Source organism: Oryctolagus cuniculus, chromosome 3, assembly GCF_051225735.1.
Source record: "Oryctolagus cuniculus isolate XC-2025 breed Fujian yellow rabbit chromosome 3, ASM5122573v1, whole genome shotgun sequence".
Classification (NCBI taxonomy): domain Eukaryota; kingdom Metazoa; phylum Chordata; class Mammalia; order Lagomorpha; family Leporidae; genus Oryctolagus; species Oryctolagus cuniculus.
The window spans coordinates 12,971,267-13,043,355 of record NC_142869.1 but is presented as its reverse complement, the minus strand read 5'-3'; the positions used below and the strand labels follow the sequence as shown (position 1 = coordinate 13,043,355).

Sequence of the window (72,089 nt, the reverse complement as noted above, 5' to 3'; positions counted from 1 at the left end):
TCCTGTTCTCTGTCTTCTAAGTCCAATATTCTCTCTTCTGCTTCACCCATTCTGTTTGTGGCTCTCTATTATGTTTTTCATTTGATCTATTGAATTCTTCACTTCATTATGATTTCTCATCACTATCACAGTTTCCTGTTGTACTAATTGTTTCATTTCATTTTGATTCCTCCTTAATATTTCATTTTCACGAGAGAGATTTTCTATCTTGTCCATTAAGGATTTCTATAGTTCAAGAATTTGTTTTTGAGAACTTCTTAATGTTCTTATCAATTTTTTGAGATCTGCTTCTTGCATTTCTTCTATTTCATCATCTTCATAATCTTGAATTGGGGTGTCTTTTTCATTTGGGGGCGTCATAGTGACTTCCTTGTTTTTATTACCTCGGTTTTTGAGTTTGTTATTTGGCATATTGGAGATATTTTGTTTCTTCACTGTTGTGGTTTTTCTTGTTATGCTATGACTCAGATTAAGTGGACTGTCTGTTTTTGATGGAGCCTTAGAGGCTTGAGATGGGTGTGGCCTGAGAGCTCTGGTGTGCCAAAGGTGACACTCCCAGGTTAGGTGTGGTAGATCTCTCTCTCTCTCTTTCTTTCTTTCTTTTTTGATTCAAATGGGAGGTAATTCCGCACAGCTGAACGAAGTTGGAGGTAGTTAGCAGGCAAATGATATACCCACAGGAGCCAGAGAGCGGAAGCTCTTTCCCAAGGACCACACAGGGAATCTGTTCTGCCCTCAGAGTGGGCTCAGATTCTCCTTCAGTCTCCCACTGGGTTGCCAAAGTTACGGAATTGTAGTGTCTCTGGAGAGTACTCACGTGAATTCCGTGAGTTCTCTCCCCCACCGTCTCTTTTTTCAGCCTACCTAAATTGAACCACGAAGACATCGATAACCTAAACAGACCCATAGCTGAGACAGAAATTGAAACAGTAATAAAGGCCCTCCCAACAAAGAAAAGCCCAGGACCAGATGGATTCACTGCTGAATTCTACCAGACATTTAAAGAAGAACTAATCCCATTTCTTTTCAAACTATTCAGAACAATCGAAAAAGAGGGAGTCCTCCCAAATTCTTTCTAAGAAGCCAGTATCACCTTAATTCCTAAGCCGGAAAAAGATGCAGCACTGAAAGAGAATTACAGACCAATATCCCTGATGAACATAGATGCAAAAATCCTCAATAAAATTCTCGCCAATAGAATGCAACAACACATCAGAAAGATCATCCACCCAGACCAAGTGGGATTTATCCCTGGTATGCAGGGATGGTTTAATGTGCGCAAAACAATCAATGTGATACACCACATTAACAGACTGCAGAAGAAAAACCATCTGATTATCTCAATAGACGCCGAGAAAGCATTTGATAAAATACAACACCCGTTCATGATGAAAACTCTAAGCAAACTGGGTTTGGAAGGAACATTCCTCAATACAATCAAAGCAATCTATGAAAAACCCACAGCCAACATCCTATTGAATGGGGAAAAGTTGGAAGCATTTCCACTGAGATCTGGGACCAGACAGGGATGTCCACTCTCACCACTGCTCTTCAATATAGTTCTGGAAGTTCTAGCCAGAGCTATTAGGCAAGAAAAAGAAATTAAAGGGATACAAATTGGGAAGGAAGAACTCAAACTATCCCTCTTTGCAGATGACATGATTCTTTATTTAGGGGACCCAAAGAACTCTACTAAGAGACTATTGGAACTCATAGAAGAGTTTGGCAAAGTAGCAGGGTATAAAATCAATGCACAAAAATCAACAGCCTTTGTATACACAGACAATGCCATGGTTGAGGAAGAACATCTAAGATCAATCCCATTCACAATAGCTACAAAAACAATCAAATACCTTGGAATAAACTTAACCAAGGATGTTAAAGATCTCTACGATGAAAATTACAAAACATTAAAGAAAGAAATAGAAGAGGATACCAAAAACTGGAAAACTTTTCCATGCTCATGGATTAGAAGAATCAATATCAAAATGTCCATTCTCCCAAAAGTAATTTACAGATTCAATGCAATACCAATCAAGATACCGAAGACCTTCTTCTCAGATCTGGAAAAAATGGTGCTGAAATTTATATGGAGACACAGAAGACCTCGAATAGCTAAAGCAATCTTGTACAACAAAACAAAGCCGGAGGCATGACAATACCAGATTTCAGGACATACTACAGGGCAGTTGTAATCAAAACAGCATGGTACTGGTACAGAAACAGATGGATAGACCAATGGAACAGAATTGAAACACCAGAGATCAATCGAAACATCTACAGCCAACTCATATTTGATCAAGGATCCAAAACCAATCCCTGGAGTAAGGATAGTCTATTCAATAAATGGTGCTGGGAAAATTGGATTTCCACATGCAGAATCATGAAGCAAGACCCCTACCTTTCACCTTATACAAAAATCCACTCAACATGGATTAAAGACTTAAATCTACGACCTGACACCATCAGATTATTAGAGAGCATTGGAAAAACCCTGCAAGATATAGGTACTGGCAATGACTTCTTGGAAAACACCCTAGAATCACAGGCAGTCAAAGCCAAAATTAACATTTGGGATTGCATCAAATTGAGAAGTTTCTGTACTGCAAAAGAAACAGTCAGGAAAGTGAAGAGACAACCGACAGAATGGGAAAATATATTTGCAAACTATGCAACTGATAAAGGGTTGATGACCAGAATCTACAAAGAAATCAAGAAACTCCACAAGATCAAAACAAAGAACCTACTTAAGAGATGGGCCAAGGACCTCGATAGACATTTTTCAAAAGAGGAAATCCAAATGGCCAACAGACACATGAAAAAATATTCAAGATCACTAGCAATCAGGGAAATGCAAATCAAAACCACAATGAGGTTCCACCTCACCCCAGTTAGAATGGCTCACATTCAGAAATCTACCAACAATAGATGCTAGAGAGGATGTGGGGAAAAAGGGACACTAATCCACTGTTGGTGGGAATGCAAACTGGTTAAGCCACTATAGAAGTCAGTCTGGAGATTCCTCAGAAACCTGAATATAACCCTACCGTTCGACCCAGCCATCCCACTCCTTGGAATTTACCCAAAGGAAATTAAATTGGGAAACATAAAAGCAGTCTGCACATCAATGTTTATTGCAGCTCAATTCACAATAGCTAAGACCTGGAACCAACCCAAATGCCCATCAACGGTAGACTGGATAAAGAAATTATGGGACATGTACTCTATAGAATACTATAAAGCAGTCAAAAACAATGAAACCCAGTCATTTGCAACAAGATGGAGGAATTTGGAAAACATCATGCTGAGTGAATTAAGCCAGTCCCAAAGGGACAAATATCATATGTTCTCCCTGATCAGCGACAACTAACTGAGCACCAAAGGGGAAACTTGTTGAAGTGAAATGGACACTATGAGAAACAGTGACTTGATCAGCTCTTGTCCTGATGGTTGATGTACTTTATCCATTTTAGTATTTTTTTTTTTGTTCTAGTACCATTGGTTGAACTCTGTAATTAACACACAATTATTCTTAGGTGTTTAAATTTTAACTGAAAAGTGATCCCTGTTAGGAATTTGGAAAACATTATGCTGAGTGAAATAAGCCAATCCCAAAGGGACAAATACCGCTTGTTCTCCTTGATAGGTGACAACTAACTGAGCACCAAAAAGGAAACCTGTTAAAGTGAAATGAACACTGTGAGAAATGGTGACTTGATCAGCCCTCACCCTGACTGTTGATGAGCAGCTTCATATGTTATCCCTCTTAGTATTTTTTTGTTTGTTCTACTTAATACTTTTGGTTGAATACTGTAATCAATACACGGATCCGGCTGAAATGCCCATGAGAGTATTTCAGGCATGGAAAGCCAAGACACTCTGGGGGATAAAAAAAAAAAAAAAAAAAAAAAAAAACTAAATGAAAGATCTCCACGAGTGAGATCCCAGTGGAAAGAATGGGTCATCAAAGAAGGAGATACCTTTCTCTGAAGGGAGGACGGGAGGAAAGAACTTCCACTTTGACCATGGCCTTGTCTAAATAGGATCAGAGTCAGTGAACTCAGGGGGCTTCCATAGCCTTGGCAGCTCATGACAAGAGCCTAGGGTGATTACTGATGCCATAAACAAGAGTGTCAAGTTGTTAAGTCAACAACAGGAGTCACTGTGCACTTACTCCTCATGTAGGATCTTTGTCCTTAGTGTGCTGTACATTGAGATTTAATGCTATAACTAGTACTCAAAGAGTATTTTTCACTTTATGTTTCTGTGTGGGAGCAAACTGTCGAAATCTTTACTTAATGTATGCTAAACTGATCTTCTGTATATAAAGAGAATAGAAAATGAATCTTGATGTGAATGGAAGGGGAGAGGGAGTGGATAAGGGGTGGGTTGCAGGTGGGAGGGACATTATGGGGGGGAAACCATTGTAATCCATATTCTGTACTTTGGAAATTTATATTCATTAAATAAAAGTTAAAAAAAAAAGAAAAAAGAAAAATGTCATAGGCTGAGGAGTCTATCTTAAACGTGGACCTAACGAAGAGTTCTTTTAAAGGAGCCTGCTAGCAAAACCCCAGGAAAAACTGTCACTTGTTCAGTAAAATATTCTCTTTTAAATATTTTGCATTGTATCTGGATATATAGACAGACATATTTCTATACATATATGTAAAATAAAGCACATAGTTGGGGATTGAGTTTCAAAAGATGATTAAAAACAGAAGGCTCTAAAATATAGTTAACTTTACTTGGAAGAATATACTTTCTCTTTTATTGTGCACTGATAAAGATGTTACTGAAGAATGCAAAATGGGGAATGTGGGCTTGGCATATTTCACTCCATGGAAAAATTTGGGTTTCCTCATTGAAACTACATATATAATTCTTTAACAAATTCATTAAAATGCAATATAATCAAGGCAAAAAACTTACCTTTATGAAGTGGTTCTTCCGGGAACCAATCTGTATATTATATAAATCGTATAAAAGTCCCACTTGAATTTTTAGGTGTATCTTAAAGGTGTAATATACATCAAGTTTTCCAGTCATCTTTAAAACCACATTATTATCTGTTTTGATGTTAGGGTTGTATTTTATAATACCCTTAATGATTTTGGTAAGTTAAAATGCTCACAATTTTATTTCATCAGACATTTGTATTTATCCAAATGTTTATGGGAATATGCAGTTTTGTGCTATGTTTACCTGTCTTTAAAATGAGGATACTCACAATGCATCTGAAGTTAAAAAGGATTTTGGCCTGAACTTTAAATATAATCTATGTTTACACATATTGTTCACTGAAAATTAAATGCAAGAAGCAAGTTAAATACAAGTTGGGAAGTTAACACTAACTAGGAAAATTATTTGTGTTTCTGTACTGTAAACTTTAGTGAGAGATAAGGGGGTGTTGTTATATGCTAAAATTAAGACAAATATCCCATGTTTTCTCTCATACAGAAGCTAAAATTCTTAATCTGAGCACAGAATCGTAATTACTATAGGCTGAAAGGAGTAGGAGACATAGAGGGGATGTAGACAATGGTACCAAATCAGTGTTAAAGCAAATAAATAAATTCCTAGTATTACATGGCATGGTGGGATTACTATAGTTCATATTAACCTAATTGTGTATGTGTGTGAGTAATAAAATAAGTAAGCGTCAAGGCTCAAATCACAAAGCAATGTCAAAGAGGGGGAATGTTGACTACCCTGATTTGATCACTATGTTGTTTTTTGTTTTTTTTTTGACAGGCAGAGTGGACAGTGAGAGAGAGAGACAGAGAGAGAAAGGTCTTCCTTTGCCGTTGGTTCACCCTCCAATGGCCGCCGCTGCAGCCGCTGCAGCCGGCGCACCGCGCTGATCCGATGGCAGGAGCCAGAATCCAGGTGCTTTTCCTGGTCTCCCATGGGGTGCAGGGCCCAAGCACCTGGGCCATCCTCCACTGCACTCCCTGGCCATAGCAGAGAGCTGGCCTGGAAGAGGGGCAACCGGGACAGAATCCGGCGCCCCGACCGGGACTAGAACCCGGTGTGCCGGCGCCGCAAGGTGGAGGATTAGCCTATTGAGCCACGGCGCCGGCCTTGATCACTATGTTTTATAATCATGTATTAGTGCTGCACTGCAGCCAATAGGCATGTCCAATTGTTGAGAAAGTTTGATAACACCTAAAAAAGAAAAGAGTAAATGAAAAATGTGATGAATGGATTTCATAAAGTCAAATATAGTGAACATTAAATAATAAGAAGCAAAATCATATACTCATGTATGACATAATTATTCATTAATTCATTACAGCTAAAGGAAATATTGGTGAAGTGAAAGCATTTTAGACAATTTTGAAACTGAAGTGTTGGAGCTTTTCCATGAACTCAGACAGAGTAGACGCTTCTCTTGTTTAGTGCTTTAAAACCAGCACCTTCCAAAAACACAGAAATATCATAGTGCTGTAGGAATACCAATGCTCTGAGATTACAAGACAACTTATGGAGAGCGGGGATGTAGAAAAATGAGGTTTGAATGCAAACCCTGGGTAGGAGGCAGTAGTAGCCAACACTGGTGCTCTTAGCCACTTTTTTTTTTTTCCTTAGTCACTTTTGAGTTTAGCTGCAGCTGGCCCAGACTGTGGCTGGCAGTTCTGATGTGTTTTGTGCTCGTGGTGTCTCGTGGCATCTTCTTCTTGCTTTCAGCCCAGGACATCCTTGGGAGCTGCTGAAGTGCCTTGGCTCACTGCAGCCTACAGCCTGAGAAGGCAGTGGAGAGGAAAGCCCTAGGGCATCCTGACCTCAGTGGAGGGAGAGTAACAGGCGCTCTATAAGGCTTTTGCTGCCCATCTTTAGGCTTAGGATTCTTGCAAGCTCCTCTGGAGGATTTAGTCATTCTCCTTCAGCAGTGACCTCAATACCACACTGTACCACACTGGCTTCTCTTATTCTCATTTTCCCTGCTCTGTCATGCCTGCTTCCTGGGATCAGCTCCCAAAGGGACTGTCTGCACGGGAGTCCTTATCCCAGGCTCTGCTTTCAAGGGAACCCCAATGGTAGGACAGGTCTTCTGTGTCATCTCATTTCAGTGATTCCAACGAAGTGATGGGTTAAGGATTAAGATGGGATCTGCCTTTGGCTTTTGGCTGGTGGTCAATTTGTCTTATTTCCATCTGCATGAAAAGTGTTTTAAGAAAAGGCAAAAAAATTTCCATTTATCTCTTTAACTCTTTTTCTTTTCTTTTGGTTCAGCCTCACTTGTATTCAATCCATAGTTCAGCATCTTATTTCACTGCTTATGCACAGGTTGTTCAAGCATTGCAGAGCAGCACGTGAATAGTGTTACACGCAGTCCACCACTGTACACAAATGTAGGCACTGAGTCCATTGTTAAATAACAAGGGAATTGAAGACTGAAGCAAAATATCTTCAGAGGGCTGTTTGCATACATGTTTAAAGTGTTAGGTTAGGAATACGATCAAGTTCTAGATGGGTTGGGGAAAATTATTATTCTTTCAATAAAAATAATGGAATATAAATTATAGCTATAAAGATTTTGTATTCAGTAGTTTTTTTAAAGATTTTTATTTATTTGAGAAGTAGAGTTATATACAGAGAGAAGGAGAGACAGAGAGAAAGGTCTTCCATCTGTTGGTTCACTTTCCAGATGGCCACAACGGAGCTAAGCTGATCCAAAGCCTGAAGCCCCGAGCTTCTCCTGGTTCTCCCATGTGGGGACAGGGGCCCAAGAGGTTGGGCCTTTACTTCTTATTCAGCTTTCTGGTAATGCACACCTTGGGAGGTAGCAGATGGTAACTCAAATACTTGGATTACTGCTACCAATATGGGAGACCTAATGAAATTTCAGGCTCCTGGCTTTGCATGGCTCAGCTCTGGTTGTTGCAATCATTTAGGGAGTAAACCAGCAAATGAAAGCTCTTTCTCTTTCTCACTCTGCCTTTAAAATAAATAAAAGTTAATTAGTTAAAAAATAATGAAAACCTTAAAAAGCATCTTATGTGCTATTCTATATATACATTTATATAATATGAAATGCATGATAAATGATATTAAGTAGGACAAATATGTAATTATAGAGTTAAAAATTATTACGTGCCTTCCTCAAAATAAAATTTTAAGGGGCTAGCATTGTGGCATAGTGGGTAAAGCCACTGCTGGCATCCCATATGGGCACTGGTTCAAGAACTGGCTGCTCCACTTCCCATCCAGCTCCCATCCATGCTGGGCCCCTGCACCTGCATGGGAGACCCAGAAGAAACTCCTGGCTTCTAGCTTCAGATCAGCACAGCTCCAGCTGTTGCGGCCAATTGGGGAGTGAACCAGCGAATGAAAGATCTCTCTCTCTCTCTCCCTCTCTCTCTCTCTCTCTCTCTCTCTCTGCCTGTTCTCTCTTTATGTAACTCAGACTTTCAAATAAATAAATAAATCTTTAAAATAAATAAAAATAACTAAATTTTTAAATTTGTATTTGCTTCACTTTTTTTTTTCCAAATACTCAACAGTGACAGAAGTAAGTGATATCATTTGCTTACTTGTGGTATCCAAATAAGTATATAAGTATTTACCTAAATATATTTGTATAACTTTAAAACTTTTCATTATAGTGCAAAATCAGAATCAAAATGGAGTGAGTGTAGCTACAAGCTAATTGCAGATCTCTTGCTTCTGTACATGTTAGCTTTGCTTGCTAACATCTAAGGGTGTATCTTGTGAAACTATGTGGGCCCAAATTCCCAAGAACTAGGTTGACCAAAATGATGTGCCCTTTACTGTTATCTTTTTTTTTTTTTTTTTGGACAGGCAGACTTAGACCGTGAGAGAGAGAGAGAGACAGAGAGAAAGGTCTTCCTTTTTCCGCTGGTTCACCCCCCAAGTGGCCACTACGGCCAGTGCTTCCTCCTGGTCTCCCAGGTGGTGCAGGGCCCAAGGACCTGGGCCATCCTCCACTGCACTCCTGGGCTACAGCAGAGAGCTGAACTGGAAGAGGAGTAACCAGGACAGAATCCGGGGCCCCAACCGGGACTAGAACCTGGGGTGCCAGTGCCGTAGGCAGAGATTTAGCCTAGTGAGCCACAGTGCCGGCCCCTTGATTGTTATCTTACAACCATATCTTGGATCTGTTATTGGGTTTGTTATAGTTAACTGTTATCTTACAACCATATTCTGGTTTTCCTCTTTATTGTTCACTGCATACCAGGGGTTTGAAATTGTGAGCCCAAGTGGACAGAATACAATAAAAAGCTGTGTAACCCGCTGTTGGGGGCCGCACTCTGGTAACGAGTGTCAGTCCTGATCGGTGGCTGGTCCCAGTCAGTTACCTTGCCTCTCATTTGTCTCTCATTTGCTTCTCATTTTCAATAAAATTCATGTGTGACTGACACTGGTTTTTGTAATACTCTATTTTAGCTGATGAGTGGATGCAACAGTATAAAAAACGAACATCTACAGTCTACTTTGAGGTTTGTGGAAAATGCAATTAAGAGATGATTTTGTTTCAATGCTCACAATATACATTTTCCATGAACTTTCTGAAGATGCCTCACATATGTGCATGCTTCTCAAGAGAGAGTAAACAGCCAGACAGAGAAGGTGAGTGTGATTTTCTCTTCCCTGTACAGTACAACTTCATGCCTTTGGAGTAAACATTTTAAAAGGATTTACTATCATGTAGAACCTAACTTTAAAGAATATTTTAAGTCACGTTCAAGCAAATTACTACTTTTGTAGTAATTTATTTATTTATGATTTTACTTTTATTTGAATATAAACATTTCAAAAACATAAATATTTTATGTTTATAGCTACTTAAATAAAGCAGATGAAAACACAGAACAATAAGTGCCTCCCAGCTTCCAGAACCCTTGATCAGAGTATGATCTAATCTTTCTTATACAGTCAGTCTTTTAATGATCTTTGCATCACAAAACCATTTATTATCTCTTTTGATGAAATACTAAGTTAGTCTGCTAATGCACATGTTGGAGAAGAATATATATTAGCATTTTCAAAAATGAAAAGAATCTTTTTTTCTCATTTCCTTTTGTCTTTAAATAAAATGAAACTATGGGGTTTTAAGTAGCTCTTAACTGCTTCCAGGAGGAAGATGCAAAATGGAATCCTGTGCACGAGCAAGCATGGTGGGCCTGCAAGCCAGCACTTCTGGAAGCCATGGGGCTCTGGCCATGTTGGAAACTCTACCACAGTGAAGCTATGGCAAGAATTAAAAGGACATCAAAACCTCAAACAGCTACACTCCTGTGGATTTGGGAAGAAACAAGACACTTCAACATTCCTGCTATGGTTGCCTTAGCAACATCCATAACAACTGTGAAATACTATGGGTTTCTGCTTTCTTAACCCTTCAGGGTGTCATCTAAATGACATTTCCTTAAGGAAATATTTCAGACTACTTGGTTGACTGGCATACATTAAATTCAGTGTTGCATGACCTCTGACCCCTTCCTACATCCCAACGTACTGGGAAGGAAGGGAAAGGGGAGAATGAGAAAGGTACAAAGTCCACCTTGGCTACCATGAGAGTTTACTTCATAAGAGAGTTACACCGGCACTCTTTAGAGGTGGCTTGTATGGAAAAAAACAAAACACTCCAATAAAGTATAAATTTAAATTACCCTTGGAAATCCCCATCAAATATATTTAGTAATGAGAAAAAATGAAACCCAAAGAGTTTCTTATAACAACATGACCTAAAATGACAGAAAGCAACTAACAAGCCTTAAGTCATGTATATTCAAAAGTAAGAGAAAGGATTAGGAATATTTTATTGGGCCAACTTTATCCAACTTATAATTTAAGAGTAATTATTCAGAGCAATTATCTTATTCAATTAGCTGGGAAAATCATGCTCTCAGGAAAGAATGGGATGGGAAAGAATGTGTAGTGATATTGCAATCATTAAAACTTTTAAACTAGAAACAATTATTAAGAGATTTCATTATGTGGAATTGTGTATAGTGAAATTTTGGTTTTTTTTTAAGACATAAAAAGATGCCAATGATTATTCTTTTGTCTTTTTTGGACATCAGCTGTCAGTGTTTTATCCAATGACGCCCCAAATAATTGTGTAATGTCCTATTCAGGTTGCTAAAAATATTAAGATCACCATATCAATGAAGGGCAGGCAGGAGGGAGATACATTGGGAAGGAGAAGTTGATTACATTTTATTGGAAAGCTATTGGGTGATAAAGTCCAAGTATGGAGCTGGCATTCTGGTGCAGCAGGCATCCATGTTAGAGCTCTCCTCTACTTCTGATCTAGCTCATTGTAACGCACCTGGGAAAGTAGCAGAAAATGGCCCAACTGCTTGAGCCCCTACTATCCATGTGAGAGAACCAGATGAAATTCTAGTCTCCTGCCTTTGGCTGGCCCTATCCTGGACTTCATGGCCATTTGGGGAGTGAACCAACAGATGAAAATTCCTCTCTGTCTCTTAAAGAAAAAAAAAAAAAAAGCATCAACACAATATTGAAGAGGCCCTGCAGCAAAGAGTTTTGAAATTTAGAAAGTAAATCTTATAAGAGAGAATATGAAATACAGGGAGAGAAAAAAGTGAATGTGCATAATGCTAATAGACAAAAGGATAGAACTCATTAAGCAATTTGAGCAATTTTAGGCTTTAACTAGTTTTAGTACTAGTTACATAGGTCTACTAACAAGCCTCTTTCCCTTGAAAGGATCGTTATTTATCTCATAATCTAAAAAACACAATCAAAAGAATGATCACATGCCTCTAGTCTCCACCCCTTGCCAGTTTTCCTGGTCTTAGCCAGTCAGAGTCATCTTCTAAAAACATAGCTCTAATTCACCCCTTCTCTAGGCTCAACTTTTGACAGGCAGAGTTAGACAGTGAGAGAGAGAGACAGAGAGAAAGATCTTCCTTCTGTTGGTTCAACCCCCAAATGGCCGCTACGGCCGGCGCTGCGCCTCGCCGATCTGAAGCCAGGAGCCAGGTGCCTCTTCCTGGTCTCCCATGCGGGTGCAGGGCCCAAGGACTTGGGCCATCCAAATTCACCCCTTCTCTGTTCATCACCCTCAATCAGTCACTGCTACTCTTCTTGAAAACCAAAGTTCTCTGATGTCTGGCCTGTAACTATTTTCCACACTTTTACCCTAGCTAGGGGAACTGCCTATCACTCACTGTATATCTCCTCTATTAGCTTCCAAGCCTTCCCAGGTTTTCCCATAATTTAGTCTCAGACATCATTCCTGGCACATTTGAAATGTCATGGCTTCCACGAAGAACAATCTCAGTAATTTCTGTCTTCCTGTAATTCTCACACAATTTTCCATACATATTACAGATAGCTTCTCTCCCCAACTTGTATTAACCATGGGTGTAAATAGACAGGCAGATGTTTGGGTAAATTCTTATATCCAAAGAGTCTCTACTACTATACCAAAGGAGAGAGACTCTCTAAGATGGATGAAGACACTGAAAGTGCCTGCTTTGATATTACAGACACCTGGGTTTGAAGCCCAGCAGTGTTGGCTGTTTAACCTTGATATTGAGTAAGTTATTTATCCTTTTTCCGTTTAGGTTATTGTATCTGCTTAAAAAAGAGACAATAATGATGAACTCCATGAAAAAGGAGGAGGAGGAAAAGAATAAAGAGGCAAAAGGATGAAGAATGGTAATAATATACTCAGTATTGTTCTTGTAAAATAAAATATATTCAATTAATCTTAATCATTAACAATATCAACATTATCAATTAGTATTAGTACAATTATGAGAGTTAAATATTTTTCAGATTCAGTCTTGCATACCCCATCATGCTCAAAATACACAAGACACTCAAACCATCTTCACCAAATGAGGGTCTACCTGTTTTATGCTTCACTTGTAAGAAGTCAATTGGGCAAGAATATGTTAAGAATTAAATGCCCTCTGTATAAGAACATCAGTAGTAGTAGCTGAAGCTGAAAGGGTCATTCTTTATAAAAGGACATACTAATGAAGACTGCAGAGTAGACAGCAAAGGTGAGAGTTACAAAGAGGTTTGGAGAAGCTATACACAGCGCAATATTTCTATTTTTAAAATAGAAATTGATAGATCAGCACAGGTGTTTAGTAATACTTGGGTCTAGAATGGACCCTAGGAGCAGGTGAACCTCCTAAACTTTTATGCAATGCTTGTAAGTCAGAAAGAAGTCATAGACTTCCTTAGTTTCTCAAAGGCGTTTATGATTTAAAAAAAAAAGACAAAGAATATTTTGTAGTGATTGACCCTATCAAAAATGCCAACTAGAGACCATAGAGAAAAAGCATCACTTTTGGGTAACATAGGGATGTTGTTCAAAATGTTAACATAAACTATAAATGATGGATAATGCGAGGTTCCTAAAGAGAAAGCCAAAGGATGAAAAACATCTGCCTTTTCTCTCCCTTCTGGGAGAACAGTTTATTAAGTCTCAGAGTATGGAAAGTTGTCAGGAGGTAAACTTGCCAAAAGAGTAAAGTTTACTGGAGGAGAGGAGAGAGGAAAAAGAGATCTGAAAAGAACAAAAGTGAAAACTCGTTGTGTGTGTGAAAAGCCAAAGTGCAATTGATAGATAATAGAATGAGCATAAAGGGAGATACAAAAAAAATACTTATATATGAAAAAATAAAACAAGTAGGAAATAAATGTCTTGTGAGGACAGAAGACATTTATTTCCTACTTGTTTTATTTTCTTGAAAGTATTATATAGCACACACTTGTAAGGATTGTTCCCAGTTTATTTCATTCACCTCTTTGGAATGGTTTTCACTGAATGAGATCTGTGAATATAAGCATACTTCAAAAAGTATGAAAAATGCAATTAAAAGATGAGTTTATTTTGATATAAAAGCATTTGAAGCAATGCATAAGCAAAGTCTTCAAAAAGTTCACGGAAAATGTGTCTATGAAAAAATATTTTTAGATTTCAGAATTTTTTCCCACCAAATTAAATGTATCTTTTAATTCCATTTTTCAAGAACTGTTTGAAGAATCCACATTCATGTAGCCATTTAAATAACTGACCTTGTTGCTAGTACCCTTTCACATTAATTATTTTTCACTGAAGCTTTTTTAAAAAGTCTGTAGAGAGTAAATCACATGAAACTCAGAATTCTTTAGGCTACTGCAACATTAAGCCATGGTGAACTTGTGCAATTTAGAATTATTGATGCATGCTACATATTTACCAAAGAACAAATCTATGTCCCTCAGGAACTAGTGGAGAGAAAAATAGAACCTTGCCATTTATCTCAAAATCTAAGAATCATATATTAGTTCCCTTTTCATAAAAATATATTATTTCTAACATTTCAACCATTCTTTCCTCCCGAAATTTATTTGTCACTTAAGATGATGCAAGAACATATACACAACATGTTGAGTCTGAACCAAGGAGATATAATTAAATTGCATGAAAACAATTTTCATTATTTTTATTTCCCTTAAATCATGACTTTTGCATAAGTTATATTGGATTGCAATTAATGATTACTCTTCAAAGTATTGAAGAAAGAAGAAAAATACAGTTTACATATATTATGAGAGTCTGTCTATAAAATAAAGTAACTGTTTCCAAATAGAAGTCAGTTTTAAATAATAAAAAGATGAACAAATTTCATTAAGACTGTAAAAGACAAAGTCAATTATAAAACACTTGTATAAATACAAAACCCTAGGGACTTGTTTGCTAATGTAATATTGGAATCTTGAAATCAAAAAGTCAGTCCATTGGGAAACACTGCTGCCAGAAGTCTTCAGCCCTGGAAAAACCACTTATCATATGAGGAGTTATGGTTCCAACTAAATAAAGACAGCCAAAACCTGAGCCCAAGACCAGCTACATAATTTGCAGGGCCCATAGCAAAATAAAAATTCTGAGCTGTATGTTCAAAACTAATTCATAATTTCAAAATGGTGAGAGCAAAGCAGTAAGATAAACCCAACACAGGACCCCAGGTGACTGTGGTTTTCACTGTCAAGATGTGGGTCCTGCCAGGGCCTCTAAATTCTACTCAAAATTCTCTAGAATCAGCTACTGTGATTCTTCATATGGTACCTTAGAAACCAACCGAAAATTCAATGTCCAGTATAAAAGAACTTAGGAATTATATTTAGAAAAGATTTAATAGCTGTATTATACCTTTATTTGTTCATGTTAAGGAACAGCAGATTATCTACACATGCATTTCAAAAAGTTCTTGGAAAACAGAATTAGAAAATAGATATATTTTTGTGTGAAAGCTTTTGAAATTCATGCCTAGTTCTATTTACAATTCTCATTTTCCTGTGTGTGAATTGCAAAAACAGTTTGCACCAAAAAATAAACTTATCTTCTAAGCCCATTTTCTGTGTATTTATTTAAGTGTTTTCCTACATATCTGGGCAGGCTTAAAGGTTAGCAAGAATACTTGATGGGAACTTCTGTGAATTCTTGGCTATGGTGTATAATATTTTCCACTACAACAATTTCAACAAGTCACAGCTACCTAGTGAGATGGAGAGTCAAAATTAACTGTAGCAGTTAGGCAGAAGAAACTCTATAGAAGTAAGTCCCCAAAACTTTCGACTGTAAGATTATAAAAAATATAAACTCCAGGACCTGAAGTCTCCGTTTTAGAGTTCTTGGAAGACCCTAAATATAGATAAAAGATTCAAATGACGTTAAAAAAATAAAGAAGGAATTACAAAACCTGAGGCGAAATTAACATTTTCTTAAGCTGTTGATTGGTGGCGATAAAGGGGTAATAAAAAGTCATTATCTTCCATTATTTTATTGGCTATAACTTTTTTTTTTTTTTTTTTTTTCAAGATCCTGGAACTCAATCCAGGACTCCACATGGGTGGCAGGGAGCCCGACCCCTTGAGTAATGACACACTGCCTCCCGGATGTGTGTTAGTAAGAAACTGGAATCAGGAGCAGAGTTAGGATTCAAACTCAGGGACTCTGGTACAGGATGAGGGTATCTCACACAGTGTCTTAACCGGTAGGCCAAGTTCTCACCCCGTTCATTACTTTTAAGGCTGTGTTTTGGAGGTGTCTCACATCAACTTTTAATAGACAAGATATCTCATTGCGAAATAAGAATTCATAGGCATATATTTAAGGACATAAATATGAACATGTGCATGTATTTTTTTAAAAAAAATTTATTTACTTATGGGAAAGGCAGAGTTACAGGGAGACAAAGGGAGAGAGAGAGATAGGTGTCTATCATCTGCTCGCTCACTCCCCGAATGGCTGCGATGACTGCAGCTGTGCCGACCCAAAGCCAGGACCCGGGGACCAGGAGCTTTTTCCAGGTCTCCCACACAGGTACAGGGGCCCAAGGACTTGAGCCTTCTTCTATTGCCTTCCCAAGCTGTCGCAGAAAACTACAACCGGGACTAAAACTGGCATTCATATGGGATGCTGGCACTGCAGGCAAAGGTTTTACCCACAACACCACGGTGCCGGCCCCATATATTTTTAATATATATGGTCACAAACAAGGTAGTTAGCATTTGTGATACTGTACATTTGCTGAAAGATGAGATTTTTAGTTACAACTAAAATTTTAGTGTATCGTATCTGCAATTACAAAAGCAAATATGAAAGTAACCAAAATCTTCTTGAGCTAGAATGAATGTAAATACCCCCTTTCAATTTTTAAAAATTGAAATCTGAATTCATTTCATTCAAATAACCTACTTTAGTTGTACAAAACTACCTAAAATGTATTTGGTTGACTTTTATTACTTGAATACATCTTCATTTTTTCCAAATTTTTCAATTCAGAGTTAATCAGAAAAACTTAAGATAGTCGTAGTGACTTCTTAAGATCCCTCACTTCCCTCAGTCACAGCCTAGATTTTTCTGATTTAGAGTCGAAATTGGATTTAAAGACTACCTCTATTTATATGGCAATAAAAATCATCTCATATATATTCACCACTTATTCATCACAGTATACCAGGAACTATACCAAATACTCACTATGCATGATATCATTTCAATCTTCAAAAAGTCTATCTGAGGTGGTACTGGTAAGATAAGGAAACTGGGGCCAAAACTGATTAGGACATTGGAATTGACATGGTTTGCCTTTTACAAAGACCATACGACATTTCATTTTCTTAGAGGGAGCATAAATTGCACACACCTGCTAGAATTTCCTTCAGGGGGTCTGAGGAAGAACTTGCTCCCACGGAGGAGGTTTGAAGGGAGCAGGCCATGAGATACAGATGTAAATCTGCATTGAGTTTTCTCCCAGAATCCTGCTTTTCTCCAGGCTGGTTAGTCATGGATGTTTCTTTGTGGCGTCCCGAGCTGACTGCACAAGCTAGAGGCTGGCCCTGTCTAGCTCCCAAGTACACTCTCTGCACTGGCTCCTCTGCCTGAGGCCAAGCAGATAGGCTGCATTGACTCTGCTGGGAAGCAAAGAAAAGGGAAGTTTGTTCTCAACTCAGGTGAAGGCAGGATAATTGTCCGTTTTTCCCCTGAGCTGCAAGTCAACGTGGTCCTTCACTGAACCTTTACCATAAATAGAACAGTCATTCTGATCCCTCCCTTTTCACATCATTGCACTTATGCTTCATAAATACAAACCCTGGAGGAAAAAGAGTGCATTTGGCCCCATAAATCTAAACACTGACTGTGCTAAAGCCAGGATTTAAACCTGACACTGCTGTTACTGAAGCCTGAATTCCTAACTTCTTTTCTATATTATTTTCCCCAGAGAAGGAGAGACTTGATTAGAACCCCTCTACCCTGTCCTATATTGAGATCCCTGAGAAAACTGCATACATAGAAAATACCCAGGAGAATGATCCCCTGACTACCACAGGTACAGTCCTTGGGTCCAATGGAGATCTCTGTTGAGCAAAGATGAACCATTCTATATGTGCAAGAGGCTGATTTAGACATTACCTCCAAATACACACACACACACACACACACTCACACATAAATTTGACTTTACTATTGGCATACCAGGAGTGCCTGGAGCAGAAGAATGAGTGTGAGCACAGACATAAGAACTATGACAGGAGTATGCTACATTTTACCACTTTTGGTTGCTCCCAAACTTGGAGCTAACAGCGAAGCTGAAATAGTTTTCAGGCGCATAAGAAGCACACTGTCAGTAATCAAGGTGACTGGAGCATGTGATTTTAGATGAGCCTGCTCTTCTGTTATCATACATCAATCACCAGTGGGTGCATTGTAGCTCAAGACCTCTCTCCAAGTAGAAACACTAACTGAAAGAAGAGACAGAAAAAAAATGTTCTTCCGAGAGACTATTTCGGAAAGGGAATGAGTTTGGGGAAGCTGAGCTCAGGGTACTGAGTGTCTACTGACTCTCCAGGAAACAAAGCCATCCTTTCTTGCTAAAAAAGGTGAATTAAGACATGAACCAACTGGGTGTGCTCCCCCTGAACTTTCCTATTTCCAACATTTTATGGAAGCACAGAACATGGAGAATAAATCTCTCCCCCAGTATCGATGTCAGAAATTTTCAGAAAGGCAATTGCAGCCTGAGTGGGTAGTGTCTGGTGAGGGCCTGGCCTCTGCTTCCAGGGTGGCTGCTGCTGCACCCTTAGAAGAGGAGGAACACTGTATCCCCACAGCGGGAAGGGATGGAGTGACTCCCTGATCCCTCTTTTATAAGGTCATTATTCCCACACAAAACTTCAGCACCTTATAAAGGATCCACGTCTTAATATAATCATTTTGGAGAATATATTGATTATATTTGGAGTTTCAACACTAAGATTGGAAAGAGCACAATGATTCAAAATCTATCTTGTTGAGACAGAACTTACCCTAAGTTTAGGTTTAATTCCTCAACTGAAAATTGAGATATCAAGTATCATACGTAAGCATGCAAATTCACCATTGTGAATCAACAACTTCCCTTGCTTTAAACAGGCAAGTAACATCAACACCACATCTGAGATTCTTCTTATTGTACCTGAGTCTGAGCTGAGACAATCACACATATTCATATGTATTTGCTGACAATTCTATCAATGAAGAACAAGCAAACTGGTATGTCTCAAGATGATGGTTTCTAATGGATTTCAGGTAGGAAGAGAACACTAAGAACCAAATTAAGTCTATTAGAAACACTAAATTTCAAGCATTAAGCAATTTTGGTCTAAACAATTATGGTCTGAAGACCATAAACAAACAGTATTAAGAGTCAACAGCAAGATTGAGGTTTTGTGGTACAGGAACATGGTAGAAAGCCTACTTTTGCCACTTGGCTGGTGTAATTTTGGGAAGCTTCCTCTATGGTACAGAATGCTCATATCTCCAAATTGGTGATATTAATAGTTTCTAAAGCTGTAGAATAAATGTAACAGCTTATCTGACCTTGAATGCTTGTTTATTTGTACAAAAATGATATAATTAGTATTTGCCTCATAGGTTTATCTATTAAGGATTCAAAGAGTTAATACATAGAAAACACTTGGGAGATGGTTTGGCATATAATAAGCATTAAGTAAGCATTTACTCAGTTTTTAAAAGATGTATTCACTTATTTTAAAGGCAGAGTTATAGAGAGGCAGAAGCATAGGGGGAGGCAGAGGTAGAGGCAGAGGCAACCATCCGATGGTTCAGTCCCCAGATGACTGCAATGGCCAGAGCTAAGTTGATCCAAAGCCAGGAGCCAGGAGTTTCTTCCAGGTCTCCTATGTGGGTGCAGGGGCCAGCTTCATGGACTGGTACATGCAAGGTATGATGTGGGTCAGGCTAATAGAAATGTCATCAGCAAAGCAAGATAATTTTGTGTCTTTTTTCTAAATAAATATTCAGAACATGGCTCCTGGGTAGAGCTGGCTTGTAATTGTATTCAGTGTTGGACCAGATGTCTGAAAGTTAGCAATGCCAGGTTCCTTTTGTTGAGTCTTCATATAAAGACCTATATGTTCACTCCAATAATAAAAGTTTACATCTAAATTGAGCCCTGTGAACTCTCATAGGCCAAAGTGATCTGTTTGCTATAGTTATATGTAGCCATCAATAATTTCATTATCTCACTGCCCTCTACAGCAAAATGTTATGAATCAACTATAAATCTTCAAAATTCCTAAGTTTTTTCATTGGTTTCCTGTCTCACGGGTGTTGATTTTGCACATATGTCAACATACACATGTGTGCACCCACACAGATAATCTCACTTTACCAATAATAATCATTTATGTTACATATATGTGAATTATTCTTTGTGAAACAGTAAAAATTGTATATCCTCATTAATTTTAAGATCCCAGATTTTTAGTCAAGTGTCTTCTCATCAATTCTCAATAAATTCTGCATAGAAAGGCAGTATTTTTTAAGTACATTTCAGTTGTTACGTATGTTTAACTCTGGGTTCATTTAATCCACATAACAATTAATGGGAGTTGGAAGATTGAAAATGGTGACATCTATGTTTTAAAATATATATTTTAAATATTTTCTCCCAATCTGGAAAACCATGTGAAATATCTATGTAATGTCCTAGACTTCCATAAAACTTTTACAACTGGTAGTGATTATGTGAACAAGCATGTAGCATTTTGCAAGCATTCTAAAATGACTTTAAGTTAGTCATTTGGCTATAGGTCATTTTTACCTCCTCAAATACAGAAAGCAAGATTATTAATGGCAAAAGTAGGGAATTAGGAACAGAGACAGAAGTGCTAATTCTTTTGCTCTGTTCATTAAATTGAAGAATAAGTAGAGATTATTTTTACTTGGTACTTTTTTTCTAAAGGAAAGATGAATCTGGAGAGGGAATAACTTCAAGTTCTATATCATGTTTATTATCCACACTGGTGACGTGGGTGAGTGAGTGTAGAGGTGTGAAATTCCAGCAGAGAAAAACATGCTGCTTGAAGAAGAAGTGCTGACATACAGAGTACAGTTGGACAAAAATGTCATTGCTGAAGTTTAAAAATCATTTATAACAAGAAAACTAGGGGGATAATTACATCACCATCCACAGATTTCAACTTTCCTGATCCAAAAAAGTGTATATACTTTTAACTATAATTCAGTGAGTAGCCACAGCAATCTTAGTGATCAGTTATAGAAATAAAGAAATAACAAGCAAACAGGAAATTAACACATTTTAGAAGCTGATTTTTCTCTATATCATGAAGATGATTTTACCATTAACTTACAGATTCACAAATCCAGGTTCTCATACTAGTAGCGTTAGACTTGGTTTTATGTGTGGTTTGAGGGCTTCAATATGCCTTACTGGATTTGTAGCATAGATGTATTTAATAAAAATCTGAAAGTACCAAAACACATTCGGAGAAATATGCATCATCTGGAGATACCCTGAGGCTTTGCTATTATTAAAAGATTTCAACAATATTGATTGATATGTCAACATGCCAACAACAATGGCATCTTCATGAAATTTACTTTAGAGTGATTTAAGAAAAAAATAATTATTGCTGACAAGAAAATAGCAAGATTCAAAAGGCTTTGTGAAGAGATGAAAACTGCAATTGTGAGTAGGAGACCATTAGCAAGGCCAGTGGAAGACCAGGCTGACTTTCTACTGTGAGCATTAAACAGAAATATTTCAGAGGCTGCTGGTTAACAGCTCAGCATGTGAGAGAGCCTGGAAGTTATCACTCTGGTTCTTGTAACAAGCAAAAAACTAAACCGACTGAAAATCTCTGTCACAGAATTGACATCAACTGGGAGCGATTGGCAGTTACAGTAAAATCACAACCTACTCGAGTATAAAGTCAGGAGCACAAACCTTTCTGGGAACCACTACTGGAACAGGAAAGCCTAAACTGTAATTAGTAAATTGCTAGAGGCTCGGTATGAATAAGTCTAGGTGTAAAAATCTAGAGAGACTGGTCTCATGGGGTACCCCCACTCCTGGGAATTTTACCTTCAGAAAGCCCATTAGCTTCTCACAGTGAAAATCATAAGAATCCTCTTCCAACCCTGAGAGGGGCAGAGAAATGTGTCCGCTCTGTAACAGAGCATCCTATTCTTCTTAAAACCCAACCTTAAGAGAAGTTTACCAGAGCTCCCTGAGGTTTTATCAGAGATGGTCTGACTTTGGAGAAGCAAAATACCCAACCTCAGCTCCCTCCAACCATCCTGGCCTACCTAGATAGGGGAGGCCTGAGAAGTACTGTGAACATCACAGATGGCAGGCACAGGCTCACCAGAAAACCGACACCTAGTCCTGATAGACAAGGAGGTGAGAGAGTGGTCGCTCCACCTGTTATCACAGTGCCTGCAGGATAGGGGTTTGGTTTCAGCTCTGGAGATAGGGGACCAAGGCTGACTCAGATCAACTTACTGCTCATTTTATACACCTATTGTACTACATTAGCATATTAAATGAAATACCTGTCAACCACTGTGATAGAAAATATGGGACCACAAAAAGGAGTGAAAGGAGGCAGTGGTGGCCCTGGAGCAGTGGGTTAAGCCTCTCCCTGTGGTGCTAACATACCATGTGAGCACCTATTCAAGTCCCAACTGCTCTGCTTTTGAACCAGCTCCCTGATAATACCCTTAGGAAGACAGCTCTCCACTGCCACCCACATGAGACAGATGGAGTTCCTGATTCCTGATTTCAGCCTGACCCAGCCACATCATGGCCATCTGGGGAGTGAACCAGTGGATGGAAAATCTCTCTCTCTCTCTCTCTCTCTCTCTCTCTCTCTCTCTCTCTTTCTCTCTCTCTGTGTGTGTGTGTGTGTGTGTATGTGTGCATGCATGCATCTTTCCACCTACTTCTCTATTGCTCTTTCAAGTGAGAGGAAAAGAGGGAAGGGGAGGGGGTTAGGGGAGGGGAGGGGAGGGAAGGGCAGGGAAGGGAGGAGCCCAGCAACAGCAAGATGAAAAGATAACTGATTCACTGCTCTCTTATTTCTAAAAAGTATGGACTGGGGTCAACATTTTGGATTTTTGTATGGTTTGTCTCTGCCATTACTACAATTTCTGAAGCCAGCATAGTGTGACTGGCTTATTCCTTTTTAATGTTTTAAATAATAAAATTATTCCCGGCTTAGGTTTTCCTATGTTACATCTAACAATGAGAAATTTGGTAAAAGGTGCCAATGAAGCAAAAAATGACAACAGCATGGCTCTGAAGCTTGTGAGTCATGTGTAATTCTAATGTTGGGTGTTTTTTGGTAAACCCTCAGTGTGGAGTCATCCTATAGGAAGTAGCATCTCATCTGTCTGGAATTACCCAGGTGTGGTTCTGCCCAGAGGCAGAAGGGTGGACTGATTGATCTCTTGCAGGTTCTTCCCAGCAGGGGTCTCAATGGTTAAAACTTGCCATTGAAATAAGCTTACTGCAAGCTGTCTGTCCTTGATCCCTCTTCTTCATCCATTATTAAGTGATACCTTGACTCTTTGCACTTCCCCAACCCCTTTCAAGTTGATGCCTGTCAGCCTCTGTGATCCTCATTTAGTCTCCCTTTAGCAATAATTCAAGTGTTGATTCAGCAGAAGGGAAGAGGTGAAAGAGGGTACATAATTTGAGCATGTTAAAGAATTTTAAATTCCAGGAAGTGAATTCATTTTGTTAACATAAGTCAGGGATTAAAACAGGGCAAGCTCTCAACTTCAAGCATATACTAAAGAAATATATATAAGAGATGTTCATGTAGATATACCCTAAACTGAAACTTTATTGTCATTTTGAAAATCTGGTGAATTAGAGCATTGACATAAGACTTAGGCTTGAAGAAGACTATACTGAAAGCAAAATAGCAATGACTCAGGAAAAGGCAATGAGAATGAGAAGAGTCAGTGTAAGGGCCGGTACTGTGGCTTAGCCAGGAAAGCCGCCGCCTGTAGTCCCGCCATCCCATATGGGTGCTGGTTCAAGTTTCCATTGCTCTGCTTCCAATCCAGCTCTCTGCTTTGGCCTGGGAAAGCAGTAGAAGATGGCTCAAATCCTTGGGCCCCTGCACCTGTGTGGGAGACCACAATAGAATTTATATACTACTCTATACTATTTTTATAGCATGTGTATATGTATGTGAGAGTGTGTGTGTACATGCAAGTTGGCTTCAAAAAGTTCATGGAAGATAGAATTTAAATAGCTTTATCTTGGCACAAAATCTGTGAAATCCATGCATATGTAGGACTGTAAAAATTCATGAAAAGGGGCTGGCGCTGTGGTATAGTGGGCTGGACCTCTGCCTGTGGCGCCCAAATCCCATATGGGCGCTGATTCAAGTCCCGGATGCTCCACTTCCAGTTCAGCTCTCTTCTATGGCCTGGGAAAGCAGTGGAAGATGGCCCAAGCACTTGGGCCCCTGCACTTGTGTTGGAGACCCAGAGGAAGCTTCTGGCTCCTGGCTTGGATCTGCTCAGCTCCGGCCATTGCGGCTATTTGAATAGTGAACCAGTGGATGGAAGACCTTTCTTGCTGTCTCTTCCTCTCTCTGTAACTCTGCCTTTTAAATAAATAAATGCATCTAAAAAATTCATGGGAGAGTCAGGTATTTGGTATAGCAGGTTAGGTTGCCATCTGCAATACTGGTATCCAACATGGGCACCAGTTCCAGTCCGAGATGCTATGAATTTTGGACTGGGTTCATGCTTGTTTTCTGAGATCTTTGAGATGCATTTTTAGATCAATTATTTGATGCCTTTCCAATTTCTTGATGTAAGTATTAATTGTTATAAACTTTCCTCTTAACCTTGCTTTTGCTGTATGCCACAAATTTTGATATATTGTGTTGTCATTTTTATTTCTAGGAATTTTTTATTTCCCTTTTGATTTCTTCTATGATCAACTGTCCATTCATGAATATATTGTTTAGTCTCCATGTACTTGCATATTTTCTAGAGTTTCTTAAATTGTTAATTTCCAGCTTCATTCCATGTGGTCAGAAAGGATGCATGATATGATTTCAATTTTCTTTTAATTTGTTGGGATTTGCTTTATTGACTAGCATGTAGTTTGTCCTAGAGAAATTTCCAAGCACTGCTGAAAAGTATGTGTTTTCTGAAGCTGTGGGATGAAATGTTTTGTACATATCAATTAGGTCAATTTGGTTCATAGTGTTGATTAGCTCTGTTGATTTTTTGTTGAGTTTTTTGTCTAGTTGATCTGTCCATTGCTGAAAGTGGAATGTTGAAGTCCCCCATTATTATTGTATTCGGGCCTATGTTTCCCTTTAGATCCATTAACATTTGCTGTAAATAGCCAGGTGCCCTGATATTGGGTGTATATGCATTGATGTCGTCACATCTTCCTGTTGAATTGCTCCTTTAATCATTATGTGATGCACTTCTTTGTCTTTTTAAACAGTTTTTGTATTAAAGTCTATTTTGTCTGATATTAGGGAAGCTACTCCTGTTCATTTTTGCTTTCTGTTAGCATGGAATATTTTTTCCATCCTTTCACATTCAGTTTGTGTGTATCTTTGTTGATGAGGTGTGTTTCTTACAAGCAGCAAATATAGGGGTCCTGATTTTTAATCCAACTCCCTGCTAGTGTGCCTCAGGAAAAGGCAGAAGATGACCCAAGAGCTTGGGCTCCTGCATCACCTGGGAGACCCAGATAGAACTCCTGGCTCCTGGCTTTGGCCTGGTCCAACCCCAGCCATTGTGGCCATTTAGGGAGAGAACCAGAGGACAGAAACTCTCTTTCTGTCTTTCCCTCTCTCTTTGTAACTCTGCCTTTCAAGTAAATAAAATAAATATTAAAAAAACACAAAAGTCCATGGAAAATGTGTATTATAAAAAAACCATGAAGAACTTCAAGTTTTTGACAATAAAATATAACTCCTTTTTCAAAGGACTTTTAAAAGTATCTTGATTTATAGTATATAAATATAAATATAGCTTATATATAAATATAAATATGTATATACACACATAATATACAAATATATATTCCCAATATATGTGTATACAAATATATATTTCCATATATGTGCATATATTGGGAATATGTATTTATTTATTTATTTTTGACAGGCAGAGTTAGACAGTGAGAGAGAGAGAGAGAAAGGTCTTCCTTTTCCTTTGGTTCACCCCACAATGGCTGCTACGGCCAGCGTGTTGCAGCCAGCACGCTGCACCAATCCGAAGCCAGGAGCCAGGTACTTCCTCCTGGTTTCCCATGTAGGTGCAGGGCCCAAGGGCCTGGACCACCCTCCACTGCCCTCCTGGGCCACAGCAGAGAGCTGGACTGGAAGAGGAGCAACCGGGACAGAATCTGGTGCCCCGACCAGGACTAGAACCCGGTGTGCCGGCGCCACAAGTGAAGGATTAGCTAAGTGAGCCGTAGCGCTAGCCCCAGTGTATTTATATACTGGTTTTATTCTTATATAATGCCTAACTACATAAAGTATGCATGTATCTCCATATACAGCAAGTACAAGAACAATAACAGTTCTTATATACTGTGAGATACTACTTTTACATGATACATGCTATGATCACTGCTCAATTCACAAGACATCCTGTAACATGAGATCAGCCTTTACATCTAAAACTCAAATTAATAAAGTTTATGCTTCTAGAGTCATTTGAGAGATGGAGCCAGAGGGAGGAAGTAGTTCTGTACCAGGAAACAAGCTCTTGGCTTTATACTTAGCAGCCGTGCCTTTATGAGAATTGCTGTCATTTTCATCTGAGCCATACTCAGCAGGCAGCACACATGGCAAATGCAGAACTGCCACTTGTGCCTTGGGATTTGCCAGCCTAACAGCTTCCCACTTCATCACGTGCTGGGAGGCAGATCTATTTAAGTGGGTGGCAAGAGAAGTGGCAAAAGACAATAAAGAGAACTTAGAAGGAATCATGGACATGAACATATATTTTTCCCCCGTCTTCTCTTTCCAGCTCTCATCTTCTTTATTTTGTTTTTCTTTTTAAAATCTATATAAAGGGAACAAATTTTCTGTATTTCATAGATGTTTCAGAGCATAGTGATACTGCATTCCCTCACTTCCACCTTCTTTCCTCATTCTCTTATATTTCTTTTACTTTTTTACAGTGACATATTTTCAATTTACTTTATAATCACAAGATTAACACTCTACTAAATATTCAATAAGTTGTAAGTAGAAATGCCACTGTTCCCCTTTTTTTCCTTTTAAATCACAGACTAATTACTTGCAAAACCCATTAACACACAACAGATATAAGCACATTTTAAAAAGTAGAGTTCCCTCATTCACCAGAAATATCCATCTTGTCTATGCTGTCATTGAGGAAGAAGGATGATGTTGACTTACCCATGGTTAAATGATGACATGTAAAAAACATCCTCTGTTTCAAGAAGCAACCTAAATATTAACAATGTTAGCGAACTGCCCATTCTGTCTGTGGCTTCCTGCTGCCATTTTTAACAGTCATATATACCTGCATAACTTGAGAAAGGAAAGCAACGTGAAATAATCAGAAGTTGAGCTGATCCAAAGCCAGGAGCTAGGAGTTTCTTCTAGGTCTCACACATAGGCACAGGAGTCCAAGCACTTGGGCCATCTTCTACTGCTTTCCTAGGCCATAGCAGAGAGCTGGATCAGAAGTGGTGCTGCCAAGACATGAAGCGGTGCCCCTATGGGATTCCAGTGTTGCAGGCAGATGCTTAGTCCATTACACCACAGCATCAGCCTCTTTGTTGTGGATTTTTCCATCAGTGTTCATAAGGTATATTGATCTATTGTTTTCTTTTTTATCTTTATGCATCATTTTCTGATTTTGTAATTAAAGTGATGCTGATTTCATAGGAGTTTTGGAGGATTCCCTCACTTTCAATGGTTTTGAATAGTTTGAGAAGAATTGTGATTAGTTCCTCTATTTTACAGGCAGAGTAGACAGTGAGAGAGACAGAGAGAAAGGTCTTCCTTTGCCGTTGGTTCACCCCCCAATGGCCGCTGCGGCCGGCACACCGCGCTGATCCGAAGCCAGGAGCCAGGTGCTTCTCCTGGTCTCCCATGCGGGTACAGGGCCCAAGCACTTGGGCCATCCTCCACTGCACTCCCGGGCCATACCAGAGAGCTGGCCTGGAAGAGGAGCAACCGGGACAGAATCCGGTGCCCCGACCGGGAGTAGAACCTGGTGTGCCAGCGCCGCAGGTGGAGGATTAGCCTATTGAGCCACAGCGCTGGCCTGATCAGTTCCTCTTTAAAAGTTTGGTAGAATTCAGCAGTGAAGTCATCCAGTCATGGGCTTTTCTTTGTTGGAGGGTCTTTATTAACTGATTCAATTTTCATCTTGGCTATTGGACTATTTAGGTTTTGTATGTCTTCATGACTCAATTTTGGTTGATTGTAGGTGTCCAAAAATCTATACAGTCCTTCTAAATTTTTCAATTTTTTGGCATATAGCTGTTTAAATAATTCCTGATAATTCATTTTATTTCTGTGGTACCCATTGTCACATTTCCTTTTCATCTCTAATTGCATTGATTTCGATCTTCTTTCTTTACTATTTTTTGGTTAATTGGACCAATGGTGTATCAATTTTATTTTTCAAAAAAAAAAAGCTTTTCATTTCACTGAGATTTTGTATCTTTTTTGTTTCAATTTTATTTCATCTCTGACTTTAATTATTTCAAACCATCTTTGGATTTGGTTTGTTTTTGTTTATCTAGGTCTTTGAGATGCATTGTTAGCTCATTCATTTGAAATCTTTCCAATTACTCTTCACTTCACTGATGTTTTGTATGATTTTCCTGGCGTTGGTTTTTTTATTTCATCTTTTATTTTTATTATTTGTTTCCTCCTACTAATTTGGGCTTTGGTTTGTGTTTTTTTTTTTAGGTTTTGAGATGTATTGTTAGATCATTTACTTGGTATCTTCCAATTACTTGATGTAGGCACTAATTGCTATAAACATTCCTCTTTTTTTAAGATTTATTTTATTTATTTGAAAGACAGAGTTACAGAGAGAGGTAGAACCAGAGAGAGAGGTCTTCCATCCACTGGTTCACTTCCCATATGGCCACAACAGCCAGAGCTGTGCCGATCCAAAGCCAGGAGCCAGGAGCTTCTTCTGGGTTTCCCACATGGGTGCAGGGTCCCAAGGACTGGGCCATCTTCCACTGTTTTCCCAGGCCATAGCAGAGAGCTGGATCGGAAGAGGAGCAGCCAGAACTAGAACCAGCACCCATATGGGATGCCGGGGCTTCAGGCCAGGGCATTAACCCACTGCAACACAGCGACATCCCCGAACATTCTTCTTACACTGCTTTTGTTGCATCCCATAAGTTTTGATATGATGTGCTGTCATCTTCATTTGTTTCAAGGAATTTTTTTATTTCCCTTTTGATTTCTTCTATGTTCATTCACGAGCATGTTGCTCAGTGTTCATGTATTTGTATATTTACTAGGCTTTCCTATGCTTTTAATGTCCACCTTCTTAACATACATGGTATTATTTCAATTTTCTTTTAATTTCTTGAGACTTGTTATATGGCCCAACATATCCCAGAGAATATTCCCTGTTCTGATGAAAAGAATGTGTCACCCCAGTTAGAATGGCTGTCATCTCCAAATCAAAAACTAATAAATGATGGCAAGTATGTGGAGAAAAGGGTACTCCAGTGCATTGTTGGGAATGCAATTAGTACAATCATTATAGAAAGTATTATTGGAGATTTCTCAGAAATCTGAAGATAGATATATCATATGACCAAGCAACCCCTTCCTGGGAATTTACCCACAGAAAATGAGTTAAGCATATGAAAGAGATGTGCCTCCATATATTACAGTTCAATTCACAATAGCTAGGATACAGAATCAAACCAAATGTCCATCAACTGATGACTGGATAAAGAAAAGATAATACATACATATATATATATATACACACACACACATATATACATATACATATATATTTAATGAAATTCTACTCAGCCATAAAAAAGAATGGAATCTTGTCGTTTGCAACAAAATGGATACAAATGGAGACCATTATGCTTAGTGAAATAAATCAATCCCCAAAACACAAATATCATGTGTTTCTTTGATATGCAGTTGATAATATTGATAATATAGAATATAAAAATGTATAATAATGAAACTGACCTTATGAATTGATTTTAGCCTTTGTATATACCCTTGTGAAATAGCAGTTTTTCTACTTTTTCCTTGTTCAACTTTATGGCTAGAGGTACATTAATCCCAAGATTATAAATAATATAAATTATGTTATTATAAAAATTAAAGGAATAATTAAAGGAAGAAAGCAGTGAAGATTGAGGTAAGGAGTGAGGGAAGTATGGTTAACTTCTAGGAATTGTATCTGTGAAATTCATGAAACCTGTTCTCTTTATATTAATAAAATTGGGGAAAACATTATCTTACCAAACTACTTTATCATTTAGGGGAATACCAAATAGTACAATATGTGAAGAAAAAATTCTTTGTAAATATTAAAGCACTGTATGAATAAAATTAATTTGAATGACTAAAATAAATTCATTAAATTTCTTTAAAATGTCTCCTATCTACTGTTTCTCTTTCAAAAAATAAACATATCATTTCTGATAATGTTCCTTTTACTTATTATTTATGCACACATTCAATTATTTAAGTACAAAACATATTTACTGAATCTTCATTTTATATAGCTCTCATTAGAATTCTGGTACGCGTAGGATACTCAGGGTATATAAAATACTCCACCATTGTCCTTTAAATAACTAGCATCATGGTGAAAGTGGTAAACAAACACCCAAAACTTAGAATAGGTGTGGTTCTGCAGGAATTACAACAAATTTCATGTCCTTCTACCTCCGCAAACTATGATATACTGGTTATAAGGAAATAAAGCTAGTTCTTCCCATGGAAGTTAGCAAACCTGTTGTAGAAGAGGATCTACATTGTAATATTCAGACATTCATCTATTTTGAGTGACTTTCAATTTGAGGAGAAGCTCTTAAGGCAAAAATAAGAAGACTTTATGACTTTGAGCCATGTTGCTGGCATGGTATGAAACCAAGCACAAGTTGATAAGTGACTGAGAAAACAGTTATCAAAAACTCCAGGAGGACATTTCAATGCAATAACAAATTAAAGAATGCATCCAATATAAACATGTAGTATGTTGAATATCTTTATAATAGTTACATATGAAAATTATGACAAAAGTAAGCAAGTGTTAAATCTATGTGTGCTCACTGAATTTTTACACTTTCCCATATTACTTGGAACATTTTAAAATAAAATTGAAAAGGAGAAAAACTTATACATATACAAATAAGCACATGATCATTTAGACCTGTATCAAGGCAATTGCTCAGGTGTCATCAGTGGCTAAATTTTCTGAGGCACTTCACCATTACCTATCCACTTTCTAAATTCTAATACCAGAATTGTTACTTTTTCTAGGGAATTAATGTAACTGCATAAAGAAGTGTCAGTTAAGCAGGGTTTTATTTCAAAAAAAAAATTAACATTTTAGATAGGATCAGGCTTTTGACAAAATCTTACACATTTTATGTCTGCTAGGTTGCGGGTTGGAGGGACGTTATGGGGGGGAAGCCATTGTAATCAATATTCTGTACTTTGGAAATTTATATTCATTAAATAAAAGTTTAAAAAATAGTTTAATTACTAAAATAAGAAATCACAAATAAACTTACTATTGGAGCAAGGCTACTACTTTGAGATATCTTTAGAAATAATGTTGCTCAGAATTTGGGAAAGAAATAATTGTTTCAAATATTTCAAAATATGCTCCTTGACAATTTTATAGTATTTCTTTTAGTATAAATTTCATTAGGATCCACGGTAATTATAAACAGTTACTACTAGTTGCAGATTGCAATGCCTCGTTAACATCTATATTCATACTGCTTCCTGTATGTAAGTCACTGGAAGAGACATTTTGTATCACGTTTCCTCCAAAACAGGTATCAGGAGCCTTGATAAAGTCATAGATCCAGTTCAGTGAAGCAGTCAGCAGAACTCTTAGCACATTTTTGGCCCCCGATAAGTGTGGCATAGTGAGTTAAGCCATCATCTGCAACTCAAGCATTCCATATGGGCAGGTTTGAGTCCCTCTTACTCCACTTTTGATCTACTTCCCTCCTAATGCAAGTAGGAAAGCAGGGGATGATACCCCAAGTACATGGGCCCCTACCATCCATGTGGGAATCCTGGATGGAGTTCCTGGCTCCTGCCTTTGGCCTGCTACAGTCCCAGCCATTGCAGTCATTTGGGGAATGAATCAGAAAATGGACGACTAGCTCTCCCTCTCTCTATAACTTTCAAATAAATGAAATTTTTTTAAAAAAATAGAAGAGGTAAGTAGGTACATGTGCTGTAATATGACATATACTTATAGCAGATAAATTAAAAATTTGAAAGAAATAAAGAAAACCATGAAAGCCAGTAGATCAAAATTTGACACTCTGTCTCCTTCTCTACAGATTTGAAGTCTTATAAATCCCTCATACAATTCACACAACTTTTTATGTCTTTAGCACAAATGCATTTCAATGTGTATTATAAGTATGAGGGTAGAATGTAGGGGAATTCAACTTTAACAAAAATAAAACAGGTGAGAGTGAGAGCATACGAGAGAGAGAGAGAGAGAGAGAGAGAGAGAGAGAGGAATTCCACCTAAAGTATTCCACATAAAAATCTTCCTGGCTCCTGAACTAATTCAAGTTCTGAACTATATTCAGCTTTCTCAAAATATGTTATGTTCCCCATGATTATGAATCATTTTTGTTTTTACATTTTTATTAATATAAGAGGACAGATTTTATGCATTCCATACATACAGTTCCAAGAAGAAAACCACATTTTCCTTATTCCCCTGCTTCTTAATCTTCCTGCATCTTTCCCCTCACTTCATAAGTTTTACAAAGACATAATTTAAATCTGCTCTATGTTCACAGACTTAATTTGCCACTAATCATAACATTCAACAAATAAAAAGTAGGAGGACCACAGTTCCACAGAAATATAAACCAAGGCTGAAAATGAAAATCATAGGCCAAAATAGCCATTTAATTCCTATACATTTTTTGGTATTCTATATTTACTGCCACATATCACAGAAAACATATGATATTTGTCTTTTTGAGACTGGCTTATTTCACTAAGCATACTGGTTTCCAGTTGCATCCATTTTGCTGCAAAAGACAGAATTTCATCCTTTTTTATAACTGAGTAATATTCCATAGTGTATATATTCTACATTTGCATTTCCCTGATGGCTAGGATCTTAAGAATTTTTCATGTATCTGTTTGCCATTTGAATTTCCTCTTTTGAGAAATGCTTGTTCAAATCCTTCGCCCATTTGTTAACTTGATTGCTTGTTTTGTTATTGTTGAATTCCTTGAGCTCTTTGTAGATCCTGGATATTTATCCTTTATCAGTTGCAGATTTGGAAATATTTTCTCCCATGCTGTCAGTTGCCTCTTCATTTTGTTGAGTGTTTCCTTTTCAGTGTAGAAGTGTCTTAGCTTGATGTAATTTCATTTGTCTATTTTGTCTTTGATTGCCTATACTTCTGGGGTCTTTTCCAAGAAGCCGTTGCTTATGCCAATGTCTACAGAATTTCCCTATTGTTTTCCACTAGTAATTGTATGGTATCAGGTCATAGATTTAGGCCTTTCATCCATTTTGAATTCATTTTTGTATAAGACGTAAGGTAAGGGTTTTGTTTCATACTTCAGCATGTGATGATCCAATTTCCCCAGCACCATTTGTTGAGACTGTCTTTTCTCTAGGGATTGATTTCAGCTCATTTGTCAAAGATTCATTGGTTGTCAATGTGTGCATTAATTTATTGTGTTTATTTCTGGCATGTTATTTTGTTATATTGGTCTATATGATTCTGATTCTACAGGATAATTCTACCATTCAGTGGCCCAATAGAAATATGTGGATTATATTTGAATGTTCTGCCTCTTATGCTCTCCATATCCAGCCAATCGCCCAATGAAGTCTAGACTACTATCAAAATATTTCTACAATTTGCCCCCTCTCCCTAGGGCTCATTTTAGGAAAGTTTGCTTCTTTTTCAGGAATAAGCAACACCATTCTAAAGTAATACCTTTCTTATGTCTTCACTGTAGACAGAATAACAGCCCTCCAAAATGCCCCTTTCTAATCTGCAGAACATAAGAGTGCATTACTTTGTATGGCAAAAGGAACTTTGAGGGTGTGATTAAGATAAGGTTTATCCAGGGGAGCCCAATCAAATCACATAAATCTGAAAGTTGAGAATCTTGTCCAGAACGGTTTCAACAGTAAGTGATAGGCATTATACATCACTCAGAGATAGGAAAGGGATCCAGAAACAATCCAGGATGCTCCCTCCTAACAGAATTTGACCCAATCAGTTTTTTAATTTATTTTATTTGAAAGGCAGAGTTACAGAGAGAGAAGAAGAGACAAAGTCTGAGAGATTTTCCATCTGCTGGTTTACTCCCCAAATGGCTGCAATGGCTGGAACTGGGCCAATCTGAAGCCAGGAGCCAGGAGCTTCTTTGGGGTATCCCACATGGATGCAGGGGCCCGAGCACTTGAGCCATCTTCCACTGCTTCCCCAGGCCATTAGCAGAAAGCTGGATCAGGAGTAGAGCAGCTGGGACTGGAACCAGCACCCATATGGGTTGCTAGCACTGTAGGCAGAGACTTAACCTACTATACCACAGCACTGGCCCTGACCCAATCATTTTTAATCACACCTTCCTTCTTATTTCTAGAGTCACTTGGTCCTTCAACACTCCTGAGAGCCTCTCCTTCAGGAAGATTTAGGATTCTTTTTCCCTGACCTTCCCTCTGCTTGTGAGTGTGCTGATAACTTGTCCAATGGCTTTTCTCCCTTCCCTTTGTGCTTGTAGGTTACTGCCTCTTCTAGTTTTTTTTTTTTTTTTTTAAGATTCATTTATTTTGTTTATTTTAGAAGTAGAGTTACAGAGAGAGGGAGAGGCAGTGAGAAAGGTCTTCTATCCTCTGGTTCACTGCCCAAATGGCCTCCATGGCAAAAGCTGGGTGGATCCTAACTAGGATCCTAAGCCTAAGGCAGTAACTTCTTCTGGGTCTCCCACATGGGTCCAGGGGCCCAAGAACTTGGACCATCTTCCACTGCTTTTCCAGTCCTTGACAGAGAACTGGATCAGAAGAGAAGCCGCTGGGATTTGAACCGGCACTTATATCAGATTCTGGCACTGCAGGTGACAGCTTTACCCACTACGCCACAGTGCTTGCCCAACCTTTTACTGTTAATGTATCTTTGATACCATTTTAGGAGGTTTGGGGAGGGAGTTCATCTTATTTTAAGATTTATTTATTTGAAATTTGGAGTTACAGAGAGAGGAGAGGTAGAGAGAGAGAAAGAGAAAGAGAGAGAGAGAGAGAGAAAGAGAAAGAGAGAGAGAGAGAGAGAGAGAAGTCTTCCATCCACTGGTTCACTCCCCAGTTGGCCACAACAGCTGAAGCCAGGAGCCAGGAACTTCCTCCAAGTCTCCTATGTAGGTGCAGGGGCCTAAGGACTTGGGCCTTCTTCCACTCTTTCCCAAGACATAGCAGAGAGCTGGATGGGAAGTGGAGCAGCCGAGTCTCGAACTGGCACCCATATGGGATGCCAGGGCTTCAGGCCAGGGCATTAACTCACTGCGCCACAGCGCCAGCCCCTAAATATATGTTTTCAATCTATCATCTTTCAACAAGTCCTCAATCTTTTTGATTTTCTTTCCCTTCCAAATCTTTTTTAAAGAAAACCAGTTTCTCCCCACTTCTGTCTTTTCATACTGGCAGATATGAAGGATATTATAACAGTTAGTGAAATTAGGGCAATTTCTATAGAACGAATGTAATTTTGAGTTCTAGTGACCTTACTGTATTTTAAAGAGTTATAGAAAATGCAATACCAATATAACACATTTTGAGAAGCAAATAAAAATAATCTCAAACAGTTACTTTCCCAGTAACTTGAAAATCCAAGAGATTTAGCAGAATACAGATTGCTAATTTAAATAAAAGAAACTACCCCACCTTTTGCTCTATAAGGAACACAGATTTTCAGTTTTAAGCAGGAATTTTAAGGTCAGATGTCAAAACTGAATATTTGAAAACAGTTGAAATTTTTCTCCCTTTAGCTCCCTTTCTCTCTCGTCCTCTCTCTGTTCTCTCCATTCTCTCTCTTTAATATTTTAATATTTTACTCCATGCCTTCATGGTCTGTTGGATTCTTGGAGAGAGGTAGAGAAAACCAAGTAGAAACACAGAGGGAGAAAAGGAGGGAGAGAAGTAGACATGGAAGATATCAATAAGGTCACTTTACTTAAATATAAACTGAGTATTCACAAATGTTTTCCAGATTGAGTCTTGGTACTCTGTATAATTTTTTGAGATCAACTCAGATTTTATCCAAGTAAGACATTTGTCTTTATTTTGGCCCCCATCATGGGTGTTATGAAGTCACTATTAATCTGTTTCAAGAATTCTTTTAAGAAAAGATACTTGATTTTAAAATAGAAGTATGTTTCATAGAAGTCTTCAATCATAAATTGTAAATTTTACTGAAAGCAGAATTTGCTGTTAGCTCAACCCTAAGTTACTGTAAAGGTCATTTGCGCCAATAGTCCTTGGAGCAAATGATGATGTAGGCATTGTTACAAGAAACATGACACTATCCAAGGAAAAATCCTCATGACAAGTCTAACTATTGGTGTGCAAGAGATATTCAGTAAGTTGACAAAAGCATATATAGATGGAATGAAGAGATATGAAGCTTTGGTTATAATTCACAGAATAAAATTAAAGCTGTGTATATTTCCTTCCTTCAACAGTAATTGATTTCTTAGTTTGGCATATTATCAGGCTTCCATGGAGTGTTCTCTGAGCTTCTCTGAGGACAGGAGAGGAGAGAAGGAGAGGAGAGGAGAGGAGAGGAGAGGAGAGGGAAATAAACATTACAATCAGTTGGAAAATTATTTGTGAGCATTCATAGATAACATTTATCAGAATATGAGAAGAGCTAATAGGCAAATAAAACTCTGCCTTGAATATGTTATTGCATAACACTTCAGTCTGCCATTTTGGTATAAAACTAAGGTAACAAGAGTCAGATAAGATTAATTTGACAAGGTGATAATTAGAAATCATTCTGACCAATTCACAGCTTGTTGAAAATACACTGCTCAGAGAAGGAACATAGCTAGATATGCTGTAATTTAAGATATTGCTATTGCATCACCATTCATGGGTTCAATTTAAGGCCACTACATAATGCACTTAACAGCCAACTTTTGTTTTTGATATCAAGGGGACATGTTAATTTAAGCATTAATGAGCATATCAAAAGCACCTTTTAAAGTTTCCTCCAGGGGTCTGTATTAGATAGGGGGTTTCCAGAGAAAAAGAACCAATAGACTATGTATAAATATGGAGAGATACGTGAGCGAGGATTCTATGTGAAAATTGGCTCGTGTGGTTATGGAGTCTGAGAAGTTCCATGGCTGGCTATCTACAAACTTGGAGATTCTGGGATGCCAATAGCTTCAGACACAGGGAAATCAGTTGTGCAACCCTCAATTCAAGGCTGAAGGCCTGAGTACCCATAGGGCCACTGGTGGAAGTCCTGGAATTTAAGACCAGAGAGCCCTCAGTTCAATATCTAAGTGCATGATAGGAAGAGTGTCCTAGTTCCAGATGAAAGAGAATTCCTCTTCCTTTTGCCTTTGTGTTCTCTCTAGACACATGGAAGTGAGAAATAGCCTTACCTATCTACTTATAGGATGAATTCAGACTCAAGAAGTGCAGTGAAAATGATACTTTATTAATGATCTTGCAAGACTGGGTCCCTGGGGAGTGAGCACACTCAGGATAGTTTACAGCAAGCTGTAAATTTCCTAGTACGCAGGTCCCTCCCAAGTCCCTCATTGCCTGGGTACTATAGAATTACAAACTTCATGGTGTTTACTTCAGCTGTTTTGACCACTAACATCTTGTTTGCCTAAAGTCTCCCAGGTGCATGTAACCTAGCTGTTATGATAACTAGTTGTCTACTCATAGCTGAACCTCGTACTTTGAAAACCAAATGCTTACTTCTCCCACCAAACAATTGAATTGGGCCTCTTCACCTTGAGGGTGTATCTTCCCAATTTTTTTTTTTTTTTTGACAGGCAGAGTGGATGGTGAGAGAGAGAGAGAGAGAGAGAGAGAAAGGTCTTCCTTTTCCGTTGGTTGGTTCACCCTCCAATGGCCGTTGCGGCGTGCACACTGCAGCCGGCGCACCGTGCTGATCCAAAGCCAGGAGCCAGGTGCTTCTCCTGGTCTCCCGTGCGGGTACAGGGCCCAAGCACCTGGGCCATCCTCCACTGCACTCCCGGGCCATACCAGAGAGCTGGCCTGGAAGAGGAGCAACCGGGACAGAATCCGGTGCCCCGACCGGGACTAGAACCTGATGTGCTGGCACCACAGGCGGAGGATTAGCCTATTGAGCTGCAGCGCCGCCCTCTTCCCAATTCAATGTACTAACTCACATGCCAATCTCCTCTGAAAATAATCTCACAGACACACACACACATACAATGAGTGTTTTACTCCTTCACTAGATATTTATCTACTTGACACTTAAAATTAACTATTACTGGGTTTTTCCCTTACATTGCCAACTGTGGAACATGAAATACAGAACTCTAAAAGGAAGTCATATGAAGCAGATAGGGCAAGCAAACTGTGGTGGTGAAAACTTGACATATTGCTGCTTCTTAGAAACCAGAAGAGATTGAATCAGACCTGGAATCCTGTTACAAAGAATTTGGATTATGAGATCAGAAGAAAAACTGGCTCAGTCTAAAATGATCTCTCCCTGATGTGAGAGAAATTCTTGGAAATCATATGAATTTGGGGAGCACCAAGAAGAGTTGGGCAGGCTACATTAGAGAATGGCCAGTGAGAAAGAGGTTATAAGCAATTAGAAAGCACGAAAATATACTGAAAGAACTGGTGATCTGAAAGAGGTTTAAAACAATGTTTACAAATGTTTGAAATGGGAAATGTAAGTAAAGAAACAAAAAAAGAAAAACAGGGAAAAAAGCCATAACTTATTATTATTATTATATTTTTTTGAGACTTGTTGTGGATGATCCCAAAGCAGAGCCAGGATCGAAGCAAGATAGCTGTAAGAAGATATAATAGGGTCAAAACAAGGAAGAACTTTCTAACAATTTGGTTCTCTAAAACCAAGTGGCCTACATCAAGAGAAACTACATCAGTAATTTACGGTCTCAAAGCATGGAAGCAGAATCTAGATAATGTAGTGGGAAATCAGGCACTACACCAATGCGAGTGTCATGACTTCTAAGCTCCCTTTAAAAAAAAAAGATTTTGTTTATTTATTTGACAAGTAAAGTTATAAACAGTGAGAGGGAGAGAAAGAGAGAAAGATCTTCCATCTGCTGGTTCACTCCCCAAACGGCTGCTATGGCTGGAGCTGCGCTGATCCGAAGTCAGGAGCCAGGAGCTTCTTCCGGGTTTCCCATGTGGGTGCAGGGCCCCAAGTGCTTGGAACATCTTCTATTACTTTCCCAGGCCATAGCAGAGAGCTAGATCAGAAGAGGAGCAGCTCAGATTAGAACCAGCACCCATATGGGATGCCAGCATCACAGGCAGAGGATTAACCTTCTACGCCACACTGTTGACCCTCTAAGCGCCTTTCAATACTTCAAGTTAGTAAATGACCTGACTTGCTATAAACATCTGACGACAGCCTGCACTCAGTCATGGGGCCATGCTTACTTGATGTGTCATTATTTTACAAACCATTGTTTTCTTCAAATACTTCGGCAAAGGGGGTCACAGATTTCATCTTATTAGTCTCTACTAAAAACAATTCTATTGGTGTTCACCCTCAGCATCTTTTCCGAGGTATACATCTTTGTAGAAATCTCAAGAGGTAATAGGTCTAAGTTATATCATCAGCTATTTTTCAGATGCACAGATATCAGGTTAATAACATGTAAAATTTGAATTTTGTGAATGGCATTGGGTTTCCATTTCCTAGTATGTTTCTATTTAATCAGTAAAACGTCCTTAAAATGTGTCATTAGTGGGTTTTGATTTGAGCTAAAGCCTGGGTGTACAATACCGCAACTTCCCTCCATGTACATTTGTCCTCTGCCATCATAGGTGATTCTTATGTCATGGGTAGAGAAGGGACTCTTTGGCTTGCATGAAAGGACACTCTAAGCACCCACACTGTGCAGATTTAAACCAGAGTAATCCAAACGCCATGTGGCCCCCATCAGTAAAGAATGGGTCCTCTTTTTCATCCCAGATCCTTCAATCCAAAGTCTTAAATTCTGTTTCCCCATTTCATCCTCTGATTTTTCTTTTTCATATTCCACTCTGCTCTTATGCAATTGCTTACTTTTTGCATCATATTCTTCACTCCATGTTTGGTTTTAAACCTTGTTATTTTTCAGAACCACTGTCTGCACTTGACCTCTGGTACTGTGGTACTCTCTACTCCTGGATGTTCTGGGTTAACTCAACTACATAATCATCACTTGGTTTGGATCACCGCCCCATTGACCGATCCCTAGTACTCCCATATTCATATTGACCTCCTTTTATATTTACCTTATATTCTTGTGATAGACAGAAAGTATTGCTCAAAATTACTACTGATGAAATTCAGTGTTTCTGATGGTGTGACTACATGCCAAAAAATTGAATTTGAATGACATGTTCACAATTTGGAATTTCTATGGTTGGCTGATATTCTTGGCACTTTTTATTTGAGTTCAACTTCCTAGACCCCATGAGTCACCTAATATTCTTGATATCATGCTTTGACTGAATTTTGAGAGAATCTGAAGAAAAACAGTGATACAATTAACTCTGGCATTAATGTGGTCATATTCCTAACCCAAATATACAAAGCAAAATTTTTTTTTTTTCAGATCTGATTCAGAAATTTATGCAAAGATCTAAATGGGTACCATTTTATTGGCAACTCTATCAGGCAAATGCTTTTGCACAATATTCTTCTAACAGAAATTATTTTTAAGTATACTATTGAGATAAAGAATGCAATGAAAATTAAGGTAAATTTTTAAAATCTTAATATAAAATTTAGATTAAAGGGGAAATTTACAAAATTATACTGAAAAAATGAAGATAAAGAAATTAGGAACACACTTCATTGCCATGCTGTATAGAGAATGAATCTGCTTTTGGACAGGTTTAGAGAGCTCTCTAACCTTCTGTCTTCTAAATTTCCAATTAAAATATGAGCACAGGGAGTAGGGGAATGTGTTTGTTTACACTTGGCAAAAACCGATTTCCTGTTTCTAAGAAAAAAAGCTTTCAAAGCTTTTTTGGACTTCAAATAGCTCTTGCAAAACAATATTTTGATGAGCTAAGGGTAAATGAATCAGAAACATATGGATTGGATTTCCATTGAGATACACATGGGCTTAAACATAAGCTGATGAGAATGCCTGGTAAGTTTTACTTGAATTGATAAAATCTAAAATGTAGCAAATTTTTCAAAAACTTGTTTAGAGACACCTTATGTCCCTAGCCCAAACACTGGAGGTTTGTTCTCTCTTTTGAGGAAATATTTTATGGATGGTGGATAATACTTGTTTCAAAATGGAAATGAGTTAAGTTCTACCAAGCAGAGTACAAAGTGATGTTATCACCCATATCCAACCTAAGAGGACTGTCTTCATCCTCAGGGACAACAACACAAATAAATTCTCAATTAAATTACTTTACTTGCCCTTGCTCCCTTGCTTCCAGAGAGAACTATATAAGGATAAGAAAGCAGAGAGTGAAATTCTGTGTTGGCTAAAACTTGCATGCTCTGCTCTATTTATCTATGCATCCCGTAACAGTGGCTTTTCAATAGTGAGTAACTTCAGAAGTAGTTGGTCTTCATTCTTGGGTGAACCATCTTGATAGAAGATGTGTGATATAAATAAGTATTGTTGATAAATAATTTGGGACTACAAATCCTTAGCCATAGAAGAGATGGTTATATGGTTAATGTTATTCATATAACCCAAACTATGACAATCTCTGGGGTTTATGAAATAACAATACAAAAGCTACCTCTCTTATCTACTTACTGACAAGCTTGCATCTCACGTTGTTATGGAGTGAATTGTGTCCTTCAAGAATTCATATGTGATTGTCCTAACCCCAGCACCTCCAAATGTCACTAAATTTGAAGAGAGAGCTCTTTAAAGAGGTAATTAACTATAATTAAATAAAAATGATGCATTAGTGTGGGCTCTAATCAAGTGAATAGTGTCCTCATATGAGAAGATTGAAATGACAAACGCAGAGGTTAAGACCATATGAAGACACAAAAAGTAGAAGGCCATCTACAGACCACAGAAGGAACCTACCCTGCCAATAACCTCATCTTCTACATCTACATTCCAGAACCACAAGAAAATAAATGTCTGTTGTCATGCCACCTGCTTGGTAGTATTTTATTATGGCAGCCCTAACATACAAATACCGGGTTGAAGATATTTTCTCCCTGCCATTTACAAGTTAGATTGATGGTTAACTACAGGCCAGAGATGACTCTTATCCTCAAACCTGGAAGGCATCTTTGAGAATTTAAGCTTCTGACTGTAATGGAGACATCATGCTTAAAGGCCAGTGTCTTTGTAAACAGCAGTATACATGTCAAAAAGTAATCATGCCAATTTACAAGTCTAATTCTTGTGACCTATTCTTGTTATCCCTCTGGAAAATCCTGAATTTCATTCTCTTCCTTGATTAGATTCTGTTGTTTACCCATTTCCCTTGGGCTCAGTTTCTATTCAATGTTCAGTTTTTATTATTTTACTTTAAAGTTATGCCTATTTCATCAACTGTGGCTTAATACCTGTATTCTCAGAGTCAACTAATTGTTATGTCATCTTTACCTCTGTTACACTAATGATGATCACTGGTGGCATTCTTGCCATGTGATGGTATGTCACTTTTTCCAGGCACATCTTCCTCTTCTTCCTTTATAATACTGGCTTCGTCTGTCTGTTCAGACCTCCTGCTCTCTCTAAACTGATATGTATTTCCCTACCAACTGATTTCTCTGGACTGCATATTCCAATGATGAGCTAGAGCATTAGCTCTGTTATCAGACTACCAATGGTCTTCCTTTAGCCTTTGCATCGGTAACTATTTGCCAGAGTTCCTTTATCTGAAAACAGAGATCATATAAGAAACTATTCCACAAAGTTGGAGGATTTGGATAGGATAGCATGCAAACAGGACTTAGTATACTGTGAAATCTCAATAAATGTTAGATAAATTGTTAAGATGAAATAATGTCTATACTAAAAACTCGAATATGGGGCTGGAATTGTGGCATAGTGGGTAAAGGCATCACCTAAGAAGCCAGCATATCATATGGGTGCCAGTTCAAGGCCCAGCTGCTCCACTTCTTTTTTTTTTTTTTTTCATAAATAGGACTTTTTTATTTGTCACGATTAAAATTTAAATTTTAAATAAATTCTTGGACTGGAGGTTCATATCCATAAGCTCATTTGATTTTAGCAGCTGTCTCATCCCCAGTGATTTTCCAGAACTAATACCTTCTCCATGAAGCTTCATGAGTTTTCCCAATTCAAACTTGGGCTTCATCAGCAGCTTTAGTTTTCTAACGAGGACATCATTGAAAGGATAAGCAGATTGATAAACCTTCTCTATGTCTTTTCCAATGCTGTCTGGGATCCATTTATTGACTATTTCTTTCAAGTCATTTGTTTGTGCTTCCCATGTCATGATTTCCATCATCTTCTTCTAGATTTGGCAGACTTGTTGGTGCTTAGCATAGGAAGTCGCATATATCTGATTGTTGCATTTTTTGATAATACCAATACAGAACAGACAAAGCAAATAACTATCAGTAGTTTTGACATCAATAGGAGCCTCAATCATGGTCTGCCATTTTTTTTTTTTTACCATGGAACACATTTTGTCCTGAGTAAGATCCATGCCTTGTTAGTTAGTCTTGCAGTTTTTGCCCTGAACATCCTCAGTAATCAGTCTGAATTTTCTAAATGCAACTTCATCATTCAGAAGATCAACAAGATTCATCTCAAAAACATGACCCTTGAGACGATCAGATGCAATTTTGGTTCCTTGAGCCCTTGTGACTAGTGTTTCTCCATTATTTCTTATATTAAACATAGTAGGTACTTTCACATCATACCAATCTTTCTTAGACAATGGGTTCACCACTTTCTTCTTGGCTCCTTTTGGTCACCTTTTGTAAAGTACTTGTTCTTCTCAACAACCATGGTGGTGCTCAGAGAGCAAAAAAAGGCAGAAGTGTTGCCCAACTTCTCATCCAACTTCTTGCTAATGGCAAGGGAAAGCAGCAGAGAGTGGCCCATGTGCTTGTGTCCTTGCTACCTACATGGGAGACCTGGAAGAAGCTCCTGGCCTTGGACTGGCCTAGCTCCCGCCATCGCAGCTATTTAGGAAGTGAACCAATGGAAGATATTTCTCCCACTTTCTCTCTTTCAAATAAATAATAAGAATGAACAACAACAACAACAAAAAACCCTTGAGTATGTATCTGATCAGAACAACAACCCTATTATGAGGGAATTCTCTCTACTTTTGGAGATGGTCAAATTGAGCAAAACTTGACTCAATTAAAACTAAACATTTTCATGCTTTTCCCGGCATGATTCCACCTTAGAAGAGAAAGCCAAGGAAATAAGCCAAATACAATGACTCACTGTTACCCAAATAAACATGGATTCATCAGGAATCATTGGGGAGAACAACTCTCCAGAGAACAGATTAATATGATTATAACCACGAAAATGGAGAATCTTTTAGACTTTCCTTAAAGAGAGCTGGACTGAGTTCCCTATATTTAGAAGTAAACTCATTATATCTTCAAAGGTCCAAATCTAGTGTTCTGACTAAAAGATCTTTGAGAAACATCATCCAAATCCATATTAAATACTAACAAATTGCCAAGGACTTTGGCCAATTTGATTGTGGGGTGAAGACTTTGAGTCGTTTTTAGTTGACTGATCTCATTACCACTGTGTTTTGGAGAGGTGCATTAGTACATTTTCATAGTCTGTGATGGAGCCTCAAAACTGAGAAGCATAAAGGTGAATGAAATCATTCAAGTCTCCAAGCAAACCAGTGGATTTTGTTTCATGTTCCTTGTGCTCCCTCCTCACAGCATTTATCTGACCACTGAATTTTCTCTATCGAGAGTGGAGGTGGATGCATTAACTCACAGATATTGTACACAGGAACTGATCCTTCATGGGTGTTGTCATGGTGGAAACTACACCCTCATGCAACTTCATGCACTGTTACCTGTCATTTGTCTTAGAAAGTGCTAGAACACAACCTCATTTCAATACTCCACCAAAGAAGTGCACAATTCTGTCATGAGGCTGTGAAATTGAGGGACTAATTTTTGAAGAGCCAAGTGAAATGAAATAAAAGCTGATTTTAACATCTTCTTTATCTGTTTTCATCTTCTTTCTGACTGATTTTAATTATTTTATGAAATTATGGATTGTGTAAGTGATAGAAATTTTTGCATATTTCTCTAAGAAGGATCCTCCCACAATCACACACAATAAAAATATTCATGATATCAGGACATTAGTATGATATTGCTAAATGTGATTAAAATGAGAATCACTCCTTAGGAGGCATGTGGTAAGACTCTGAGTCTGAGTGTGTTGGACTGAAGGAGAAGGAGACTGAAAAAGGTGCATGTTTAATCAAAGGAATGGACTACACTGACTTTAATACTTTCCACATGTAGACTGCATGTTTTAACTATTGAAGTTTCATCTCAAAATTAGCAGGCAGAGAATTAGATACAATGGCCTGGGCTCTGGGGCCTAATGCATATACAATATGGTGATGATACTGTGTTATATGCTTTGGATTTTTCTAAGAGAGCATATCTCAAGTTTTGTCATCACAAGGAAGAAAAAAAAGAAAAATGATAAATAGGTGAGGTGATGGATATATTAATTAACTTGATTATGAGAATATTTTTATAATGTATATATGAATTAAAACAACAAGTTCTAATGTTGTACATTCTAAAAATGTCTAATTCCTATACCTCAATTTTAGATCAACAAAGTCAAGAAAATTGTAAAGGAAAGATTTGGATGCACTGAGAGACACCACGGATGTTCGCACACAGAAGAAAGCCTCTAGACTAAGGTTAGAGGAATTGACAGAAGCCAAACCTGCTGACACAGGGCTGAGTGGCTGTGCTGGTGGACTATGATGAAAATTAATTCAAAGTTTCAGGGTCAGCGCTGTGGCACAGTGGGTTGACACCCTGACCTGAAGCACCGGCATCCCATATGGGTGCCGGTTCTAGTCCTGGCTGCTCCTCTTCTGATCCAGTTCTCTGCTGTGGCCTGGGATAGCAGTGGAAGATGGCCTAAGTCCTTAGGCCCCTGCACCTGCGTGGGAGACCCAGAAGAAGCTCCTGGCTCCTGGCTGTAGATCGGCGCAGCTCTGGCTGTTGCTGCCATCTGGGGAGTGAACCAGTGGATGGAAGACCTCTCTCTCTCTGTCTCTCTCTCTGTAACTCTGCCTGTCAACTAAATAAAATAAATCTTAAAAAAAGAATTAATTCAAAGTTTCAACAAAAATATTGAGTAGTGTTTCTTTTTTTTCTGAAGCTGTTAGCTGAATAACTTCTCTTTACCTGTTTCTCCTCCTTAACCTATGTCTCTTGTGATATATCACACAATTTTTAGTTTCTCAATAGTAATGACATACTGACAGAAGCACATCGTGTGTATCCTAAAATTAAAAGTATTAGGGGGCAGATAAAGGAATGCTTACCCAACTCTTTGTCAGGTAATTGTTCCTAGTATTCTGACAAAAATAATACACTATAATTTTACAAGTACCTAAACAGAAGGTACACAAAGTTATTAATGAGCATATGAGATTCAAAATACATCCTGTAAGAAAATACATAAGAAAAGCTAAATGATAAGGATTTTTCTTAATTAATGTGGTGTGGAATCTGTAGAATCTAGGAAGCATACTGGTCCAGAAATATCACCCTAGAGGAATTAGCACACTCATGTCCCAAGGTACACATGCAAATGACATTGTGCCATTGCTGCCAAACTCCAAACCAAAACCAGTGCAAATGTCAATCATTACTGAAGTAGATTAATAAGTTGAGTTTTATTTGTAAAATGAAAAGGAATCAATTACAGCTCAACACAATAAAACTACAACTTAACATCTTTCAGGTCTACTTTTCTTAGATCTTTGACTAAAAATTAACTTAAAGCTGTTACCAGATATTGTGATGAAGCTGATGAAGATGGAAAATGGAGAACAGGAGTGGAGAAAAAGGAGACTAAACACTGTTGGACATTCTCTAAGTTTTCACTCATTGCCCCTTTAAGCCTTCCATGTACTGCTCACATTCCACAGGTGGAGTGCAGAGGCTCACCTTCAGCCAGTGAGTGCCCTTGGCTCCTACTGACTGATACTAGACTGATTTTTTTTTTAATGCTTACAGTGTCTAAAGTGATTTTCTCATTTTCATTTCTTTCAATGTTCTGTTGAATTGACTTGACATACTCTTTATTCACAGTCTTGCTAGGAATATCAGTTCAATTAATCTTCAAAGAACAAATTTTACCTTCACTGATTTTCTATTTGTCAAATATTTTAAATGATTTCTGCTCTCATTTTTATATTTTTCTCTTTTCTATTTGCTTAGGCTTTAATTTGACTCTTTTAATAACTTCAGCTATTTTAAAGAAAATTGTTGTAAACCTTTGTATTCTTAAATATTGGTATTTAAAACTTAAAAATTTTCTGGAGCTGGAGTTGTGGTATGGCTGGTAAAGCCACTGTCTGTGACACCAGCATTCAACATGGGTGCTGGTTTGTGTCTGGCTGCTCACTTACCATCCAGAACCGGGTAAATGGCCAAAGAAAATCAGTGGAAGAGGTCTCAAGTGTTTGGGCCCCTGCCACCCATGTAGGAGACCCACAGGAAGCTCCTGGTTCCTGGTTTTGGCCTGACCAGTATTGCCTGTTGTGGCAATCTGGGGAATAAACCAGAAGATGGAATATCTTTCTCTGTCCCTCCCTCTCTCTCTGTATCTCTGACTTTCAAGATAAATAAATACTTTTTAAAACCTTTAAAATTTCCCTTTACAAACAGTTTTATTTGTAGCTGATGAATTTTGACATTATATTATCATTCACAGCATATGTTTGAAAATATTTCTTTGTTACTTTTTGTTCTGTGGAAAATTTTAAAGATATTATACTGATATTAATAATAATACATTCTTTTTATTATAAGTATTTATTATAAATATTTATTTAAAATTTAACAATTTTTTTAATATTTTGTTGTATATCCTTTAAATATAGACATTATATGCATATGAATATATACTATTTTTTCTTTAAAGCAGAGATATTAATATTACAAAGTAACAGATTCATGAAAATCATAATAACGTGGGACAGAAGGGTATACTTCTATGTACATGGCATGATTCAGTCAAACAATATGTTAACATTCTCACAAATAAAATAAATCATGTGATATTTGCCTTTCTGGGTCTGGCTTATAGTATCATGATCTGTAATTCCATTCATTTTGTTGCAAATGTCAGGATTTTATTCTTTTTACAGCTGAGTATTATTCCATACATATGTCTATTGGTCAATTGTATTTCATCCTTTGAAAAATACCTGTTCATATTCCTTGTCTGTTTATTAATTAGTTTGTTTTCATGTTGTTGAATTTCTTGGGCTCCTTATACATTCTGGATGTTCATCCCTTATCAGATATATAGCTTGCAAATATCTTCTACCATTCTGTTGGTTGTCTCTTCACTTTGTTAATTGTTTCACTTGCTGTGCACAAACCTCTTAGTTTAATGCAATTTCATTTGTCTATTTTTGTTGATTACACTTTTGGGGTTTTACTTAAGAAGGCTTTGCCTAGTACTTTAATGGTTTCAGGACTTAAATTTAGATCCTAGATCCATTTTTTAGTTGATTTTTGTATAGAGTGTAGATAATGATCTTGTTTGAAGCTTCTGCATGTGAAAAATCCAATTTTCCCAACATTATTTGTTAAAGAAACTGTTCGTTCTCCGGGGAATGATTTTAGCTTGTTTATCAAAGATTATCTGTTTATAGATTCACTGAGTAACTGGTGTTTCAATTATTTTCCATTGGTATACATGTCTGGTTTTGTGACTCTACCAGCTGTTATGATTTTTTTAAAGATTTTATTTATTTATTTGACAGGTAGAGTTACAGACAGTGAGAGGGAGAGACAGAGAGAAAGGTCTTCCTTCCGTTGGTTTACTCCCCAAATGGTCGCCACGGCCAGCACTGCACCAATCCGAAGCCAGGAGCCAGGTGCCTCTTCCTGGTCTCTCATGTGGGAGCAGGGGCCCAAGCACTTGGGCCATCCTCCACTGCGCTCCTGGGCCACAGCAGAGAGCTTGCCTGGAAGAGGAGCAACCAGGACTAGAACCTGGAGCCCATATGGGATGCCAGCGCTGCAGGCGGAGGATTAACCAAGTGAGCCACGGCGCTGGCCCCAGCTGTTATGATTTTTAACAGCCTGTAGTATGTATTGAAATCTGTTCATGTGATGCCTACAGCTTTGTTTTTATTGCTTAAGACTGCTTTGCCTATTTGGGGTTTTATGATTTTCATATAAATTTCAGGATTATTTCTCTTAGTTCTATGAAGAATTTCTTTGGAATTAAGATTGGAATAGCATTGAATCTGCAAATTGCTTTGGGTAGTGTGGACATTTTGAAGTTGTTATGTCTTACAATCCATGAACATGGGCATTTTTTATTTCATTTTTTGTGTCTTCTTCAGTTTCTTTCCTTTTAAAATAATTTTCATTTTGAGATCTTTCACATTCATGGTTAAATTTATCCTAAGTATTTACATTTTTTTGTAACTATTGTAAATGAAACTGATCTTGTAAGTTCTTTCTCAGCCAGAGCATTGTTGATGTGTAAGAATGTTACTGATTTTGGGGTGTTGATTTTATATCCTGCAACTTTGCCACATTCTCTCATGAGTTCTAATAGTTTCTTAGCAGAGTTTTTTGGTTCCCCCAATATAAGGGATCATGTCATGACCCTAGAGAATGTTTCATACATGGATGAAAAGAATTTGTACTCTGCAGCTGTACGATGTAATGTTCTGTAGATATCTTTTAGGTCCATTTGGTCTATAGTATACTTTTTCTCTGCTGTTTCTTTGTTAGTTTTTTGGTTTGGTTCATCCACACACTAATTAAAGTAGGGTGCTGTAGCCATCTAGTATTATTGTATTGGAACTTTTGTCTCCCTTTAAATTCAATAACTTTCATTTATAAAATGATTTCCCTAGCATTGGGCTATTTCCAGTAGTCACATCTGCTTGTTGAATTGATCTCTTAATCATTACATAATGACTTTATCTCTTTAAAAAATACAGAATTCTTCATGAATTTGATTGTCATCCCTGCCACACTAGTCTTCTCTGTATTAATCCAATTTTAGTGTCCACAATGCCAGAGTGAACATGAAGTAATATGATAATTAACTTCCAGTGAATGTGTGAATTCTGTAACTCTAGAGTCATATGAGGAAACACTATAGAACTACATATTTGAAGAAGACTTCCAAGATGTCTGAATACAGTGTAGCCACAGGGACTTCAACTGCTCTGGGAAATAAAAAGAGCAAAGTAAAGACCACATTTCCAGGAAGCTGACAGATGGAAATTTTCAGCGAACAAATGAAAAAACAAATATAACTCCATGGGAAAAGAGGAGAGAAGAGATACACCATTGTAGCCAGCCATGTGCACAGCCCAACTCTGCCTGCTAGCCACCATTTACCATGACAAAGTAGGAAGAAATTGCTGCGTGCCTGGCCAATTGGAGCTTTAGCTGAGAGAGAATCCCATAGGCATCCACTGATCTTCCTTCAGCCTGGGGATCTGATTGGTCTGAGCAACTGCTGGAGCAGGGAAGTTGTTTTGCTTCTTTCCCCTTCCCTACTCTCAAAGAGCACCATATTCTGGAGGGACAAGTCAGGCACTTTGGAGAAGATGCCAGCTTCTTAGAGAAAAGTGAAAGGAGTCTGTGGCAAACTGTTACTGCTGATGCTATCTCATAAAGAACCTTGCAAACCATATTGATTTTGAGTCCAGCCTGGAGTCCTGGGGTAGGGGCTGGCAGGGTGCCCACCTCACTGTGTGAATAGACAGCACATTGTATGCTTTCTCTTCCCCCAACAAGGGTTCCCAGTGACAACCTGGGAGGAGGCACCATCTTCATGAAGATAGTGCAGGTAGCTGTGGATCCTGTACGTGCAAGTAGATTTTATCTTAGGGACAAATCTGTGGCCCCTACTGACTTTGAATCTGGCCTGGAAGGTTGGCAGGAGGCAGGGTGCCCAGTTACTTGTGAGACATGCCCCTCCTCAAATGCCAAGGCAGAATACTCACAGGCAGCAGGCTCTGAGAATACCTCAGCTCTCTCCATGGACAGTCTAACAGGGCTGAGTGGATCCTCAGCTCCCTGTGATTGTGGGAGACCTGTGCACTACGACTGTGGGAATTCTGTGACTGCAAAATAGGGCATGGGGTTTAGCTGGGTTTTGAGCAATCACTGTGTTTGTCTTCAGAGGCTCAGAGTTCTCTGAGTGCTTGGTCATTGCAAGGGGTTCTGTGCTCACTGTGAGGACCACATGGATATTTTGTGTGGCTTATATGCCTGCGTGGGTGGAGTATATAAGGCACTGTGGCCTTGCCCCAGGCATTGATCAGCTTAGCAGAGAGGAGGTGAAGCCAAACCTGCATTCCTGCACCCAGTCACTCCTGAGCACTGACTGCTGCTCACTGACCCCATTCAGTAAACGTCTCTGAATATCCACTGAAGAAGCAGGCACTTCACTAAGCCTCAGAGGTTGTTTCAAAGATAAAAGCCATCAGAGGAGCAGGTGGTTCCACAAATAAATGAGCTATCAATTCATCTCAAGGACCTAGAAAAAGAACAACAAACTTAACCCCAAATTAATAGTAAGAGGAAATAAATAATTTAAATTAGTGATGAAATAAGTAAAATTGACACAAAAATACAAAAAAACTGTAGCATGAAAAGTTGGGGTTTTTTTGAAAAACTAAATAAAAGTAACACCATTGGCCCAACTAACCAAAAAAGAAGAACCCCTAAATCCACAAAATCAGAGATTAAAAGGAAATGTAACAGATACCACAGAAATAAAATGTATCATTGGAAATTATCTCAAAGAGATGCATTATAGCAAATTAGGGAATCTAGAAGAAATGGGCAGATTTCTAGACACAATCTACCAATATTTGAGTCATGAATACACAGAACACCTAAACGGACCATTAACCATGATGGAGATTGAATCAGTAATAAAAATCCTCCCAACAAAGAAAGGCTCAGGATCAGATAGATGGTTCCACTGCTGAATTCTACCAGACATTTAAAGAAGAACTAATGTCAATTCTTCTCAAGCTATTCAAAACAATTGAAAGGGAGGGAATCCTCCCATACTCCTTCTGTGAACCCAGCATCATTTTAATTCCTAAACCTGAAAAAGATACAACAGAGGAAGAGAACCATTGACCAATAGCTCTGATGAAAATAGATGCAAAAATCCTCAACAAAATACTATCTAATCAAATCCAACAACACATCAGAAAGATCATTCACTTAAACCAAGTGGCATATCCTTGGTATGTAGAGAAGGTTCAACATTCACAAATCAGTAAATGTGATACATCACATTAACACACTGAATATAAAAAAAGATACGATGTCTTAATAGATGCAGAGAAAGCATTTGATAAAATACAACATCCTTTCATGATGAAACCCTTAAGCAAATTGGGTATAGAAGAAACATTCCTCAACAAAATAAAGGAAATCTCAAAGAAAAGTTTGGTAAAGTGGCAGTATAAAATTAACAAACAGAAATCAATAGCCTTTGTACACACAGACAATGTCAAGGCTGAGAAAGAACTTCTAAGAAAAATTTCATTCATAATACCTACAAAAAAATTAAAAACCTTGGAATAAATTTAACCAATGATGTCAATGATCTCTATGATGAAAATCACAAAACATTAAAGAAAGAAACAGAAGGTACAAAAAATTGAAAAATCTTCCATATTCATAGATTGGAAGAATTAATATTAACAAAATGTCCATACAACTAAAGGCAATTTATTGATTCAATTTGATTCCAATCAAAATACCAAGGATATTCTTCTCAGATCTAGAAAAATGGTGCTAAAATTCATATGGAAACAACAGAAATCTCAAATAGCTAAAGCAATCTTAACAAAAACAAAGCCAGAGGCATCACAATTACCAGATCTCAAGATGTACTCCAGGGTAGTTATAATCAAAACAGCCTGGTACTAGCAGAAAAACAGACTTGTAGACCAATGCAATAGAATAGAAACTCCAGAAATCAATCCATGCAGACACAACCAATTTATCTTTGACAAAGGAGATAAAATCAATCACTGGATCAAGAACAGTCTCCTCAACAAATGGTTCAGGAAAACTGGGTCTATGGGTGCAGAGGTCTGAAACAAGACCCCTACTGTACACCTTACACAAAAATCCACTCAAAATGGACTAAAGACCTAAATCTATGACCAGATATCATCAAATCATTATAGAATATTGGGGAAACCCTACAAGACATTGGCAGAGGGAAAGAATTTTTGGAAAGACCCCAGAATCACAAGCAATAAAAACTAGAATTGACAAATGGGACTACATCAGATTGAGAAGCTTCTGCATGGCAAAAGAACACTGAGCAGAGTAAAAAGGCAACTGACAGAATGGGAGAAAATATTTGAAAAACTATGCAAATGATAAATGATAAAGGTTTTTTTTTTGTTTTTTGTTTTTTGTTTTTTTTTTTACAGGCAGAGTGGACAGTGAGAGAGAGAGACAGAGAGAAAGGTCTTCCTTTTGCCGTTGGTTCACCCTCCAATGGCCACCGCGGCTGCCGCGCTGCGGCCTGCACACCACGCTGATCCTATGGCAGTAGCCAGGTACTTATCCTGGTCTGCCATAGGGTGCAGGGCCCAAGTACTTGGGCCATCCTCCACTGCACTCCCTGGCCACAGCAGAGAGCTGGCCTGGAAGAGGGGCAACCGGGACAGAATCCGGCGCCCCAACTGGGACTAGAACCCGATGTGCCTTCACCGCAAGGCGGAGGATTAGCCTAGTGAGCCGCAGAACTGGCCATGATAAAGGTTTAATATCTAGAGTCCACACAGAGCACAAGAAACTCAACAACAACAAAACAAACAATCTAGTTAATAAACAGGCAAAAGAGTTGGATATGCATTTTTTAAACTTTTATTTAGTAAATATAATTTTCCAAAGTACCGCTTATGGATTACAAAGGCCTTTCCCCCCCATAACTTCCCTCCCACCTGCAACCCTCCCATCTCTCGCTCCCTCTCCATTTCCATTCACATCAAGATTCATTTTCAATTATCTTTATATACAGAAGATCGATTTAGTACATATTAAGTAAAGATTTCATCAGTTTGCACCCACACAGAACATAAAGTGTAAAATACTGTTTCAGTACTAGTTAAAGCATTAATTCACATTCAAGAGAAGAAATTCAAATGGCAAACGAACATGTGAAAAAATGTTCAGGATCACTAGCCATCATAGAAATGCAAATCAAAACCATAATGAGATTTCACCTCACCCCAGCTAGAATGGCTATCATACAGAAATCAACAAATAATAAATGCTGGCAAAGATTTGGGGGAAAATGTACCCTAATGCACTGTTGGTGGAAATGTAAACTTGTGCAGCCACCGTGGAAGACAGTAGGTAGATGCTTCAGAAATCTGAATATAGACTTAACATATGACCCAGCCATCACACTCCTGGGTATTTAACCAAACCAAAAGAAATCAGCATATGAAAGAGTGATCTATATCCCTGGTTTATTGCAGATCAATTAATATAGCTAAGATATGTACTCAATCCAGATGTCCACCAACTGATAACTGAATTAAGAAAATATGGTATATATACACTGTGAAATATTGCTCAGCCATCAAAGAATGAAGTCCTTTCTTTTGCAACAAAACGGATAGAACTGGATACCGTTATGCTTAGTGAAATAAGCCACCCAAAAATAAAGTACAGAGCACAAAAAATACAATGTATATAAATGAAATTCACATTTTGAGATTTAATTATTTTTACAGCACTTATCTACAGTCTTTAGGAACAGTGATTTTTGCTACCTACTACTTACTGAGTTTTTATTGGTGTAAGGTTAAGTTTGTGTTTATAAAGTAAACTGAAAGTATGTCTTTGTAAAAAATAAAAGACAAAATGAGAAAGGAATGAGGAGGGAGGGTGGGAGCATAACAGTAGGGAGATAGTGTGGAAAGTATCATTATGATCTCAAATCTGTATATATGAAATACACAAAATTTCTTCACCTTACTTAAATAGAAAATTAAAATTAAAATATGACCACATATTTATAAAACCAGATGGAATAGCTACACTTTAAATTCATATTTTATTATGAAGCAGAACCCTAAGAATTAACGTACATACAATATATCATCTGAAAGCACTAAAATGGTGAGTAAATGCAAGTAGTTAAGTACCTTACTCGAGGCCTTTTGAATCAGGCTTAGTCACTCTGAAATTACAGGAATTTTTTTCTCATAAATATTTCATTTAGTAATCACAGAATTAGTATTAATAAGGAAAATGACATGTATCTCCTATGATTCCTTACCTTGCAGAGTAGTACTCTTCCCAAGACATATCAAATCATTGTAAATCTATGAAAGGACACTTTTTTAAGATATTACTTTTGGGATTACTTGGGAAAATCAGTCAGTGTTCACAGAATGTAACCTTAAAATATGAAAACAATCAAAATTGCAGATATTGTATTCATTATGTTGTTAGAAATTCTTTTTTTTTTAACTTTTATTTAGTGAATATAAACTTCCAAAGTACAGCTTATGGATTACAATGGCTTCCCCCCATAACGTCCCTCCCACCCGCAACCCTCCCCTTTCCCACTCCCTCTCCCCTTCCATTCACATCAAGATTCATTTTCGATTCTCTTTATATACAGAAGATCAGTTTAGCATACATTAAGTAAAGATTTCAACAGTTTGCTCCCACACAGAAACATAAAGTGAAAAATACTGTTTGAGTACTAGCTACAGCATTAAATCTCAATGTACAGCACACTAAGGACAGAGATCCTACATGAGGAGTAAGTGCACAGTGACTCCTGTTGTTGACTTTACCAATTGACACTCATTTATGGCATCAGTAATCGCCCTAGGCTCTTGTCATGAGTTGCCAAGGCTATGGAAGCCCCCTGAGTTCACCGACTCTGATCATATTTAGCCAAGGCCATGGTCAAACTGGAAGTTCTCTCCTCCCTTCAGAGAAAGGTACCTCCTTCTTTGATGACCCATTCTTTTTTTTTTTAACTTTTATTTAATGAATATAAATTTCCAAAGTACGGCTTATGGATTACAATGGCTTCCCCCCCATAACGTCCCTCCCACCCGCAACCTTCCCCTTTCGCACTCCCTCTCCCCTTCCATTCACATCAAGATTCATTTTCTATTCTCTTTATATACAGAAGATCAGTTTAGCATACATTAAGTAAAGATTTCAACAGTTTGCTCCCACACAGAAACTTAAAGTGAAAAATAATAGATGATTTTTTAAATGATGATGAAATCAGATCAGACCTATTGTCATGTTTAATCCCAGCGAGAGTCAAGTTGGGAATTGCTAATTTCTTCTTTTTTTTTTTTAACAGAAGATCAGTTTAGTATACATTAAGTAAAGATTTCAACAGTTTGCACCCCCATAGAAACACAAAGTGAAATATACTGTTTGAGTACTCATTATAACATTAAGCCTCAATGTACAGCACATTAAGGACAGAGATCCTACATGAGGAGTAAGTGCACAGTGACTCCTGTTGTTGACTTTACAAATTGAAACTCCTGTTTATGGCATCAGTAATCTCCCTATGCTCCAGTCATGAGTTTCCAAGGCTATGGAAGCCCCTTGAGTTCTCCAACTCTTATCTTGTTTAGACAAGGTCATAGTCAAAGTGGAGGTTCTCTCCTCCCTTCAGAGAAAGGTACCTCCTTCTTTGAAGACCTGTTCTTTCCACTGGGATCTCACTCACAGAGATCTTTCATTTAGTTTTTTTTTTTTTTTTTTTTTTTTTTTTTTTTTTTTTTTTTGCCAGAGTGTCTTGGCTTTCCATGGCTGAAATACTCTCATGGGCTTTTCAGCCAGATCGGAATGCCTTTAGGGCTGATTCTGAGGCTAGAGTGCTGTTTAGGACATCCGCCATTCTATGAGTCTGCTGAGTATCTCGCTTCCCATGTTGGATCACTCTCCCCTTTAATTATTCTATCGGTTAGTATTAGCAGGTATTAGACTTGTTTATGTGCTCTCTTTGACTCTTAGTCCTTTCATTATGATCAATTGTGAACTGAAATTGATCACTTGGACTGGTGAGATGGCATTGGTACATGCCACCTTGATGAGATTAAATTGGAGTCCCCTGGTATGTTTCTAACTCTACCATTTGGGGCAAGTCAGCTTGAGCATGTCCCAAATTGTACATCTCTTCCCTCTCTTATCCCCACTCTTATGTTTAACAGGGATCACATTTCAGTTAAATTTCAACACTTAAGAATAACTGTGTATAAATTACAGAATTAAACCAGTCATATTAAGTAGAACAGATAAAAAAAAACTGCTAAGAGGGATAATGTATTAAGTTGTTCATTAACAGTCAGGGCTATGCTGATCAAGTCACCATTTCTCATAGTGTCCATTTCACTTCAACAGGTTTCCTTTTTGGTGTTCAGTCAGTTGTCACCGATCAGGGAGAACATATGGTATTTGTCCCTTTGGGACTGGCTTATTTCACTCAGCATGATGTGTTCCAGATTCCTCCATTTTGTTGCAAATGACTGGATTTCGTTGTTTCTTACTGTGGTATAGTATTCTAAAGAGTACATATCCCATAATTTCTTTATCCAGTCTACCGTTGATGGGCATTTAGGTTGGTTCCAGGTCTTGGCTATTGTGAATTGAGCTGCAATAAACATTAGGGTGCAGACCGCTTTTTGGTTTGCCAATTTCATTTCCTTTGGGTAAATTCCAAGGAGTGGGATGGCTGGGTCGAACGGTAGGGTAATCTTCAGGTTTCTGAGGAATTTCCAGACTGACTTCCATAGTGGCTTGACCAGTTTGCATTCCCACCAACAGTGGGTTAGTGTCCCTTTTTCCCCACCTCCTCGCCAGCATCTTTTATTGGTAGATTTCTGCATGTGAGCCATTCTAACCGGGGTGAGGTGAAACCTCATTGTGGTTTTGATTTGCATTTCCCTGATTGCTAGTGACCTTGAACATTTTTTATGTGCCTGTTGGCCATTTGGATGTCCTCTTTTGAAAAATGTCTATTGAGGTCCTTGGCCCATCTCTTAAGTGGGTTGTTGGTTTTGTTTTTGTGGAGTTTCTTGATCTCTTTGTAGATTCTGGTTATTAACCCTTTATCTGTTGCATAGTTTGCAAATATTTTTTTCCATTCTGTCAGTTGTCTCTTCACTCTCCTGACTGTTTCTTTTGCAGTACAGAAACTTCTCAATTTGATGCAATCCCAATAGTTGATTTTGGCTTTGACTGCCTGTGCCTCCCGGGTCTTTTCCAGAAATTCTTTGCCTGTGCCAATATCTTGAAGGGTTTCTCCAATGTTCTCTAGTAACTTGATGGTGTCAGGTCATAGATTTAGGTCTTTAATCCATGTTGAGTGGATTTTTGTGTAAGGTGTAAGGTAGGGGTCTTGCTTCATGCTTCTGCATGTGGAAATCCAGTTTTCCCAGCACCATTTATTGAATAGACTGTCCTTGCTCCAGGAATTGGTTTTAGATCCTTGGTCAAATATAAGTTGGCTGTAGATGTTTGGGTTGATTTCTGGTGTTTCAATTCTGTTCCATTGGTCTATCCATCTGTTTCTGTACCAGTACCATGCTGTTTTGATTACAACTGCCCTGTAGTATGTCCTGAAATCTGGTATTGTGATGCCTCCGACTTTGTTTTTGTAGCACAAGATTGCTTTAGCTATTCGAGGTCTCTTGTGCCTCCATATAAATTTCAGCACCATTTTTCCAGATCTGAGAAGAAGGTCTTCGGTATCTTGATTGGTATTGCATTCAATCTATAAATTGCTTTTGGGAAAATGGACATTTTGATGATATTGATTCTTCCAATCCATGAGCATGGAAGATTTTTCCATTTCTTGGTATCCTCTTCTATTTCTTTCTTTGAGGTTTTGTAATTCTCATTGTAGAGATCCTTAACATCCTTGGTTAAGTTTATTCCAAGGTATTCGATTGTTTTTGTAGCTATTGTGAATGGGATTGATCTTAGAAGTTCTTCCTCACCCATGGCATTGTCTGTGTATACAAAGGCTGTTGATTTTTGTGCATTGATTTTATACCCTGCTACTTTGTCAAAATCTTCTATGAGTTCCAATAGTCTCTTAGTAGAGTTCTTTGGGTCCCCTAAATAAAGAATCATGTCATCTGCAAAGAGGGATAGTTTGAGTTCTTCCTTCCCAATTTGTATCCCTTTAATTTCTTTTTCTTGAGTAATAGCTCTGGCTAGAACCTCCAGAACTATTTTGAATAGCAGTGGTGAGAGTGGACATCCCTGTCTGGTACCAGATCTCAGTGGAAATGCTTCCAACTTTTCCCCATTCAATAGGATGTTGGCTGTGGGTTTTTCATAGATTGCTTTGATTGTATTGAGGAATGTTCCTTCCATACCAGTTTGCTTAGAGTTTTCATCATGAACGGGTGTTGTATTTATCAAATGCTTTCTCGGCGTCTATTGAGATAATCATATGGTTTTTCTTCTGCAGTCTGTTAATGTGGTGTATCACATTGATTGTCTTGCGCACATTAAACCATCCCTGCATACCAGGGATAAATCCCACTTGGTCTGGGTGGATGATCTTTCTGATGTGTTGTTGCATTCTATTGGCGAGAATTTTATTGAGGATTTTTGCGTCTATGTTCATCAGGGATATTGGTCTGTAATTCTCTTTCAGTGCTGCATATTTTTCCAGCTTAGGAATTAAGGTGATGCTGGCTTCATAGAAAGAATTTGGAAGGACTCCCTCTTTTCCGCTTTGTCGCTCCCCCTCTTCGCGGAGGAGCAACACAGGACCCTGCGCTGTTCTTTCGTCTGCTCGGCCCTCCCCGGGTTTGCTGCTGGTTCTTCCCGGGTTGGCTACTATCCCTTCCACCTCCGTGGAAGGGCAGTTCCCCCTGGCCGCATTCCCCACTTCCGCAGGGGAGCGGCACACCGCCGGCCGGTTCTCTCGGGGGCTGCACGGGTGTTCCTTCAGCTAGATGTTCCCCATAGATGTTCCTGGTGCATGCCGTCTCTCTCCTCCTTTATAGTCCTCCTCCGCCAATCCCAACTCGGCTGCCCACACGCCGAGCACGCTGCTCTCCTCCAATCAGGAGCAAGTCCTACAGTTAATTGGTTGAACTGGAGGCAGCTGTGCGGAAGCTGTTTACTTCTCTCCCAGCGCCATATTGTGGGAGAGCAGATGCATAGAATAAGTCTTAATTCCAGTAACAGTCTAGTCCGAGCTGCTCCCCACACGCTTATTCTGAATAGTTTGAGAAGAATTGGAGTCAGTTCTTCTTTAAATGTCTGGTAGAATTCAGCAGTGAATCCATCTAGTCCTGGGCTTTTCTTTGTTGGGAGGGCCTTTATTACTGTTTCAATTTCTGTCTCAGTTATGGGTCTGTTTAGGTTTTCGATGTCTTCCTGGTTCAATTTAGGTAGGTTGCATGTGTCCAGGAATCTATCCACTTCTGATAGGTTTCCCTGTTTGCTGGCATACAAGTCCTTGTAGTAATTTCTGATGATTCTTTTTATTTCTGTGGTGTCTGTTGTTACGTTTCCTTTTTCATCTCTGATTTTATTGATTTGGGTCTTTTCTCTTCTTTTTTTAGTTAGTTGGGCCAATAGGGTGTCAATTATGTTTATTTTTTCAAAAAACCAGCTCCTCGTTTGGCTGATTTTTGGTCATGTTTTTTTGGATTCAATCCTGTTGATTTCTTCTCTGATTTTAATTATTTCTCTTCTCCTACTAGATTTGGGTCTGGTTTGCTGTCGGTTTTCTAGATCCTTGAGGTGAATTGAAAGCTCATCTATTTGGTGCCTTTCCAATTTCTTGATGTAGGCACCTATTGATATAAACTTTCCTCTTAACACTGCTTTTGCTGCATCCCATAAGTTTTGGTATGTTGTGCTGTTATCCTCATTTACTTCCAGAAAATTTTTGATTTCTCTTTTGATTTCTTCTATGACCCATTGTTCATTCAGGAGCATGTTGTTCAATCTCCATGTGTTTGCCTATTCTCTAGGGATTCCTGAGTTGCTAATTTCCAACTTCATTCCTTTATGGTCTGAGAAGCTGCATGGTATGATTCTAATTCTTTTGAATTTGCTGAGACTTGCTTTATGGCCTAGTATGTGGTCAATCCTAGAGAAGGTTCCATGTACTGCTGAGAAGAATGTAAAATCTTTAGCTGTAGGATTGAAAGTTCTGTATATATCTGTTAGATCCATTTGGGCTATAGTGTCGTTTAAATCTACTGTCTCCTTGTTGATCTTCTGTCCTGTTGATCTGTCTATTTCTGAGAGTGGAGTATTGAAGTCCCCCAGTACTATTGTATTGGGGCCTAAGTCTCCCTTTAAGTCTGTTAACAAATCTTTTAGATAAACCGGTGCCCTGTAGTTAGGTGCATATACATTGGTAATTGTTATATCTTCTTGTATTGATCCCTTAATCATTATATAGTGTCCCTCTTTGTCACTCTTAACAGTTTTTGTGGTAAAGTTTATGTTGTCCGATATTAAGATGGCTACGCCCGCTCTTTTTTCATTTCTGTTGGCATGGTATATTTTTTCCAGCCTTTCACTTTCAGTCTGTATGGATCTTTGTTGGAAAGATGCGTTTCTTGTAAGCAGAAAATAGATGGGTTTTGTTCCTTAACCCAATCAGCCAATCGGTGTCTTTTAACTGGACAGTTCAGGCCATTAACGTTCAATGTGACTAATGAAAAGTGGTAACTTTGCCCTGCCATTTGCCAAAGATAAATTCTAATATATGCTTTGAATTCCCTGTGATCTTTTGCTGTGAGCTTTCCTTCCTTTACCTTCTTTCATACTGATGACCGTGTTTCTGTGTTTCTGTGTGTAACACATCTTTAAGCATCTTTTGAAGGGCTGGATGAGTGGCAACAAATTCTTTCAATTTCTGTTTGCTATGAAAAGTCTTTATTTCACCTTCATTCACAAATGATAGCTTTGCAGGATATAATATTCTGGGCTGGCCGTTGTTCTCTCTTAGTACCTGGGCTATATCTCGCTATTCCCTCCTGACTTGTAGAGTTTCTGATGAGAAGTCAGCTGTGAGTCTGATTGGAGATCCTCTGAGAGTAATCTGACATTTCTCTCTTGCACATTTTAGGATCTTTTCTTTATGTTTCACTGTGGAGAGTTTAATTACAATGTGTCGTGGTGAGGATATCTTTTGGTCGTGTTTGTTAGGGGTTCTGTGAGCTTCCTGTACTAGGATTTCTCTGTCCTTCTCCAAACCTGGGAAATTTTCTGCTAATATCTCACTAAAAAGGCCTTCTAATCCTTTTTCCCTCTCCATGCCTTCAGGAACTCCTAGAACCTGAATGTTGGGTTTTTTAATAGTATCCTGAAGATTCCTGACAATATGTTTTAGATTTCTAATTTCCTCTTCTTTTCTTTGGTCTGACTGTATCCTTTCCTGTTCTCTGTCTTCTAAGTCCGATATTCTCTCTTCTGCTTCACCCATTCTGTTTGTAAGGCTCTCTATTGTGTTTTTCATTTGATCTCTTGAATTCTTCACTTCATTATGATTTCTCGTCACTGTCACAGTTTCCTGTTGTACTAGTTGTTTCGTTTCATTTTGATTCCTCCTTAATATTTCATTTTCACGAGAGAGATTTTCTATCTTGTCCATTAAGGATTTCTGTAGTTCAAGAATTTGTTTTTGAGAACTTCTTAATGTTCTTATCAATTTTTTGAGATCTGCTTCTTGCATTTCTTCTAACTCATCATCTTCATAATCTTGAATTGGGGTGTCTTTTTCATTTGGGGGCGTCATGGTGACTTCCTTGTTTCTATTATCTCAGTTTTTGCATTTGTTATTTGGCATATTGGAGATATTTTGATGACCCATTCTTTCCACTGGGATCTCACTAGTGGAGATCTTTCATTTAGGTGTTGTTTTTTTTTTTTTTCCCAGAGTGTCTTGGCTTTCCATGCCTGAAATACTCTCATGGGCTTTTCAGCCAGATCCACATGCCTTAAGGGCTGATTCTGAGGCCAGAGTGCTGTTTAGGACATCTGCCATTCTATGGGTCTGCTGTGTATCTCACTTCCTATGTTGGATCATTCTCTCCTTTTTTTTATTCTATCAGCTAGTATTTGCAGACACTATTCTTGTTTATGTGATTCTTTTGGTTCTTAGTCCTATCATTATGATCAAATGTGAACAGAAATTGATCACTGGGACTAGTGAGATGGCATTGGTACATGCCGCCCTGATGGGATTGAATTCGAATCCCCTGGTATGTTTCTAACTCTACCGTTTGAGGTAAGTCAGCTTGAGCATGTCCCGAATTGCACATCTCTTCCCTCTCTTATTCCCACTCTTATATTTAACAGCAATCACTTTTCAGTTAAGTTTCAGCACTTAAGAAGAATTGTGTATTGATTACAGTATTCAACCAAAAGTATTAAGTAGAACAAAAAAAAAATACTAAGAGGGATAACACATTAAGTTGTTCATCAACAGTCAGGGTGAGGGTTGATCATGTCACCATTTCTCATAGTGTTAGAAATTCTTTAGTCATTTAAAAATGATGAATTAACTGAGTCTGACAAGTGATATCAAAGACAAATTGAATGCATACTATAATAGAATAATAAATTACATGAAAAGAAATCATACTTCTTGAGAACATATTATTATATTCCATTTTGTAATTTTAGCATTAAAATTTTCCACTTAAAATAGTCAGATTAATATTTGAATAATAGCATTAGCAATAATACTTTAATATATTTAAAAATAAATTCTGATCTAAGTACATAGTTGAATAATAATTAGATAGGAAGTTATTTTACCATAAGGAAATAATCAGTTTCACATGTGTTATAGATCAAATCAACAGATAATTAAATTTTCTTTTGAATTCAGCCATTTATGTTGGCAGATACATATTTATTTAGAAATGAAGTCTCTTTTCATATTAGCTAAATATGAATGTGTTTGTCATTTTAACTACATATCAACCCTTGTTTAGAGTACTCCTTATTTATTAGGAAGACTAAATTCTAGGAAGCTTTAGAATTTGGATAATTTTGGTTTCCAATGAGCTTTTGCATTTTGCAACTACATTCTTCATCCAGTCGAGGCTGGAAAGGAAATAGAGGAAAGAAGGAAAACAGTACAATTACATACACATACAGATCTTCTCAAAACTAATAACTTGGTCCACTACTTCTTAGCTATTCAGTATGGTAATTACTCGTCATATGTGTGCTTTGAGCATTTCAAATGCCTTGTGCAAATCGAGATGTTCTGTAAGTGTAAAACACACCATTTATTGAGTAGACTACCCCTTGCCTAGTGCGTTGTTTTGAAACCCTTTTCAAAGATACCAAAGTTAACAGTAAATGATAGAATCTGATTCAGTGTTGTCTACTCTGTGCCATTGTTCTACCGTTCAGTCTGGGATGTAAGTGTCCCAAGGGACAGCTTAACCTGCTGCACCACAACACACATCTAAAACCAGTATTTTTCTTTGCTTCTCTCTCTAAGATTTACTCATTTTATTTGAAAGGAGGTCTTACATTTGTTGGTTCACTCCCCAGCTGGCTGCAATGGACGTAGCTGTGCCGATCTGAAGCCAGGAGCCAGGAGCTTCCTCGGGGTCTCCCATGTGGGTGCAGGGGCCCAAGTACTTGGGCCATTTTCCACTGCTTTTCCAGGGCATAGCAGAGAGCTGGATCAGAAATAGAGCAGCCAGGATTCAAACCGACACCCATATGTGATGCCAGCACTGCAGACAGCTGCCCTACCTGCTACGCCACAGCGCCGGCCCCCTCTTTCAGGCCACGGCTCAGAAGCCACCTTATTGGAGAAGACTCCTGACCACCTGCCTTTCTGAACTGGAACGCTCTGCTTTGTTTTCTTTGTGATTCTTACTAGTAATGGTATGCAGTTTTTGGTATGTTGTCTACTTGCTTGTTTCTTCCACTCAAGTGTAAGCCCTTGGAGGACGGGGACTTCATGCCTTGTCCATTGCTGTATTCCCTCAACTAGAACCGCACTGGACTATTAAGGAAACTGTAACTTTGCATTCACTTTTCAGCAACTCTGACAGATGAAAAATCAATAGGCAAAACAGAAAGGACTTAAGAAAATATAGCTTTAATATATCCATAAATGATGTGGCAGTTTTGAAAGGTCACAGGGAGATTGGAAATATTTGTGGGTCATTTTAGTTGTCTAAATGAGTTTAATGCCAGTTTTTCTCTCCAAGGTCAGGTGCTTAACTTAAACACAGAGTAGCACTTATCTCCATATGTCTGACTTTAATTTTTGTAATTTGACAGAACATAATAGTGCTATATGTATGCTTTGATGTCAGTATCATACTGTTTTTGTTACTGTGGCTTCATAATATATTTTTCAATCAGAAATGACAATGCCTTCATTTTCATTCATCTTATTGAAAACTGCCTTGGACTTTTGGGTTCTTTTTGAATTAATATTTATTTTAAGGTTTTTTAATTTCTTTGAAAAAATTATGATTTTATGGTGATTGTATTGATTCTGTAGATGACTGAGTACTATGAACATTTTAACATACACTCCCCAAATGACTATAACATCTGGTGTTGGGCCAGGCTTCAGCCAGGAGTCCAGAACTCAATCCAGATCTTTCAAATGAGTGACAAAGTTTAAACTACCCAAACCATAACCTGATTCCACCTGTTTCAGTTCCTTGGCTTTGTAATATATTTTCAGGAATGGTTATGCCTCTAGCTGTGCTCTTCTGCATTTTTGTGGGAAATTGGAATTAGAAGGTGAGCTAGAACTCAAAACTAGGCACTCCAGTATGAGACACCAGTGTCCCAAATAACATCCTAGTCACTAGGCCAAATGCCTGTCCCGTAGATTTTCTTAATTTCCTTTTTGTATAGTCCATTGTTACTTATAGAGACAAAACTGATTTTTGTACATTGATTTTTTATTGTACTTTAATAAATTTTTTATTAGTCCTAGTGGTTTTCCAGAGTATACGATTTTCTACTTAGAAGATAATGCCATTTGTAAAACAGAGATAATGAGTGTTGGCAAGCAAGTGGAGAAAAGGGAAACCTGATACTTTCTTAGGAGGAGTGCTAATTGATGCAGGTACTGTGGAAAACATTAAGAGTTTCTGCAAAAAAATTGAAATGAACGTTACCATGTGATTCAGCAATCCTACTTCCCAGTATATTTCTGAATGAAATGAATTCAAAATCTCAGATAACTGTATTCCTATATCTATTGCAGTATTAGTCACAATAGGCAAAATATGAAAGGAACCTAAATGCTCACTGATGAGTGAATAGAGAAAGAGAATAAGTTATGTGCTCATACATGTAATGGAATATTATTAAGCCTGAAAAAAGAAATCTTGCCACTTGCAACAACATGGATGAACCTGAAGGACATTATGCTAGGAGAAATAAGTAAGACGGTAAGGCAAATACTTACTACAATATACTCTGATGTGAGTAATATATAACATTCACATTCCTTAAAACAGAGAGTAGAATTGTGGTTGTCAGAGACTGGGGAGAGGTGGTCATGGGGAGATATCAATCCAATGGTACAAAGTTTCAGCTAGCAAGATAAATAAATCAAAGAAATCTACTATATATTATAGTGACTATAGTTACCAATACTAACTTGTACATTTAAAATTAATTAAGTTAACCAAAATAAGGGTAGACCTTATGTTAAATCTTGTGTAACTCCATAAAGAGGGTCAAAGGGCACTGTGGAGGTGATGGCTTCATTTATGGCTTAGTTTATATGATGGATTCACAGGTATACCCTTATCTCCAAATGCATTATGTAAGCGTGTACATCTTTTCATAGTCAAATATCAATATAGTGATTTAAGAAAACAAGACATTTTAATTATTTTTCCAGTTTTCAATAATGTGTTAGCCAAACATCTTTAGTTGAGGTACTCCAGTGAATTTTTAATTTTCTTTATTCCCAAGTATTGCTGTAACCTTTTATGAGGATTTTTCAGAGGGTACAGTGCTTGTTATGATGTATGACTAGCTATGCTGAAGAGCAAATGTCTCAGTGGTTGAAAAATAAGATTAGCACAATCCTATGCTTACTTTAGTAAATTACATGTACTTTTTAACTGCACAACTGTACTTATTTTTCATACCAACTTGACACTTATAAAGAATCCAAGCCAGTCATCTCTAATTATATGAAATGTTCTGAATGTTTGTAGTCAACATTCCAAGCGTTTTCTTGATGCTTGTGGTCTTACACTTTTATCTCAAATTATGTACAAATTTCTCAAAAACTAAGTGTCTACTGTTTAAATAGTTAAATAGAAGTATATGAAGTGTTACAAATATTGGAGTTTTCAGTGTATTAAATAGATACCTAGTTCTCTTTAGGCCAAGGAATATTTTTTCACCTACTGTCACTTTTAATAATTTTTTAACCTTCCAAACTATATTATGTTGTTTATATTGATGTAATTAAAGTCAGAGTTTCTATTAACAAGAACTTACTTGATATGGAGAATAAATCTATTGTCTTCTACCATACTTGTGACATCTGTTGGCTTAAAATAAAAGCAATACTAATGCTGAAAAATGTGAAGATTTGATAATTGGTTATTATCTTCTTTCCTGCATTCTTAAATATTTATCTTGCAATCCAGTTAGAGAAATTGTGATGTAGTTATGAAATGTCTGTATTGGATCACAGAAAATGTCAGTTAAATGCAGTGTAAGCTATGAATTATTTTCCTGGCAAATTTCATTAAATATCTTATATTCTTCATTTATCTCAATTATTGATTGCATGCCCACCAATACACTAGAATTCTAGAAATTCATATTTTGTAAGGATGTATATATGTTACCTTAGATAACTAAAGGCATCACGGCCCAATATCACTGTGATATTTTTCTTCTGAGTTATTTCTGATTTGATTTGCTGTATTTTACATGACTCTACTTATGTACACATGCCACTGTGTGTGCATGCCTAACTGTGCAGTATCTGCTCTAAATATCTTTTCTTTAGCAAACAAAATTATTCCTCAAAATTTGGAAACAACAACTGAATCAATGGTAAGCTGTTGAGAGACAAAACATAAAAGTTAACATGATCAGCTTTTTCTTGAAGAAGGATTAGTTCTAGTAGTGTGAAAGCAGACAGCAGTATAGCAGTTGAAGGTAGAGACACAAAGTAGGGAAGCATAATGACAATTCATGCAAAATTAGATTCACCTCTGAATTAATACTGTAGTGGTGAGGATGGGGAAGAGAGAATTAATTAAATGACTGTTCTGTCCCCAGCATAGTTGTTTTAGAGGAATTTGATCAAATAAAACATGTGATCAGTGTTTTATTATTCCTGTCTCATGATGGGCTATGGAGGAAATCTGTGAAAAGTGTGAATAATTTAGAGAGATATTTGATCACACTAAGTATTTACAACACTAACAAAAAAGTTATTTTTAGTTTTTGATATTATTTATATGTCCTGTATATGAAAGCTTCTGTATAATGGAAGTCTACTAAGAAAATCAAAGTTTACTACATGCAAAGCTAAGTACTAAAGTGTGGGTAGCAAACCTATGTATTGTGACTTCAACACTTCTTGATACATATTGTGAGCCAGATTTCTGAATAGATGTATTATTACATTCTGTATTAATCAACATTCTCCAGGGAAACAAACCCTATATATCTATATTATATCTATGTCTAATCTATATCTATCTATATATCTATCTACATATCTATATATATATCTATTTCTATATCTATCTATCTATATAAAGATAGAGGGAGAGAGGTTTATTGTGAGGAGTTGGCTAACATAATTATAGAGACTGAGATGTTCCAATCTGCCATCAGCAAGCTGGAGACCCCAGAGAGCCAATGGTGTGTAATACCAAAATCTGGCAGTGACTAGAGACCAAGAAAAATCAAGATTTCAGTTTGAATCCAAAGAAAATAGAAGACTAATATCCCAACTCACGCAGAAGGTATTTCCTCTTATTCATGGGAAGATCAATCTTTTTGTTCCACTCAGGCCTTAAACTGATTGGAAGAGAGCCATACACTTTATTGCATATCTGCTTTATTGTGTAAAATATTGAATGTTGATCTCATCCAAAAACATCCTTACATACACATCCAGAATAATGCTTCACCAAATATATGTGCACCTCATGGTCCTATCATATTGACGTACAAAATTAACCATCACACAATCTATGTGAACTACAATTTGTAAATTGAGAGTGATAAATACATATTCTTGTTCATGACTAAATATACATATTTGAAAATATGTTTAAAGTATATCCATACATAAATGCCACACACATTAAGGGTAAGCTTTACATCTGCAATACATTTTAACCATTTGAAGCATACAATCATATATTTATTCTGAAGGAACAGTGGATCAGAAGAGCCAATTACTAGCTTAATGGTTCCTTGATCGAATTTAGAGTAAAACACAGATCATAGATTCAGTCCCTGGCTTGAAAAGACATGTGTGTTTCAGAAAATTATCTTCATATTATCTTTCCAGTTGGACTTATTTTTTTAAGATTTATTTATTTGAAAGCCAGAGTTACAGAGAGGCAGAGAGAGAGGGAGAGAGAGAGAAAGGTCTGCCATCCGCTGGTTCACTCCCAAAATATCAGCAATGGCTGGATCTGGGCCGATCTGAAGCCAGGAGCCATAAGTTTCTTCCAGGTCTCCCATGCTGGTGTAGAGGCCCAAGCACTTGCACCATCTTCTACTGCTTTCCCAGGCCATAACAGAGAGCTGGATCAGAAGTGGAACAGCCGGTACTTGAACCAGTGCCCATATGAGATGTTGGCACTGCAAGCAGCGAGCGGCTATACCCACTATGCAAGAGCACTAGCCCTTCCAATTGGACATTTATACTAAATTAGTATTAATACTTTTATCCTCAAGTTACTGTGTTTGTCTTGGAGACATAGCCATGTTCTAACTTTTTCTCCCCAAATATTAATCACTGCTTAGTGTGCATGATAAAGTGGGAGATTTGCCACCTAGTTCTCCTTCACGGAAAGACTATTCTTTAACTGGTGGTGCTGTCCACCACAGCATATCGCGGCCTCTGGAAATCCTTGAGAGTCTTAAAGAAGGAGATCACCTGGCTGATCTTAGCCTAGTGGCCACCTTAGCCCAGACCCAGGGCCTAGCCTGTGCATACTGTGAAAGTCCAATCATTCTGACTCACTGTAGGATAGGTCTGACAGGCTTTATTTACTCCAGATTTTCCATGAATGTGACAAAATAATTGCTAGGCTTTCCTCAAAGTTTGACTTCTCTCTATCTTCCTTCTCTCTCCATCTCTTTCCCCAGATATTGATTGCTCATAAATACTCTTCACATAAAACTTTGCTCAATTTGCACATGTAAAGATGACAGTATGAAACAATGTGAAAATCAGAGGTGGAAAATGATTACAGGATATGAGCAGAAATGGTTTTCTTTGACATCTGGTGTTCTGTGTCTAAAGATGTTAAGTGTTGATTATGTTTTAAAGTCTTTATGAGGCTTTCAGATGCCTACTTCCTCAAAGGTATACAATTATCTGTAACTCCTACTGGCCTCTGCAATCCCAGAAGCAAATTTGGTATTCTAGACCTCGTTTCTATTGCTTTAACTTCTTCCCCAATTAACAACAAAAATAGCAGTTGAGCACATCCTCTGTGCAATCACATTTGTTCTGCTGGTGCACAGGGTATTATTTTCTTTAAAAATCTTGCAAGAAGATGATCAAAGGTGGCACTGATCTTCATCTTAAACCATAGATTATGAGTCAACCAGGGCTGGTCCAAGACAAACATTTGATGTGTGGTTACTCATAGGGTGAGTCAATGTTCCAATGAGGGGTGCAGTGAATCAGATGGGGTCTTCGGCTCATCATACAAACCTTTAAAGCTCACCTTCTAGAGGGAATATATATGCATTATTTGCATACATTTAGTTCTGCTTATACATCATTTCTTCTTTTTCAGTACTGCAACTCAAAAATATTAATTGCAATCAAAATGTAAGGTTACATAACTGGAAACTTAACATTCAGAACAAGCCATTAAATGTTTCTTCTCTTTCAAAGAGTGGAAGGGGTCTTTTAAGGTTGGGGAATGAGTGAATCAGGGAGATGAAATAGTTCACTTCAGGTCACAATCAAGTTGACTGTAAAGCTTGACTACAACCCAGATGGGGTGGCTAACTTTTAACAACATCCTGCTGCATTTCATTTGAAATTCACTGGTTGACCCAAATTAATGTTACTAGAATGACATCGCAATTCAACAGTGTTCCAATATTTATGGAGTGTCTAATATGTGACTAGTACTGTGTGTGTGCATGTGTATGTATGTATTATGAACAAGATGGATATATGTTTGAAACCACAAAGTTTATTTTATGACAAAAATCTTTTTTTTTAACTAGAGGCCAACAAGTGCTAAACATTCAAGGTAATAAAAAAGACAACCTTGGCTGCTCTTCCTGTTAACTAATCTAGAACAACATTTATCTCTTGGCACTGGCTTTAGTCAGGATAGTTTAAGAGATTTCATATGTTTCCTATATACA

General features: G+C 37.9%; 2 pseudogenes; both read right to left on the bottom strand.

Annotated features, from left to right (window-relative positions):
- Positions 1-43,436: 43,436 nt before the first annotated feature.
- On the bottom strand, positions 43,437-44,235 carry LOC100356874 (small ribosomal subunit protein eS1 pseudogene; annotated as a pseudogene).
- A 6,201-nt stretch (positions 44,236-50,436) lies between these two features.
- On the bottom strand, positions 50,437-50,531 carry LOC149127263 (U6 spliceosomal RNA; annotated as a pseudogene).
- Positions 50,532-72,089: the final 21,558 nt, after the last annotated feature.